General features: G+C 34.4%; 1 protein-coding gene and 1 long non-coding RNA gene across 2 annotated transcripts; both read left to right on the top strand.

The window, feature by feature from the left end:
* Positions 1 to 594: 594 nt before the first annotated feature.
* Positions 595 to 28844, top strand: LOC129270626 (uncharacterized). Its single transcript, XM_064100746.1, has 13 exons — positions 595 to 607; positions 1281 to 1283; positions 1658 to 1660; positions 2476 to 2478; positions 3294 to 3296; positions 4115 to 4117; positions 4448 to 4450; positions 5872 to 5874; positions 6205 to 6207; positions 7634 to 7636; positions 7967 to 7969; positions 23384 to 23752; positions 26344 to 28844. The coding sequence occupies exons 1-13, from the start codon at positions 595 to 597 to the stop codon at positions 26574 to 26576; spliced, it is 645 nt and encodes a 214-aa protein (XP_063956816.1). The 3' UTR covers positions 26577 to 28844.
* Positions 28845 to 52986: 24142 nt separating this feature from the next.
* Positions 52987 to 55353, top strand: LOC129263374 (uncharacterized). Its single transcript, XR_010293838.1, has 3 exons — positions 52987 to 53044; positions 53855 to 54003; positions 55115 to 55353. It is a non-coding gene; the product is annotated as an uncharacterized LOC129263374 (long non-coding RNA).
* The last annotated feature ends 5595 nt before the right edge of the window (positions 55354 to 60948 follow it).

The following is a 60948-nucleotide window of genomic DNA, read 5'->3' as shown; positions in this document are numbered from 1 at the left end:
CACTACAAAAATGCTAGCACTCACATATTTCCAAATACCTTTCTAAGGTCATTTTGGTAAAATGGTTCCATAATATTTCTTACATTCTTCTTATTCTTTTCCTTTTCCCTTATATCCGTTCACAGTCAGTAAGTATACACTTTAAAGTAATAAAATTTCCAAGTATTTTGGATTATTCTATACAGGAATGTTCCTAAACTTGATTTCTGTCTATTCAACATAACAATGAAAAAGATACCTTCACAAAATCAGATATGTTTAACACAACGTACAGTCACCCTGATTAACCCGCAATATAATTACGGAAACAAAATCCATTGATATTTAGCGTAATGACAATAAAAAGTTCTATAACACGAATAGTTCCAAATAGCTTTCTTAGTACGTTTTCGATAAATGGTTCCATAATATTTTTATATTCTTGTTATTCTTTCTCTTTTCCCTTATCTGCTTTCACAGGCGGTAGGTATATGTCAAAGTATTTTGCATTATGCTGTACAGGATTGTCTTTAAACTTGATTTATGTCTATTCAACATAACAAAGAAAAAGATTTATTTACAAAATCTAAACACAACGTACGGTTTGCTTGATTAATGCACGTTAAAAGTAATGAAATCCATTAATATTTAATGTAATGACAATAATATTACTGTATCTTGGATCCTCTAACATTACTCATTACAAATCAACACAACGTACAGTAACCTCGATTAACCCACAGCATACGTATCCGGAAAAAAGTTCATTGATAATAGTGTAATAACACTAAAGTAAGTCTTTTTCTTTGGATCCTCTAAAATTTCTTATGTCAAATCAGCCCCATCCCCTCTAAAATTACACAAATATTTCGAAATATGTTTTTAAGAACGTTTTCGAAAATTTTCCAAAATATTTTCGTTTTCTTGTTATTCGTTCTCTTTTCGCTCATCTTATTTGACAGCCCCAAGTATACACCTCATTGTATTTATATTTTAATGGATTTTTTTACTATTCTTTAGAGGAATGTCTATAAGCTTGATTTATGTTCATTCAATATATTATTGAAATATATTTTTTCATAAAATCAGATATGTTCAACACATCATACAGTCACCCTGATTAACCAACAATATATTAAAAGTACGAAAACAAAATCCATTGATATTTAGTGTAATGACAATACAAACTTCTATAACACCAATAGTTCCAAATAACTTTCTTAGTACGTTTTCGATAAATGGTTCCATAATATTTTTATATTCTTGTTATTCTTTTTCTTTTCCCTTATCTCCTTTCACAGGCGGTAAGTATATTTCAAGTATTTTGCATTATGCTATATAGGAATGTCTTTAACCCTTTGCGTGCGACGGGCTTCCACAGAAGCCCAGCGAGTCGTTCACTTAGCTACGACGGGCTACTTGATTTCTGTCTATTCAACATAATAATGATCAAGATTCTTCACAAAATCGGATATGTTTAACACAACGTACAGTCACCCTGATTAACCCACAGTAAAGTACGAAAACAAAATCCATTGACATTTAGTGTAATTGACAATGCGAAATTCTATAACACCAATAGTTCCAAATAACTTTCTTAGTACGTTTTCGATAAATGGTTCCATAATATTTTTATATTCTTGTTATTCTTTTTCTTTTCCCTTATCTCCTTTGACAGAGAGTAAGTATATTTCAAAGTATTTTGCATTATGCTGTACAGGATTGTCTTTAAACTTGATTTCTGTCTATTCAACATAACAATGGAAACGATTTATTTACAAAATATAAACACAACGTATGGTTAGCTTGATTAGCGCACGGTAAAAGTACGAATGAAATCCATTGATATTTAATGTAATGACAATAAAATAACTGTATGTTGGATCCTCTAACATTACTCATTACAAATCAACACAACGTCCAGTTACCTCGATTAACCCACAGCATACGTACGAAAAACCCATTGATAATAGTGTAATAACAATAAAGTAAGTCTTTTTCTTTGGATCCTCTAAAATTTCTTACGTCAAACCAGACCCCCCCCCCCCTCTCAAAAATGACACAAATAGTTCCAAGTATGTTTCTAAGTACGTTTTAGAAAATTTTCCATAATATTTTCATTTTCATGTTATTCTTTCTCTTTTCCCAAATTTATTTGACAGCCTCGGAGATACACCTATCTGTATATATATTTTAATATATTTGTTTACTATTCTTTAGAGGAATGTCTATCAGTTTTATTTTTGTTCATTCAATATATCATTGAAAAATATTCTTTCATAAAATCAGATATGTTTAACACAACGTACAGTCACCCTGATTAACCCACAGTAAAGTACGAAAACAAAATCCATTGACATTTAGTGTAATTGACAATGCGAAATTCTATAACACCAATAGTTCCAAATAACTTTCTTAGTACGTTTTCGATAAATGGTTCCATAATATTTTTATATTCTTGTTATTCTTTTTCTTTTCCCTTATCTCCTTTGACAGAGAGTAAGTATATTTCAAAGTATTTTGCATTATGCTGTACAGGATTGTCTTTAAACTTGATTTCTGTCTATTCAACATAACAATGGAAACGATTTATTTACAAAATATAAACACAACGTATGGTTAGCTTGATTAGCGCACGGTAAAAGTACGAATGAAATCCATTGATATTTAATGTAATGACAATAAAATAACTGTATGTTGGATCCTCTAACATTACTCATTACAAATCAACACAACGTCCAGTTACCTCGATTAACCCACAGCATACGTACGAAAAACCCATTGATAATAGTGTAATAACAATAAAGTAAGTCTTTTTCTTTGGATCCTCTAAAATTTCTTACGTCAAACCAGACCCCCCCCCCCCTCTCAAAAATGACACAAATAGTTCCAAGTATGTTTCTAAGTACGTTTTAGAAAATTTTCCATAATATTTTCATTTTCATGTTATTCTTTCTCTTTTCCCAAATTTATTTGACAGCCTCGGAGATACACCTATCTGTATATATATATTAATATATTTGTTTACTATTCTTTAGAGGAATGTCTATCAGTTTTATTTTTGTTCATTCAATATATCATTGAAAAATATTATTTCATAAAATCAGATATGTTTAACACAACGTACAGTCACCCTGATTAACCCACAGTAAAGTACGAAAACAAAATCCATTGACATTTAGTGTAATTGACAATGCGAAATTCTATAACACCAATAGTTCCAAATAACTTTCTTAGTACGTTTTCGATAAATGGTTCCATAATATTTTTATATTCTTGTTATTCTTTTTCTTTTCCCTTATCTCCTTTGACAGAGAGTAAGTATATTTCAAAGTATTTTGCATTATGCTGTACAGGATTGTCTTTAAACTTGATTTCTGTCTATTCAACATAACAATGGAAACGATTTATTTACAAAATATAAACACAACGTATGGTTAGCTTGATTAGCGCACGGTAAAAGTACGAATGAAATCCATTGATATTTAATGTAATGACAATAAAATAACTGTATGTTGGATCCTCTAACATTACTCATTACAAATCAACACAACGTCCAGTTACCTCGATTAACCCACAGCATACGTACGAAAAACCCATTGATAATAGTGTAATAACAATAAAGTAAGTCTTTTTCTTTGGATCCTCTAAAATTTCTTACGTCAAACCAGACCCCCCCCCCCCTCTCAAAAATGACACAAATAGTTCCAAGTATGTTTCTAAGTACGTTTTAGAAAATTTTCCATAATATTTTCATTTTCATGTTATTCTTTCTCTTTTCCCAAATTTATTTGACAGCCTCGGAGATACACCTATCTGTATATATATTTTAATATATTTGTTTACTATTCTTTAGAGGAATGTCTATCAGTTTTATTTTTGTTCATTCAATATATCATTGAAAAATATTCTTTCATAAAATCAGATATGTTTAACACAACGTACAGTCCCCTTGATTAGTCCACTGTATAAGTACGAAAAAAAATCCATTGATATTAAAAGTTAAATGACAATACAAAAATTATAGTACACGAATAGTTCCAAATACCATTCTAAGTTCGTTTTGGTAAAATGGCTCCATAATATTTTTCATATTCTTCTTATTCTTTTTCTTTTCCCTTATCTCCGTTCACAGTCCGTAAGTATACACTTTAACGTATCTAAAATTCTAAGTATTTTGGATTATTCTATAAAGGAATGTCTCTAAACTTGATTTCTGTCTATTCAACATAACAATGAAAATGATTCCTTCACAAAATCAGATATGTTTAAGACAACATATAGTCACCCTAATAAACCCACAGTAAAGTACGAAAACAAAATCCATTGACATTTAGTGTAATGACAATACAAAATTCTATAACACCAATAGTTCCAAATAACTTTCTTAGTACGTTTTCGATAAATGGTTCCATAATATTTTTATATTCTTGTTATTCTTTCTCTTTTCCCTTATCTGCTTTCACAGAGCGTAAGTATATTTCAAAGTATTTTGCATTATGTTATACAGGAATGTCTTTTAACTTGATTTCTGTCTATTCAACATAACAATGGAAACGATTTATTTCCAAAATATAAAAACAACGTATGATTAGCTTGATTAACGCACGGTAAAAGTACGAATAAAATCCATTGATATTTAAAGGGGAATCCAGCCTTGGCCATAAAATGTTGTGTTGGGAAGGAGAAAAATAAATTAAACAGAATGGTGAAAGTTTGAAAGAAATCGGACAAGCAATAAGAAAGTTATAGCTGCTTTAAAATTGAGATCACTAATACTATGTAGATTTCAAATTGGCAACCGAGTAAGTAAATTATGACAAGGGGCAAGGACAACTTTCCAATAGGCCATGTACTTTATTATCAGGGATTTGTGGTTTTCACCTAAGTACCCATTCCCCTGGGGCAGTAATCTAAATATAACCCAGGTAGTATATTGTTTTATGTCCTCATGAAAGAAAAATATAATTTGAAATAAAACTTTTGGGAAAAATGACATTTTAGCCATAATATATATTGGAGTGCATGGAAGAGTAGTCCTTGCCTTACATCACTATGACATCCCATATGCAGCCAATTTGAAGTCTCCATGGGTATAGTGATTACCAATATTTACAACATTAAAAATTTCATAACTTTCTTGTTTTTTGTCCAATATTGTTCAAACTTTCACCTATCAACTTGTCTGATTTTTCTTTTCCTTATAAAAACAAGTTTTTATATGGGTTGGATTCCCCTTTAATGTAATGACAATAAAATAACTGTATGTTGGATCCTCTAACATTACTCATTACAAATCAACACAACGTCCAGTTACCTCGATTAACCCACAGCATACGTACGAAAAACCCATTGATAATAGTGTAATAACAATAAAGTAAGTCTTTTTCTTTGGATCCTCTAAAATTTCTTACGTCAAACCAGACCCCCCCCCCCTCTCAAAAATGACACAAATAGTTCCAAGTATGTTTCTAAGTACGTTTTAGAAAATTTTCCATAATATTTTCATTTTCATGTTATTCTTTCTCTTTTCCCAAATTTATTTGACAGCCTCGGAGATACACCTATCTGTATTTATATTTGAATATATATATATTTTTTTACTATTCTTTAGAGGAATGTCTATTGAATTTATTTTTGTTCATTCAATATATCATTGAAAAATATTCTTTCATAAAATCAGATATGTTTAACACAACGTACAGTCCCCTTGATTAGTCCACTGTATAAGTACGAAAAAAATCCCTTGATATTAAAAGTTAAATGACAATACAAAAATTCTAGTACACGAATAGTTCCAAATACCATTCTAAGTTCGTTTTGGTAAAATGGCTCCATAATATTTTTCATATTCTTCTTATTCTTTTTCTTTTCCCTTATCTCCGTTCACAGTCCGTAAGTATACACTTTAACGTATCTAAAATTCTAAGTATTTTGGATTATTCTATAAAGGAATGTCTCTAAACTTGATTTCTGTCTATTCAACATAACAATGAAAATGATTCCTTCACAAAATCAGATATGTTTAAGACAACATATAGTCACCCTAATAAACCCACAGTAAATTACGAAAACAAAATCCATTGATATTTAGTGTAATGACAATACAAAATTCTATAACACCAATAGTTCCAAATAACTTTCTTAGTACGTTTTCGATAAATGGTTCCATAATATTTTTATATTCTTGTTATTCTTTCTCTTTTCCCTTATCTGCTTTCACAGAGCGTAAGTATATTTCAAAGTATTTTGCATTATGTTGTACAGGAATGTCTTTTAACTTGATTTCTGTCTATTCAACATAACAAAGAAAAATATTTATTTACAAAATATAAACACAACGTACGGTTTGCTTGATTAATGCACGGTAAAAGTACGAATGAAATCCATTGATATTTAAAGGGGAATCCAGCCTTGGCCATAAAATGTTGTGTTGGGAAGGAGAAAAATAAATTAAACAAAATGGTGAAAGTTTGAAAGAAATCGGACAAGCAATAAGAAAGTTATAGCTGCTTTAAAATTGAGATCACTAATACTATGTAGATTTCAAATTGGCAACTGAGTAAGTAAATTATGACAAGGGGCAAGGACAACTTTCCAATAGGCCATGTACTTTATTATCAGGGATTTGTGGTTTTCACCTAAGTACCCATTCCCCTGGGGCAGTAATCTAAATATAACCCAGGTAGTATATTGTTTTATGTCCTCATGAAAGAAAAATATAATTTGAAATAAAACTTTTGGGAAAAATGACATTTTAGCCATAATATATATTGGAGTGCATGGAAGAGTAGTCCTTGCCTTACATCACTATGACATCCCATATGCAGCCAATTTGAAGTCTCCATGGGTATAGTGATTACCAATATTTACAACATTAAAAATTTCATAACTTTCTTGTTTTTTGTCCAATATTGTTCAAACTTTCACCTATCAACTTGTCTGATTTTTCTTTTCCTTATAAAAACAAGTTTTTATATGGGTTGGATTCCCCTTTAATGTAATGACAATAAAATAACTGTATGTTGGATCCTCTAACATTACTCATTACAAATCAACACAACGTCCAGTTACCTCGATTAACCCACAGCATACGTACGAAAAACCCATTGATAATAGTGTAATAACAATAAAGTAAGTCTTTTTCTTTGGATCCTCTAAAATTTCTTACGTCAAACCAGACCCCCCCCCCCCCCCTCTCAAAAATGACACAAATAGTTCCAAGTATGTTTCTAAGTACGTTTTAGAAAATTTTCCATAATATTTTCATTTTCATGTTATTCTTTCTCTTTTCCCAAATTTATTTGACAGCCTCGGAGATACACCTATCTGTATTTATATTTGAATATATATATATTTTTTTACTATTCTTTAGAGGAATGTCTATTGAATTTATTTTTGTTCATTCAATATATCATTGAAAAATATTCTTTCATAAAATCAGATATGTTTAACACAACGTACAGTCCCCTTGATTAGTCCACTGTATAAGTACGAAAAAAAATCCATTGATATTAAAAGTTAAATGACAATACAAAAATTCTAGTACACGAATAGTTCCAAATACCATTCTAAGTTCGTTTTGGTAAAATGGCTCCATAATATTTTTCATATTCTTCTTATTCTTTTTCTTTTCCCTTATCTCCGTTCACAGTCCGTAAGTATACACTTTAACGTATCTAAAATTCTAAGTATTTTGGATTATTCTATACAGGAATGTCTCTAAACTTGATTTCTGTCTATTCAACATAACAATGAAAATGATTCCTTCACAAAATCAGATATGTTTAAGACAACATATAGTCACCCTAATAAACCCACAGTAAAGTACGAAAACAAAATCCATTGACATTTAGTGTAATGACAATACAAAATTCTATAACACCAATAGTTCCAAATAACTTTCTTAGTACGTTTTCGATAAATGGTTCCATAATATTTTTATATTCTTGTTATTCTTTCTCTTTTCCCTTATCTGCTTTCACAGAGCGTAAGTATATTTCAAAGTATTTTGCATTATGCTGTACAGGATTGTCTTTAAACTTGATTTCTGTCTATTCAACATAACAAAGAAAAATATTTATTTACAAAATATAAACACAACGTACGGTTTGCTTGATTAATGCACGGTAAAAGTACGAATGAAATCCAATGATATTTAATGTAATGACATTAAAATAACTGTATCTTGGATCCTCTAACATTATTCATTACAAATATCTCATTACAAATCAATACAACGTACCTTTACCTCGATTAACCCACAGCATACGTACGAAAAAACTTCATTGATACTAGTGTAATAACAATAAAGTAAGTCGTTTTCTTTGGATCCTCAAAAAATTCTTACGTCAAATCAGACCCCCCCCCCCCCTCTAAAACTACACAAATAGTTCCAAGTATGCTTTTAAGTACGTTTTAGAAAATTTTCCATAATAATTTCAATTTTCGTGTTCTCTTTTCCCTAATCTTATTTGACAGCCCCGAGTATACACCTAATTGTATTTATCTTTTAATGGATTTTTTTTACTATTCTTTAGAGTAATGTCTAGAAGTTTCATTTTTGTTCATTCAATATATCATTGAAAAGTATTCTTTCACAAAATCAGATATGTTCAACACAACGCACAGTCCCCTAATAGTTAAACCACAGTATAAGTACGAAAAAAAAATCCATTGATATTTAGTGTAATGACAATACAAAATTTTATAACACGAATAATTCCAAATAACTTTATTAGTACGTTTTAGATAAATGGTTCCATAATATTTTGATATTATTCTTATTCTTTTTCCTTCCCCTGTTCTCCGTTCACAGAGTGTAAGTATACACCTTAACGTATTTAAATTTCTAAGTATTTTGGATTATTCTATACATTAATGTCTTTAAACTTGATTTCTGTCTATTCAACTTAATAATGAAACGATTTCTTCACAAAAATCAGATATGTTTAACTGAACGTAAAGTCACCCTAATTAACCCACAGTATAAGTACGAAAACAGAATCCATTGATATTGAATGTAATGACATTAAAAAATTCTATAACAGCAATATTTCAAAATATCTTTCTTATTACGTTTTTCGATAAATGGTTCCATAATATTTTCATATTCTTGTAATTATTTTTCTTTTCCCGTATCTCCTATCACAGACCGTAGTATATTTCAAAGTATTTTGCATTATATATACAGGAATGTCTTTAAACTATATTTCTGTCTAATTAACATAACAATGGAAACGATTTATTAACAAAATATGAACACAAAATACTGTTAGCTTGATTAACGCACGGTAAAAGTACGAATGAAATCCATTGATATTTAATGTAATGACAATAAAATAACTGGATCTTGGATCCTCTAACATTACTCATTACAAATTTAGACCCCATCCATTTAATTACAGGAATAGTTCCACATGCTCTGTCAATTAAGATTTCAATTACAGGTTCTATAATGTTTTTACACTGTATTCTTGCCATTTTTTCTCTTTCCCTCGTCTTCATTCACAGCATGTAAGTATACACCTCGTTATAATGATATTTCTAAGTATTTTGGATTATTCTATACATTAATGTCTTTAAACTTGATTTATGTCTATTCAACTTAAGAATGAAAAAGATTCCTTCACAAAAATTAGATATGTTTAACTGAACGTAAAGTCACCCTAATTAACCCAGAGTATAAGTACGAAAACAGAATCCATTGATATTTAATGTAATGACAATACAAATTTCTATAACAGCAATAGTTCAAAATATCTTTCTTAGTACGTTTTTCGATAAATGGTTCCATAATATGTTCATATTCTTGTTATTATTTTTCTTTCCCCTTATCTCCTATCAAAGACCGTAGTATATTTCAAAGTATTTTGCATTATTTATACAGGAATGTCTTTAAACTTGATTTCTGTCTATTTAACATAACAATGGAAACGATTTATTAACAAAATATAAACACAAAATACTGTTAGCTTGATTAACGCACGGTAAAAGTACGAATGAAATTTATTGATATTTAATGTAATGACAATAAAATAACTGTATCTTGGATCCTCTAACATTACTCATTACAAATTTAGACCCCATCCATTTAATTACAGGAATAGTTCCACATGCTCTGTCAATTAAGATTTCAATTACAGGTTCTATAATGTTTTTACACTGTATTCTTGCCATTTTTTCTCTTTCCCTCGTCTTCATTCACAGCATGTAAGTATACACCTCATTATAATGATATTTCTAAGTATTTTGGATTATTCTATACATTAATGTCTTTAAACTAGATTTATGTCTATTCAACTTCAGAATGAAAAAGATTCCTTCACAAAAATCAGATATGTTTAACTGAACGTAAAGTCACCCTAATTAACACACAGTATAAGTACGAAAACAGAATCCATTCATATTTAATGTAATGACAATACAACATTCTATAACAGCAATAGTTCAAAATATCTTTCTTAGTACGTTTTTCGATAAATGTTTCCATAATATTTTCATATTCTTGTTATTATTTTTCTTTTCCCTTATCTTCTATCAAAGACCGTAGTATATTTCAAAGTATTTTGCATTATTTATACAGGAATGTCTTTAAACTTGATTTCTGTCTAATTAAAATAACAATGGAAACGATTTATATACAAAATATAAACACAAAGTACTGTTAGGTTGATTAACGCACGGCAAAAGTACGAACGAAATCCATTGATATTTAATGTAATGACATTAAAATAACTGTATCTTGGATCCTCTAACATTATTCATACAAATATCTCATTACAAATCAACACAACGTACCTTTACCTCGATTAACCCACAGCATAGGTACAAAAAACTCATTGATAAAAGTGTAATAATAATAAAGTAAGTCTTTTTCTTTGGATTCTCAAAAATTTCTTACGTCAAATCAGACCCCCCCCCCCCTCTAAAACTACACAAATAGTTCCAAGTATGCTTTTAAGTACGTTTTAGATAATTTTCCATAATAATTTCATTTTCGTGTTCTCTTTTCCCTAATCTTATTTGACAGCCCCGAGTATACACCTAGTTTTATTTATCTTTTAATGGATTTTTTTTTACTATTCTTTAGAGGAATGTCTAGAAGCTTCATTTTTGTTCATTCAATAAATCATTGAAAAATATTCGTTCACAAAATCAGATATCTTCAACACAACGTACAGTCCCCTAATAGTTAATCCACAGTATAAGTACGAAAAAAAAATCCATTGATATTTAGTGTATTGACAATACACAATTCTATAACACTAATAGTTCCAAATAACTTTCTAAGTTCGTTTTCGTTAAATGGTTCCATAATATTTTTATATTCTACTTAATATTTTCTTTTCCCTTATGGCCGTTCACAGTCGGTAAGTATACACCTTAATGTATTTAAATGTCTAAGTATTTTGGATTATTCTATACATTCATGTCTTTAAACTTGATTTCTGTCTATTCAACTCAATAATGAAAAGATTTCTTCACAATAATCAGATATGTTTAACTGAACGTAAAGTCACCCTAATTAACACACAGTATAAGTACGAAAACAGAATCCATTGATATTTAATGTAATGACAATACAAATTTCTATAACAGCAATAGTTCAAAATATCTTTCTTAGTACGTTTTTCGATAAATGTTTCCATAATATTTTCATATTCTTGTTATTATTTTTCTTTTCCCTTATCTCCTATCAAAGACCGTAGTATATTTCAAAGTATTTTGCGTTATTTATACAGGAATGTCTATAAACTTGATTTCTGTCTAATTAACATAACAATGGAAACGATTTATTTACAAAATATAAACACAAAGTACTGTTAGCTTGATTAACGCATGGTAAAGGTACGAACGAAATCCATTGATATTTAATGTAATGACATTAAAATAACTGTATCTTGGATCCTCTAACATTATTCATCACAAATATCTCATTACAAATCAACACAACGTACCTTTACCTCGATTAACCAACAGCATACGTACGAAAAAAACTCATTGATAAAATTTTAATAACAATAAAGTAGGTCCCATTCTTTGGATCCTCAAAAATTTCTTACGTCAAATCAGACCCCCCGCCCCCCCTCTAAAACTACACAATTAGTTCCAAGTATGCTTTTAAGTACGTTTTAAAAAAATTTCCATAATAATTTCATTTTCGTGTTCTCTTTTCCCTAATCTTATTTGACAGCCCCGAGTATACACCTAATTGTATTTATATTTTAATTGATTTTTTTACTATTCTTTAGAGGAATATCTAGAAGCTTCATTTTTGTTCATTCAATATATCATTGAAAAATATTCTTTCACAAAATCAGATATGTTCAACACAACGTACAGTCCCCTAATAGTTAATCCACAGTATAAGTACGAAAAAAAAACCATTGATATTATTATGTAATGACAATACAAAATTTTATAACACGAATAGTTCCAAATAACTTTCTTAGTACGTTTTAGATAAATGGTTCCATAATATTTTGATATTCTTCTTATTCTTTTTCCTTCCCCTGTTCTCCGTTCACAGATTGTGAGTATACACCTTAACGTATTTAAATTTCTTAGTATTTTGGATTATTCTATACATTAATGTCTTTAAACTTGATTTCTGTCTATTCAACTTAATAATGAAAAGATTTCTTCACAAAAATCAGATATGTTTAACTGAACGTAAAGTCACCCTAATTAACCCACAGTATAAGTACGAAAACAGAATCCATTGATATTTAATGTAATGACAATACAAAATTCTATAACAGCAATAGTTCAAAATATCTTTCTTAGTACGTTTTTCGATAAATGGTTCCATAATATTTTCATATTCTTGTTATTATTTTTCTTTCCCCTTATCTCCTATCAAAGACCGTAGTATATTTCAAAGTATTTTGCATTATTTATACAGGAATGTCTTTAAACTTGATTTCTGTCTATTTAACATAACAATGGAAACGATTTATTAACAAAATATAAACACAAAGTACTGTTAGCTTGATTAACGCACGGTAAAAGTACGAATGAAATCAATTGATATTTAATGTAATGACAATAATATAACTGTATCTTGGATCCTAAACATTACTCATTACAAATTTAGACCCCATCCATTTAATTACAGGGATAGTTCCACATGCTCTGCCAATTAAGATTTCAATTACAGGTTCTATAATGTTTTTACACTGTATTCTTGCCATTTTTTTCTCTTTCCCTCGTCTTCATTCACAGCATGTAAGTATACACCTCATTATAATGATATTTCTCAGTATTTTGGATTATTCTATACATTAATGTCTTTAAACTTGATTTATGTCTATTCAACTTAAGAATGAAAAAGATTCCTTCACAAAAATCAGATATGTTTAACTGAACGTAAAGTCACCCTAATTAACCGTGACCCAGAGTATAAGTACGAAAACAGAATCCATTGATATTTAATGTAATGACAATACAAAATTATATAACAGCAATAGTTCAAAATATCTTTCTTAGTACGTTTTTTGATAAATGTTTCCATAATATTTTCATATTCTTGTTACTATTTTTCTTTTCCCTTATCTCCTATCAAAGACCATATTATATTTCGAAGTATTTTGCATTATTTATACAGGAATGTCTTTAAACTTGATTTCTGTCTAATTAACATAACAATGGAAACGATTTATATACAAAATATAAACACAAAGTACTGTTAGCTTGATTAACGCACGGTAAAAGTACGAACGAAATCCATTGATATTTAATGTAATGACATTAAAATAACTGTATCTTGGATCCTCTAACATTATTCATTACAAATATCTCATTACAAATCAACACAACGTACCTTTACCTCGATTAACCCACAGCATAGGTACAAAAAACTCATTGATAAAAGTGTAATAATAATAAAGTAAGTCTTTTTCTTTGGATTCTCAAAAATTTCTTACGTCAAATCAGACCCCCCCCCCCCCCTCTAAAACTACACAAATAGTTCCAAGTATGCTTTTAAGTACGTTTTAGATAATTTTCCATAATAATTTCATTTTCGTGTTCTCTTTTCCCTAATCTTATTTGACAGCCCCGAGTATACACCTAGTTTTATTTATCTTTTAATGGATTTTTTTTTACTATTCTTTAGAGGAATGTCTAGAAGCTTCATTTTTGTTCATTCAATAAATCATTGAAAAATATTCGTTCACAAAATCAGATATCTTCAACACAACGTACAGTCCCCTAATAGTTAATCCACAGTATAAGTACGAAAAAAAAATCCATTGATATTTACTGTATTGACAATACACAATTCTATAACACTAATAGTTCCAAATAACTTTCTGAGTTCGTTTTCGTTAAATGGTTCCATAATATTTTTATATTCTACTTAATATTTTCTTTTCCCTTATGGCCGTTCACAGTCGGTAAGTATACACCTTAATGTATTTAAATGTCTAAGTATTTTGGATTATTCTATACATTCATGTCTTTAAACTTGATTTCTGTCTATTCAACTCAATAATGAAAAGATTTCTTCACAATAATCAGATATGTTTAACTGAACGTAAAGTCACCCTAATTAACACACAGTATAAGTACGAAAACAGAATCCATTGATATTTAATGTAATGACAATACAAATTTCTATAACAGCAATAGTTCAAAATATCTTTCTTAGTACGTTTTTCGATAAATGTTTCCATAATATTTTCATATTCTTGTTATTATTTTTCTTTTCCCTTATCTCCTATCAAAGACCGTAGTATATTTCAAAGTATTTTGCGTTATTTATACAGGAATGTCTTTAAACTTGATTTGTGTATAATTAACATAACAATGGAAACGATTTATTTACAAAATATAAACACAAAGTACCGTTAGCTTGATTAACGCACGGTAAAAGTATGAACGAAATCCATTGATATTTAATGTGATGACATTAAAATAACTGTATCTTGGATCCTCTAACATTATTCATTACAAATATCTCATTACAAATCAACACTACGTACGTTTACCTCGATTAACCCACAGCATACGTACGAAAAAACTCATTGATAAAAGTGTAATAACAATAAAGTAAGTCTTTTACTTTGGATCCTCGAAAATTTCTTACGTCAAATCAGACCCCCCCCCCCCTCTAAAACTACGCAAATAGTTCTAAGTATGCTGTTAAGTACTTTTTTGTAAAATTTTCCACAATAATTTCATTTTCGTGTTCTCTTCTCCCTAATCTTATTTGACAGCCCCGAGTATACACCTAATTGTATTTATCTTTTAATGGATTTTTTTTACTATTCTTTAGAGGAATGTCTAGAACCTTCATTTTTGTTCATTCAATATATCATTGAAAAATATTCTTTCACAAAATCAGATATGTTCAACACAACGTACAGTCCCCTTAGTTAATCCACAGTATAAGTACGAAAAAAAATCCATTGATATTTAGTGTAATGACAATACAAAATTTTATAACACGAATAGTTCCAAATAACTTTCTTATTACTTTTAGATAAATGGTTCCATAATATTTTGATATTGTTCTTATTCTTTTTCCTTCCCCTGTTCTCCGTTCACAGACCTTAAGTATACACCCTAACGTATTTAAATTTCTAAGTATTTTGGATTATTCTATACATTAATGTCTTTAAACTTGATTTCTGTCTATTCAACTTAATAATGAAAAAATTTCTTCACAAAACTTAGATATGTTTAACTGAACGTAAAGTCACCCTAATTAACCCACAGTATAAGTACGAAAACAGAATCCATTGATATTTAATGTAATGACAATACAAAATTCTATAACAGCAATAGTTCAAAATATCTTTCTTAGTACGTTTTTCGATAAATGGTTCCTTAATATTTTCATATTCTTGTTATTATTTTTCTTTTCCCTTATCTCCTTTCAGAGACCGTAGTATATTTCAAAGTGTTTTGCATTATCTATACAGGAATGTCTTTAAACTTGATTTCTGTCTAATTAACATAACAATGGAAACGATTTATTTACAAAATATAAACACAAAGTACTGTTAGCTTGATTAACGCACGGTAAAAGTACGAATAAAATCCATTGATATTTAATGTAATGACAATAAAATAACTGTATCTTGGATCCTCTAACATTACTCATTACAAATTACTCATTACAAATCAACACAACGTACCTTTACCTCGATTAACCCACAGCATAGGTACGAAAAAACTCATTGATAAAAGTGTAATAACAATAAAGTAAGTCTTTTTCTTTGGATTCTCAAAAATTTCTTACGTCAAATCAGACCCCCCCCCCCCTCTAAAACTACACAAATAGTTCCAAGTATGTTTTTAAGTACGTTTTAGAAAATTTTCCATAATATTTTCATTTTCATGTTATTCTTTCTCTTTTCCTTAATCTTATTTCACAGCCACGAGTACACACCTAATTGTATTTATATTTTAATTGATTTTTTTTTACTATTCTTTAGACGAATGTCTATAAGCTTCATTTTGTTCATTCAATATATCATTGAAAAAGATTCCTTCACAAAATCAGATATGTTTAACACATTGTACAGTCACCCTGATTAACCCAAAGTATAAGTACGAAAACAAAATCCATTGATATTTCGTGTAATGACAATACAAAATTCTATACCACGAATAGCTCCAAATAAATTTCTTAGTATGTTTTCGATAAATGGTTCCATAATAATTTTTTTATATTCTTGTTATTCTTTTTCTTTGCCCCTATCACCTTTCACAGAGCGTTAGTATATGTCAAAGTATTTTGCATTGTGCTATACAGGAATGTCTTTAAACTTGATTTCTGTCTATTCAACATAACAATGAAAACGATTTATTTACAAAATATAACCACAACGTACGGTTAGCTTGATAAACGCGTGGTAAAAGTACAAATGAAATCCCTTGATATTGCACGGCTAGGCCTACGTTAGTACCATCATCACAATTAACTTCAACTCTCTCATTCTCAGAATTAGAGTTACCATTGGAATCTACATTTCTAACATCACCTTGAGTAATATCATCATCATGAACTTCAACTCTCTCTGAGCACAGACTGAAAAACTGAGAAGAAGTTTGATGCGCAATGAGGTTTTCTGCATATCTGGCTATCATATGTGGTTACCATGGCAATGCACTGTCTGACAAATGCAACCAAAAAAATGTTCTTGCACATCTTCACCTCAAGGCCAATATGTGAGCCAAATTTCATGATAATTGGTACAAAACTGAAGTAGTTCAGATCGCAAGGTTTTTACCTAAATTTTGCCATATAATGTTGTTACCATGGCAACACAATTTCTGAACACCCAAAAAAGTGCCTTGTACATCTTCACTTCAATGCCAATGTGTGTGCCAAATTTCATGAGAACTGATTGAAAACTGATGAAGCAGTTCGAATCGTAAGAATTTTTCCAAATTTTTGCCATATAATGTGCTGTTACCATGGCAACAAGGTTTCTGAAAGATACACAAACATGTGTCTTAGACATCTTCACCTCAAGACCAATGTGAGTGCCAAATTTCATGAAAATCGGTTAAAAACAGAGGAATGTACAATCAATTTTGAAAATCGAGTCTATGATTAATCGTTAACTTTTGTGTTACCGGACCCTAATCTCGCGTTCCAGAGGTTTGCAAAAACTCCGTGTTGGCGTAACAGAACGCTGACAGCAGGGTCAGTCACATCTGTCACGTGCGACCACCGCCTAGACGCATTGTTTTCACTAACAGAGCACTAACATGGGGCCTATCGGTATCGATAAATTCACAGAAGCTTAGCCGAATTCCTAATAAACAAACGGTCCAGCAGAAGCTTACAGTGGCGCTATAATGTTCATACAAATCGCTAACAGTGCCAAGGGCACCAATAATGACGATGTTAGTGAATATTTTTTCCCTTAAAACTTGTCTCCCTTTCTTATACCAAATAATTTGAAATAGACCTCGACCGAATTAAAGGGGTATTTCGGGCCCATACAACAATATAAATTGAGTAAAATTAGATGCGCAAATTGCTGAGAATTTCATCGAAATCTGATAAAAAATAACAAATTTCTTGAATATTAAAAATTTAACACTGTGTTTTGCAAATGATATTACTGCGCAGCATGTGGCCATGAATATGCAATGAATGGAACGATGATGCCAAATCCTCTAGCAGGGGTAGCCTTTTGTCAAGGTCCTCGCGACTTGGCTCTATCCTAGTCAGGTAGTGGCTGACACGACACTAGCGGCCTACGAAGATAACTGGCGATACCCGAGTGAACGCGCGAGCCGAACGACTTGTCGTGAGGGTCTTTTGGAACCTGGGTTTCACCGCTTGCTATTAATTATTCATGAGCATGCTACTTAGTCTCCCTCCGAATATTGACCAATCAGAACAGCAGCTTCACACTGCCTGCCATCGTGGTTCGTTCATTATGAAGCCATGTAAGAAAATGCAAACATTGAAAATAATATTTTATTTACGATGCTCAAAAGTGCCAATAAGGTACTTAAGTTATCTAGCAGATACTTTTAGATAAAAAAATGAAAATAACAAAGGAAGATTCAACGAGCATAGCTAAAAATATTTAGTGAAATGAATATATCTTCCCTCTGTATAAAATGAACCGATCCGACTTCATTCTTTAGTCTTGCGTGTAGTCCTTTTGTAAATAGCAGCGGATTACGTTTTTTTTACTACGTACAGTTCACAATGTGAGTGCTGTGTAAGTGTTAAAGAAATAGTTTAAACGTCTCGGAAAAGGCAAAGTTCACGTGCTGAGAAGTTTATTTACATTGCAGCATGCAAGCATTGTTATGCAAGTTTCCAAGTTTTGGTGCATGAAACAAGTGACGGTCAGAGGTGTGCAGTCTAAGGTGGTTCTGGTGCCTTCTACCTGATTTCGAAGATAATCCTTGCACAACGGGATGGCCTGGTAAATGTCACTTTTGTCATATCCAGTGGGGAGACTTACGAACGTATCGTGTCCTCGAAGGACTGATAGAATCGCCCTCAGTTGTAGTTCCTTGAACGCTGATATTTTTTCAGCATTTGCAATGCAATTTCTGTACTTTTCAGCGATAATTCTTCGGACTCGGAGGCAGCCATGATGGATTGCGAGAGTCGATATTTGCATATTTAATATATGCTGACGTCATGCGAGAAGCGTCCGCTTATTGGCCGCTACCTCTCAGGTAGCAATTCCGACTCGGAAAAGGTTCCAAAAGGCCCTCACGACAAGTCGTTCGGCTAGCGCGTTCACTCGGGTATCGCCAGTTGTCTTCGTAGGCCGCTAGTCTCGTTTCAGCCACTACTTTACTAGGATAGAGTCAAGTCGCGAGGGTCTTGACAAAAGGCTATAGCAGGGGCGGATCCAGCCTCCGCCAATAAGATTTGGACATAATATTTGGAAAATAATATTGTATTTCACCCTTATTTTTTTTTGGGGGGGGGCAAAGCGCCCATGTCCTTACAGTAATTGTTTAGCTTTATTCTTATAAACAACATAAATGTGTAATTCATTTCATAAGCCCTATTTAAATAGTGTGAGCGTGAAGTGCGAGCTAAACAATTTGGAAATGTCATGGTTTTTGTGCTGAAAATTGAACTATTCTGGGCAATGTTTGTGAACCTGAACAAGATGCGTATGTAACTATATAGTACTGCGAGCGTGAAGCGCGCGCAGAAATTTTTATGCGTTCTGGCCTTGTCGAAAAAAGGACCTGTTAAAGATGGATTGCAGTTACGATACATATTTCAATGATAAAATAATGTGAGCGCGAAGCGCGAGCCGGACATTTTTTTGACGTTCCGGCCTAAAAAATTAACGTTCTATGTACTTTTTGTAATCATGAAAGGTATAAATATATAACCAAACAATAATCATTCGAGCATGAAGTGCGAGCGGAAAAAAATGGAGATTTCAAACCTAAAAATGGGACACTCTCTTCATGTTTTGTAAATCATGAAAAAATGTGGGTATAATTTGCTATCTTCTTACATTAATAATGTAATAATTTTTTGACATTCTGATCTGAAACTAGATAATATAGGCTCATAATTATTTAAATATAGAACAAGCCACGTATCTGAATAAACAGGCGTGCGCGTGTTTCTCATTTCGACCTAGAATCTGGGCATTCTAAATTTTTTCATAATGAAAATCGATAAAGCGAGCGCGAAGCTCGAGCTTAAAATAATTGACATTCCAATCTGAAAAAAGGGTCAATTTAAGCTCTCTCTTTCAAGCACTTTGTAGGAAAATTGTAAGGTGGATATGTATCACAGTTAAAAAAGATCTGATATGTTTCATTATTATTACTTTGAGTTTTGACATAGGAGAGGGACATTCTAAGAATATTATGTCATCATATGAAAATGATGACTATCTTCCTATTTCTCTTCCTAAGCGAGAGATGAAACTTGTCGATATTTCATTCTGAAAAAGGGACAATTTGATTATTAAAATAATATATTCATCTAATAAGCACAATGAGAGTGCGAAATCTGATAATATTATTGCCTGAAAACCGGACATTCAAAGCATGTTTGTAATTATGAATAGGATGCATGAGTTAATTCATTTTCAATAATCAATGCCATCGCAAATCGCGAGCCGAAATTTTTGATAAACTGTCATGAAATTGGGATTTTAAGTAGTTCGTTATAAAATCAATATTGAGATATACATATCCAACCACCAATGAAAATGTGAGCGTACAGCCCTAGCTCTTATGTTTTGACAAATTGACCTAAATAGTGATATTTGAGAACTTTATGGAATACAGGAATATAATAGGTACCTAAAAAATCTAATTTTGCGAGCGCGCAGCGTGAGCAGAAAATTTTTATTTTCAGAAGATAAAACATAAATTGTTACAGAGCACTTTTTAAATATGAATTTGTAAATCAAACAAAATAATGAAAGTTTGATTTCCGAGATGAAATGTGTTTTGTATAATGAATTCAAAATTTGATGTTTAAGCTCCATATTGAGTAAGATATGTAAATCACTCGAAAGGCAATGCAAGCCCGTAGCGCGAGCAAAAATTTTATACTGTATAGTGACATGAAATATTTTTTTTAATTATTTTCCAACTTCCCCTCATCTCATTTTATTCACTCGTTTTCATCCCCTTATGTTTCCCCTTCTTTTTTCTCCTCTCTTTTCCCTTTTTCTTTTTTTTTTCTTTCTTTCCCCTTTTTTATTTTGTTTGCTCCGCCAATAAGGGGGGGGGGGGGGGGCAGGCCCCTCGGCACCCCCCCCTGGATCCGTCTTTGCGGACAATTTGATTATTAAAATAACATATTCATCTAATAAGCATAACGAGAGCGCGAAATCTGATATTATTGCCTGAAAACTGGACATTTAAAGCCCTTTTGTAATTATGAATAAGATGCATGAGTTAATATATTTTCAACAATTAATGGGAGCGAAAATCGCGAGCCGGAATTTTTTGATAAATTGTCATGAAATAGGGATTTTAAGTAATTTGTTATAGAAGTGATATTGAGATATGCATCACTCACCAATCAAAATGCTAGCGTGCAGCCCTAGCTGATACGTTTTAACAATCTGACCTGAATAGGGATATCTTGAGGACTTTATGGAATACAAGAAAATAATAGGTACCTGACAAATCAAATTTTGCGAGCGCGCAGTGCGAGCAGAAAATGTTAATATTAAGACCATAAAACAGACATTTCAACAAAAATTCCATTTGTAATTCGAACAAAATAATGAAAGCTCGATTTCCGAGCTGAAATATGTTTGGTATGTTGACTTCAAAATTTGATATTTTAAGCTTCATATTTAGCAAGATATGAAAATCACATAAAATGCAATGCGAGCGCGAAGCGCGAGCGAAAATTTTATATGTTGACATGAGTTTTTTTATTATTATTATTTTCCAAGTCTCCCCCCTCATCTTTTTTTATTGACTCGTCTTCCTCCTTTTACAATTCCCCTTATTTTTTTCTTCTCTCTTTTTCCTTCGTTTTCTTTTTTTTTCTTTCCCCCTTTTTTATTTTTTTTGCTCCGCCAATAGGGGCGGGGGGCCGGGCCCCTCGGCCCCCCTGGATCCGCCTATGCTCTAGCTCTTTCCCCCTTTTTCTGATTTTATTGAAATGAACTCGTAGTTGTCTCAAATGTGTGTATGTCACCCGAGTAACAGAATGATGATCTTAGAAGCAGTATTCTGGGTTGACAAAATTTTTTAAATAAACCTAATTTTTAATGATACAACAGACCCTCATTGCATATTCCTGAAGACATGAATATAAAATTCACCGAATTAGGGCCTAATGCAAAATGTTAAGATAGCATAATTGTTTGTATTCATTTTCAATTTTTATCAATTTGTCAGTGTTTTGTTTGTTTCACTTGTCTTTACTGTTCATACCGTATTATTTTCTTCAGCCTGGAGTATCCTTTTATTAATGGGTATATAGCGGGGGATGTTGACTTGTGCCAAGATATCCTCCTTTTCAACAAGATTTTTTTTTCTTTCAAGATATATCATTTTAAGGTTTTCGAAGACATTTTTAAGAATAGACCCTACATTTAGAAAGAAGAATAACAGCTGATGAAATTTATCGCATGATAATCATCATTGGCAAATACTCTATCATGAGCATGATGAGTGAAGTCTGTGAAGAGCATTTTCAAACAAAAGAAACTGATGAAAAGTGGGATTGCATTTTCTTTTGGTACTGAATCCTCATCGTAATATCATGATAGGCTAATGTTCTTGGTCTTTTTAAAGCTTATTCGATATCTTAAAAGATTAAATTAGTAAATATATAACTACTACTTGCTCTCATTTCATGTTTAAACTAATAATAAGGACATTTTTGTAGCCCTATATGGTAATGACTTACATTCCTTTACCCTTTCCTAGACAAGATTTTAAACTTGTAGGATGTGCAAATAATCATAGCTGAAATATTTAGTTAAATTTAGATCAGTACGCACAAATTATAGATTTCGCATAACGCAAATCCCCTAACAACACTCGCGCCTAACGGCGCCCTAACAGTGCTTTATGTGCCTTCTGTGCGATCATTCTACCCATGTTGTTAGTAGCTGAATTGTTAATGAATAATGATATACAGATTGTGATGTCAAGCTTTGATCCCAGATGTAAAAAATGCATTACTTAGACATTAGCCATCGCGGCGAGATTACTGGTTGTAACAGGCTAGGGCCCTCCTTTGTTTGCACGTACAGTGTTAGCGCAATGTTCTGTGCGGCCGATACTGGAAGATTCTTTAATCACATTATTCTTAGAGAGGAAAACGAAATAAAGGAATGAATGTAATTTCTCTGTAATAAAATTCTTATATACATAACAACAGTGCATAGAGAGGAAAACGAAATAAAGAAATTAATGTAATTTCTCTGTAATAATTTTTTTATATACATAACAACAGTGAATAGAATACTGGAACGTCGATACACGGATCCTAAGAGATTCCTTGATAACATCTCTCTCCGAGGAAAAGACTTTTTCCCATTACTCAGACGTCGGAACGGACACCATAGCTCACCATCTCCACTCGAGAATTCTCGCCACGACATCTTCACAGCACAGCTCGAGAGGAAACAACTACGGAGGATCGCCGTGTCGCACGACAGCCCTGGGGAGAGCACATCACTGTGTCACAGTCTTGCGTATGACTGGGCGACGCAGAACCGATCCTCCCGCCTCTCAGCGATGCAATTCCTCTTCGAGTTATCATGCAGTGAGATCAAACCCAACCAGACGATCGAGGCTGCAATCAAGGATCAGCTGTTCTCTGGTATGAAAATAATTGCAATCATTTGTAATGCAAATGTCTCATTACTTACATACACTCGATACATATAATTACAAAACATACATGCTGCTTTTCAGTACTAAAATTTAAACCATGGGAAGATAAATCAAATGCCTTAAATTCTTTACACATTAAGTACCTACTCGTATAAGAAATTCATGACTTAAGTGAAAAAAACACTTCAGGCGGAGCTTTCATTACAAATGATTTGCACTGTTTCCTTATATCAGTATTACTCTGATATTGAGTAAAAAAAAAAACACCGCCTGCATGCGAAATGCGATTGGCTACGAAAATTCTGTTGACGTTAAATGAACATTAGTTACCCAATGCAAGTTACAGGTAAATCTTCAAGACATCGGTTTTACTGGAATATTCATATATTAATTTAATATTTTTACGCTATACAGTATTCTTGTAAAAATAAAGAGGTGATGATATTTTCCTATTCAGATAATTTCGAAAGACTCAATTTAGTCATATCAGTCCCAGAATTACGTTACCAATAGTTGTTAATTTTCCAAAAGAAAAGGGTACTAAAAGCACAATGAAGGGTGTATAATTATGATGACGCTGCCATTGCTTCTTCATAGACTAAGCCTATCTAATTATTGTAATATAAAATTATTTGAGATCCAGTCAATTCATTAAGCTTTCATTTTGTCCACCAAACTTATCCTCAAAGTTTTACAACAGTCACAACCAGCATATATATACAGTGCGTCCCAAAAAAAACTATACACTTTTGAAATGGCTGCCAAATAAAAAGTATATCACTTTGGGGGGAAAGACTTATACATATGGAAAGCCGATAAAGTCATCTTTCAAATTACACCAAAATGTTGGAAAACTATTCATGCTTGAGTGAGCACTACCCGCTTAAACAAAGGGTATGAAAATTAGGGTGGGCAGGAATTAGCCTTTCGGTTTCTTTCAGTTTTTGAGAGGCGAGTCCCTTGGAACTTGCAAACTTGAGGGTGTTCTGATGAATTGATGGTCATTCATTATCAATTTAAATTGTTAGAGCAAATTTCATGAATTATCAAATTGAAATTCCATGCATGAGTAAGCATGAATTGCAATCTTTAGTGAAGCATTTTAACTTACAATGTGGGTCTCAGCAGTGTGTTCATTGGAGTCAGGAGAATAGGAGTAAGAAATGACTTCAGTGTGTGAAGTAAGCTGATGGGAAAAGGGTCAACAGAACGTTTAGCCTCCCTCCTACAGGTCCGTCCCTCCCCCCTCCTGTTGAGATTGAGACTGATTGCTATTACATGTACGCATTAAGTGCAAAGCGGACTGTCAATTTGATAATAAATTCTGAAAATTAGATCATCAACTTTTATCTATCAATCATTCAATCAACAATCTGTTAGTAAATAAACTCAATCAATGTCATCAATCAAATATTCACCTTTTTCAATACATTATCAATCAAACATTCAGCTTTTTCAATAAATGATTTCATAAATTATCATAATTAGTCAAGTTCTTAATAAATCATTCAATGGAAAAGAAAGACCCATCAACCATCAGTCACTTGGCATTTTAAGTTTTAAATACCAACCAAGAGAAAGAAAGGGGTGGAGGGCGGGGTGAGTACATGACATGTAATTTGTAAGAGAACACAAAGAAGAATGCCCCTTTAACCCAGTCTTACCCTATCTCATCCCCTTGCATGTAACAGGTACCATCACATTACTCTGACTCTCACAAGCACACTTGCTAAGATCCACATAATAAACGAAAAATGCTACACTAAAATTACAATTCCTGTTTACTCATGCATTACATTTCAATTTAGTAACTCGTGAAATTTGCTTAAGAAACCAAAACGGATCTCCATTTATCAGTAATTTAGCATAACACCCTTAACTTTGCAAGTTCCAAAGGACTCACCTCAAAAAAAAAAAATGGAATTAAGGCTAATTCCTGCTCACCCTAGCAAAGGCTAGTCTCTCAGGAGGGGTGAAAGGGGTAGAGAGAGAGAGGGGGGGTTAAGTGTTCTGTTGACCCATATCCCGTCAACCTACTTCCCCCACCTAAGTCCTATCCATATTCTGACTTCCATGAACACATTGCTGAGATCCACTTAAAAAGTGAAAAATTGTATTTCATGTTCACTCATACATTAAATTTCAATTTAATAATTCTTAAAATTTGCTCTAAAAACCTAAATTGATAATGCTTGATCATTGATTTATCAAAACATCCTCAACTTTGCAAGTTCCAAGGGACTCGCATCTCAAAAACTGAAAGAAATTGGAAGGCTAATTCCTGCCCACCCTAATTTCCATACCCTTTGTTTTAGTGGGCAGTGCTCGCTCAAGCATGAAAAGTTTTCCAACTTTTTGGTGTCATTTTAAAGTTGACTTTATAGGCTTCCATGTATGTAAGTCTTTCCCCCCAAAGTGATATACTTTTTATTTGGCAGCCATTTCAAAAGTGTATAGTTTTTTTTGGGACGCACTGTATATATATATATATATATATATATATATATACAAAAATAAATCCTGCCTTAAATCATATCCATATATCTATACATATAAGCATTTTGTCATTCCACGTAGGATGGGAAGAAATCGACGAGACTCTAATCGGCAAGTTGATCAAGAAGATGCCCGGTGGAATCACGATACTCCTCGATGGCTACAACGGCCACAATTACGGTAAAGACATGGAAGACATCTTGGCAGGACGAACCCTCAAAGAGGTAACTGTCATGGTCACGGCCAAACCACGCTATGCAAATCTGCTCCATCTAATGGCATCGGGCGTGTATGATCACATCGACATGTACTGAACGGCTGTCTTTCAACGTGTTGAAGTACAGCAATGATATCTTTGAACTGAATAAACACTTTCGTACCTGCCAGCTTTTGGGAATGCAAAACGTAGACAACCATTGCCTTGCAGGGGTCCGAGGGCCAGCTCGTGGATCTTTAGCAGCTTTAAGGCCAATGAAAAACGACTTTCATACTTCATGTTTTTAGTGCTATGTAGGTGGGCTTGTACATTTATTTCACCTTACCCATTTTTTTCCCTAGCATGAAATTTCGGTCATCTGAACTTGCGACTATTTGACCATTTTGAAAGTCCGAAATTTGGACAATCCAAATAAAATCTGAAGAGTTGGCAGGTCTGCATTCGTGACCAACAACGTTTATAAACAATCTAAACCCAATCAGTGTTCCAGCCATTTGTACAATCAAGGTCTCGTTGCTCATTTGAGGTACCCACGTTCAGAATATGTTGCACTCTCTGAAATTACAATCTGTTAGAAATAGAGTGAATTATTATGATTATAAAGTACTTATGTATAAAACTTTAAACAGTCTTGCTCCTGGATATTTATAGTCCAGGATAGGCCCCATAGAGAAGGGGTCGAACCTTGTTTTTTAGATATACAATGTTTTTATGGTTTCTTGTCAATTCGAGGGTGCTGATTCCGAATCTGCATTATGCCACTCTTGTAACCTTAAGCATTTTCCGCAAATTTGCAAAATCCAATATGGCCGCCAAAATATGCCAATTACCCATGTAAATCATAAAATTGCCCACACATAAAATGCATGTACATGTAGTTGTTGTGCAGAAGTGAAATACTCGTTGGAAAAGCGATATTTGACAAAATATTGATTTTTATTGATATTCAAAATGGCCGTCATAAGCCCCTGTATACTCTATTATGTAGAATGTGAATGGAGAAAAATATTTTTAAAGAAGTGCACTATTAGTGCATGTGATTGTGACCTACGAGTGGACTGCTGTCTGAAAACATGATTATTAACAAAACTATGTCATTTGTATACTATCTAATATGATAAATGCTGTATTATGATATTCAAAATGGCTGGCATAGACCCCATATACTGTGTACAATATATAAAAGGGGACAAATAGTTTTCACAACATTTGAATTTGCTTGACTATAAAATGCCAACAATTGCGAAATATTGGTGTAAAAATGTCTGACAACAATGATTTCTAACGAGACATATCATTTCCCTTGCCATTTCGGTAATTATGCTGCATTTTGACATTCAAAATGGCTGCCATAGGCCCTATTTGTATTATAATCAAAGCGAATGAAGAAACTAATGTTCACAAGAGTAAGAACAATAAAATGAATGTAATTGTAATCAACGAGTGAAATATTGTCTAAAAACATGTTTTCTAGCGAAACATATCATTTTCTTTGTCATGCATGAGACAAATGCTGTATTGTGAAATTCTAAATGGCCCCTTGGCCACTTGCACTATTATCTACAATGTAAATGGGGACAAATAGTTTTGAAAGAATTAGGATTTGCCTGACTATGAATCCATATAATTCTGTTGTATAAGGAAAATATTGTTTGAAAACGTGTTTTTTTTAATGAAATATAGCCTTTCCTCTCCCATGTAGGTGATACATACTGTATATTGACTATCAAAATGGCCGCTACAAGCCCTAACTAAATTATGTAACATGCGTATAGGGAAACTAATTTTCACCAGAATGAGAACCAAAAACGCACGTAACTATGTGATGTACAGGTAAAATAATGTCTTGAACATGATTTCTAACTAAATACATCACATATTGGTCGAGAAGGTGATAAATGCCTTACTTTGAAATTAAAAATTGCTGCCATAGGACCCCAAAGTAGTATGTACATTGTAACTGGGGACAGATAATTTTGACAGAATTTTTACTATAAAAAATACTTAATTTTGACGTAAGTGTAAAGTATGGTTTAAACTTAATGGCCCGTATTCTGATAGCAGGTTTAATTCAACCCTAGTCTAAAGTTAACCCTGGTTTAACTCAACCTCCTCTAAACCTCACCACTGGTCTAAGTGTAGTTTAATTATTTTGGTATTCTGATAGCCAGGTTTAACTAAACCTGGGTTAAACCCGGGTTTAATTTTTTTGGGAAATAATCAGCCTCTTTCGACCAAAACTAGCAACTTTTGGGTAAATTACTGCTGCAGGGGTGACTGCAACAAAGTTTTAAAAAAATGTCACTAAAGTTGTTTTTTCTCAAAAGTTTTGATTTTATGGAAACTAATTACAACTATTGTAGTGAAAGAAAAACATTCATCACCCATATATGGTAAGATTTTTTTATTCAAATTATCTTTATATTTGTTAATTACTAAAACATTTCAATCTCAAACCGAGTGACTTGCACAGTTATTTGTGTATCAGTCCCATTTATTACTTTTCAAGTATTGTTTGTCAAAATCTAAATTGAATAGATTCCTCTAACTTTTTGTTAGACATCTTTATACTAACTTTAGTTGAAGTAGACCTAAGGGAAAACTTGAGTAACTTTTGAGAATAGTCTTGGGTCTAACATTAGGCCTAGATCTAGCCTAGGCCTAATATCTACGACTAACATCTGTCTGTTTGGAGGATAATTTAACATTGCTTTGACTTTTTACTTTCCTGAACTTGAGTTGAGCAGAGGCTGAAGCAAAACGTAACTAGTCTACTGTCTTGTGCCGTAGTGGAGCAACCGAGACTGAAGCTACATAGGCCTAAGTTAGGCCCTAGATCTAACGTTAGACCTATATTAGTATTGGTCTAGGCCTAGAACATTCAGGACTTAGCCTGGCTTAGCATTAAGGCAGGGATAGATCTATCTAGATCTACATGTAGCCAGGTCTAGAATAGATCTAAACTTAGACCAAAACTGCAAAAGCTTCAGTCTCCGACTGCATTTTGGTTGTTCCGCTAGCCTAAGACTAGGACAGTCTAACGTTACGTTGGCCTGGTCTCCGTCACCAATGTGATATGACAGTAAATGTCAGAAACTTTTAATCCCCAGAAACGACGGTATTATTCCTGTCTACAGTGCTAGATCTATCGCTATGCATTGCTTGCCAACTACGCCTAAAGTCTAATTTAGGTCCTAGGCTAGAGTCTAACAGTTAGACATATACGATCTAGAATATACTACTAGGTACTGTAGTGTTACTTTTACTAGGTCCATCTGTTTGTTTGGAGGAGTTTTTATTTTACACATTTTGGAGACTAGTTTAGATCTAGGTTTCCAGGACAAGAAAACGGGCCTAAAGTTCCTAACCCTATACCAACAGCTCAGTCTAGACTAGGTCTAGGGCCTAGATTAGGTCTAGGGCCTAGATTATATTTTATAACAGAATGTAGATCTAGGCAGCCTAGTCTGTGCTTTATTCTATTCATTCTAGATTCTAGCCTAGCCGGTAGCCCTAACGTTAGGACTGCCTGATCTAGTCTACTGTTTGATCTAGAAATCTCTGACCTAGGCCTAGATCTAGACTTAATGACTTAGACTAAAGTTAGACCCTATCTAGATCTAGAACTATATCAATATCGGTGAACATAGTATAAGGTCTAGATCTAGAGACTTGTAGACTCTATCTCAATGTAGATTCTAGATCTAAAAATAGTAAATGTAGGCTAGAATAGATCTAGTCTACCTCTACTCATCTAACGTTAGGCCTGAAAGGCTGAAAAAGGAAGTAGGCTAGGGATCTAGCATTGGATTATTTATAGGACTAAATGATCTTGATCTAGGCTTAGATCTAAAGCTAGGGGCTGTAGTTCGAGATCTAGAGTAGAGGTATAGCCCCCCCCCCCCCCCAAAAAAAAAATAGAACTAAGCCCACAGCTACATGTAGTTCTCTATGTAGCCAAACAAAAGTTAGCATTGACCAGTCCATTGTCTTAATCTTATTTTGACGTATGTAGCTACCATATTTATAAACACATATTTTGATAAATGAGAAAATGTGTCTTGCAGATTATTTTTGCCCAAAACCTAAATTTCATGAGCATATAGGCCAATGTCATAAAATGAAGAAGTAGTTCAATCCATATCATGCTGTTTACACATTTATTGATATGATATGCTGTTACCATGGCAACACATTTTCCCACATATGTCTTGCAGATCTCTATACCTCAAAACCAATGTGTGAGCCAACTTTTATAAGAATTGGTTGAAAACTAATAAAGGGGTTCAAACCACAAGATTTTCACCTAATTTCATTATATAATATGTTATTACCTTGGCAACACGATTTCTGATACAGACAAAATCTTCAACTCAAGACTAGTTTGTGTGCCAAATTTCATGAGCATTGGTTGAAAAAAGATGAAGGAGTTCGAACTACAAGATTTTCACCTTATTTTTGTAATATAATATGTTGTTACCATGGCAACACGATTTCTGATACAGGCAAAAATATGTCTTAGACATCTTCACCTCAACATTAATGTATGTGCCAATTTTTTTTTAGATTTGACCAGTTAGAAACTGATAAAGTAGTTCAAATCACAAGATTTTCATCTAATTTTTGATATTTGATTTGTTACCATGGCAACATGATTTTTATAAAGACATAAAATGTGTTTTGCACATGCATCTTCACATCAAGACTAATGTTTGTGCCACATTTCATGAGAATTGGTTAAAACTGAGGAAGTAGTTGGAATTGCAAGATTTTTACACAATTTTTGCCATAATATACCATTACCATGGCAACACGATTTCCGACACATGCAAAATTGTGTCTTGCAAATCTTCACCTCAAGACTTATGTCTGTGCCAAGTATCATGAGAAATGGTTTAAATATTATAAAGTATTTAAAACCACAAGTTTTTCACCTAATTTTCGTTATTTAATATGTTGTTACCATGGCAACGCAATTTTTTTTAATATACTATAGGCATAGAATATGTTTTGCACATCTTCACATTAAGACTAATGTCTGTGTCAAATTTCATGAGGATTGGTTAAAAATTGATGAAGTAGTTGGAACAGCAAGATTTATACATAATTTTTGCCATAATATACCATTACCATGGCAACACAATTTCCGACACATGCAAAAATGTTTTTTGCACATCTTTACATGAACCTCAAAACCAATGTGTGAGCCAACTTTCTTGAGAATTGGTAGAAAACTGATGAAGTATTTTAAACGGCAAATTTTTTCCCATAATGTACTGTTACCATGGCAACACAATTTTCCGAAAAAGAAAAAAAAATCTTACGCCTCCTTACCTTGAGACCAACGTGTGTTCCAAATTTCATGAGAATCGGTTAAAAACTAAGGAAGTAGCTTGAAATGCAATATAGGCATAAATTCTAAAAAAATTGTTGGCTATGATTTGTTGGATTTAAACCAGGCTTAAACTACCCCCTGCGGGAGTTTAACTTTTTGATGATTTATTACCACACTTAGACCAGGGTTAACTTAAACCTTGCTATCGGAATACGAAACTTAAACCTAGGTTTAAATATGGCAGTTTATTACCACACTTAGACTAGGGTTAAGTTAAACAGCTATCAGAATACGGGCCAATGATTTCTAACGAAATATAATCATAGCTTGTGTCATAAAGGTGATGAATGCTGCATTTTGAAATTGGAGAATGGCCGCCATAGTCCCTTATCTTAATATGTAAAATTTGAATGGGGAACGATAATTTCCACAAAAAAAGCATATTGCAGCCATTTTGAATTTTAAAATATAGCATTTATCACCTCAATAACATAAGAAATTATCTATTTCATTAGAAATCATATTTTTAGACGATATTTCACTAAATTATGCAACACCATTCTAGTCAAGCAAAGCCAAATTCTGTTAAAATTATATGTTCCCATTCACATCGAACATAATAGGCCTACCGTTAGGGCCTGTAGCGGCCATTTTGACTTTCAAAATACATTATTTATCACCTACCTGGCAGAATAAATGATATATCTTGTTAGAAATTATGTTTTCAGACAATACTTTACTCTTAGATCACAATTATATGCATTTTATGGTGCTGACTCCTGTGAAAGTTGGTTTCCCACATCGATTGTACATAATACAGTCAATGTCTTTTGCGGCCATTTTGAAAGACAAAATACAGTATTTTACACAAACCTGAAACCCAAATTATATATTTCGTAGAAAATTATATTTTAAGGCAGTATTCCACTAATTACCACAAAAACATGCGTTTTAGCGCTCACCTTGTGATTGTTTTTTGTCCTCTCTCACATTGTACATTATAAGTTTAGGGCCTTTGGCAGCCATTTTAAATATCAAAATACAGGATTTATCACATGGTATGTTAAATAATAAATTTCGTTAACAATAATGATTTTAGTCAGTATTCCACTCGTATATCTTAACAAAATGCATTTTAGTGTTCACTCTTGTAATTTTTTTTTTGTCCCCATTCACATTGTACATAATAGTGTGAGGGCTTTTGGAGGCCATTTTGAATATCAAAATATAAGATTTATCACATACATGACATAACAAATTATATATATCGTTAGCACTCATGTTTTCAGAGATTACTTCACTCATAGATCATTATTACTTGCATTTCAGAGCTGGCACTTTTGTGAAAATTAATTTTCCCCATTCATATTGTACAGGGGTCTATGGCGGCCATTTTGAATATCAAGAAAATAAATATTTTGTAAAAAATAATTTTTCAGATAGTAATTCACTCCGGCAGCACAATTGCATGTACTTTATAGCCAATGTGTGGAAAATTTTATGATTTTCATGGGTAATTTGAATATTTTGGCGGCCATATTGGATTTTGCCAATTTGCAGAAAATGCTCAAGGTTACACGAGTGGCATCATTCAGATTCGGAATTAGCACCCTCGAATTGACAAGAAACCATAAAAAACAATGTATATCTAAAAAAAAAAAAAAAAGTTCGACCCCGTCTATCCTGGACTATTATTGCAAACATTGCCTCTGAGACCCAACCACTATCCTACTAGATTTATCTCAACACAACAATTGTATCTCGCAAAACCAAGAACCGAGTATAAAAAAACAGTCGTCCTCTATTATTGCAGCAAAATTGTTTAACTTATTACCAATAGCCATTAAGTGCTCTGCTTCACTTCCTATCTTTAAACGAAACGTCCTTAAATTCCAAGCAAGCTAATTAATTTTCTACTGTTTTTGTCATATTATGTATAGGCTTTACCCCCCGTTATTATTTGTTATTTGTTTGTTATGTATATATATATTTTTTTTATTGTGCATTTTAATTGTGTATGTTATAATTGTGACTGTACAGTGGCGTACCGTGAGTCATGACATTGGGGGGCACCAACACAATTTTTGAGTCACTTAGTGAGCGCGCAAAGCGCGCTCAGTTGCCAGATATACTGACCTAATAGGGACATTTTAAGGACAGTGCCATAAAACGGATATGTATCTCACTGCTCAAATAATGCGAGCGCGAAGCGCGAGCTAAAATTTTTTGATATGCAGACCAAAAAAGGACATTATAAGCAAATTTTTGTAATCATGATACATACCTGTCTCGCTGTCTCTCACTGCTCAAACTATGCGAGCGCGAAGCGCGAGCTGAAATTTTTGTAAATATTGATCCCCAAACAAGGACATGTTAAGGATTATATTTTAGGAATCCAATAAGAGTATACATATCTCACCATAGTCATCTAATGCGAGTGCAAAGCGCTTGCTGATATTGCTACATCTAAACACATGAAGCACTTTTTGTAGTCATTGTAATCATGATAATACGCATCTCACTCATCAAATATTGCGAGCGCGAAGCGCGAGCTGAAAATTTAGGATATTCAGACCTGAAGAGAGGCATTCTAAGGCCTGTTTGTAAGAATTCACTAAGACCAAACGATACGTATTTCACTAACCAAATGATGCGAGCGCGAAGCGCGAGCTGAAATTTTTTGATATTCAGATCAGAAAAAGGGACATTTTATGGACTGATGTTTAGGAATTCATGAAGAGCAGACATATCTCACCAATCTACTAGCGCGAACATAAGCACGGATAGGAAATGTTTTATATTACCACCTTAAAATGGGGCAATTACTTTGAGTAGTCATGACAAGAACCATATGTCACTACATAAAACAATAATAAGTCGAAGTGCGAGGAAATATATTTGGTGTATATTGACTTAAAAACGTTAAACAGACAATGCGAGTACCGGGAACAATAAAGACATCTAGGCCTGAGCAAAATAAAGTTATGAAAAAATGTTTCTTATGTATTATAGCATAACATAATTATGATATAACATCATAATGAACAATAATTTCTTCATTCCCACTACGTTTCTCTTCCTTTCTCGCTCTTTTTCTCCTCTTCCCCGTTTTTTTTTTTGGCCAGCCGATTGGGGGGGGCACGTGCCCCCCCCCCCCCATGCCCCCCCCCCCCCCCGTAGTTACGCCACTGTGACTGTATAATGTTCAAATTGTGAATGATAGCAGGGCTCCCTTGTAAAGCAGGCCTCTGGCTTGAATGGGACTATCCTGTTTTTTATAAAGAAAACATGAATAAATATATAAATAAGTCTATCATTTGAGTAAGAGCAAAATGATCTTCAATAAGATTAATAGGGTTAACACTGTCATTGATATCGTATATAGTAATATATAGTCAATATTTAGATCTCGAAGTATCAACATTTCTTTCGATTCAGATGAAGCCTTTTTCAAATGTATCGATTGTTCATTCAGAATAATAATTGTTTACATCTGGAGGACTGCATAAGCCGCATATATTTCTCATATGATGGTGTTTTTAAGTTCACCTCAACATTTTCAACAGTACTGTTATCTAAATCGTTCCGTTTGTTGACTGACAATGAGATTTTGGCGAAAATGCCAAATTTTAAGTATCCAGGTGTCATACTCGATGAAAATTTGTCATACGAAAGGCACATAGATCACATTGCTAAAAGGATTTCAAGAAAAAATGGATTTCTACGTCGATCCGCAAAGCCTTATATCCCGCATTACATTTTCAAACTACTCCGTAATGCTTTGATCATGCCCAAATTTGATTATTGTGACCTAGTTTGATCTCATTCTTCTCTCGGTCTCCTTGATAGACTTACCAAATTGTATAACAGAATGGCAAGGATGATCTTAGGGGCCCATCCGCGAGCTCACATTTGTGATTTATTTTCTGTTCTAAAATGGAAAGATCTCTTTTCCAGACGGCATTTCCACCGAATGTGTGAAGTATTTAAATGTGTTAATTGTATTTCCCATATTTGAGTGAACGGTTTATTAAACCTAATTATGATATGAGAACTAGATCAATGTCCACTGCCTCCCTTCAGGTAAAAAGTGCTCCTCTACATAATAATAGTGGCGAGAGGACTTTTCAGTGTATCGTGACCATATAATGGAATAATCTTAGGAAAGATCAACGCCAGCCTATGTCCCTCAACTCATTCTTTTCCTCGTTTAACAAATGAGAAATGTATAGGCTTTGCAATGCAAGAGGAGTAACATTGAGTTATGGTTTCATATTCTAATTAATTTTGACAAACATTATAATCTCTACTCAAATTATTACCAATTCATTGAACATTACTCTGTTACCAGTCATCCATCCTTTTCCTGTTAAATCGTATTCAGCAGTTTCCATTAGCCTTTTCTTTTCCTTTGTCTTAACATCGAAGTCAACTTTTCTTGAAATTCAATTTTGATCGTTTATTGGATTGTATTATTAATGTTTCTTATATATTTCTTGTTTTAGGGTATGCCTTTTTTATTTATGTATTCATTCTTTGTTAATATTGTACATATTGATTTTTATATCAGGGCCCTCAAGGACAGCAGTTGGTTAACCGATGAGGCCATCCTGACTAAATAAAACTGAAAATAAATAAAATGAATAAAGCAAAATATTTTATTACGCGTTACTGTATTATGCGTGTAAATAATAATAAAGCAATATGGACTGGCCTCGGGGCGATACGACATATATCGCCCGAGTCGTAGACGAGGGTGATATCAATTTAGTGGGGGCGATATATGTCCTTTCACCCCCAGGCCAGTCAATATTGCTATTATTAACCAAATCAGACATCTAGAGCAAAAATCGTTAACATTTAGATATTTTAAAGTTTAAGAATGAGAAACTAGTTTGTCATGTTGGGAGACTGGGCCTGGAACTACCATTGTGACGTAATTGAAATGACGCGTCCCTTGCCTAGTAGTCTAGGAGATAGGGGGCTTTATTCAGAATTTTTGGTGGGGAAGGTTTGACAAGCTTATCCGGGGTAAAATTGTGCGCTGATTCCAAAAATGTCACTCTTATTGACCGTACTCACGCCATTTTGGTCATTTTGGCCAAATTTTGACCAAAAATGACAATTTTGACCACTCTTTGGAAAATGGTCCCTTAACAGACTGCTTTTGTAGCCACATGCAATTAAAAGGGTCTATCTTAAGTAAAAATGCACACAAATTTCAGATAAAGTGCTTTCATTTGCCAAATCACAATAGCAGTGGTCATTTTGGCCATAATTTGGACAAAAATGACAATTTTCATGATTTTTTGGCCGAAATGTGTTACAAATATTGATCAGAGCTACGACTGGATGTTTTTAAGAAATCCACATTTATTTTCAAAATGTGCGCTGGATCATAACCATCAACCTCATGTAATTTATCCGTCAGTTTTGACCTATGAGGGTCATTTTGGGTACTTTAGACATAACTGACCATTCGCGCAGTTTTGCATTATTAACTGATCAAATAGGCAGGAAATTGAGGTCTTTAGCATGTTTTATCTTCTTCCCTTATAAAATGAGAATGCATTTAAATGTCCTTCTTGTGTAGAATTTTATGCTGATTCCAAATATATCAGTCTTAATGACCCTATTTAAAAGTTTAAGGTCATTTTGGCCACTTATGGCCCTTAACATGACCAATGGCATCAGTTCAATTTATCAAAAAAAGAAGCACAGCAAACGAGGCAGTCTTTCTCCTTACCGGAATCATCCCTCTCTCTATGCAGATCGACCTGAACACCTTGATGACTCTCGGGCAACTGGTTACTTTACCAAGCGATAGGTTTGAGCACAGAATACTTCTAAATGCTCTCGCTGCCGATGTCCCTTTCATCTCCTACTGGAAGCAGCTAATCGCCAAATACAGCTTGCCTGCCATCCTGTCTGGCTCCCTGAGCTTCGACTACCTCACCTGGAAAAGACTGTGCCGCCAGGCCATCTTCAAGAAGCACAATGCTGGCCTAGTTGATGCCACTCAGGAGAAGCACACTCTTGCCTTCTGGAAGCAATGTTCAACGTTTCCAAGCCCTAGCAGTCTATTCCCCCCTGCACTACCTTCACACCTCCGTACTGCTGCAAGACTTCGCTCCCAACTTCTGACAGGCACCTACCTAACACAACAAAGACTGAAGACCATAGGCAAGTCTCCCAGCGCCACCTGTAGACTTTGCTCAACGGAGGAAGAAAGCTCCACCCACTTCCTTGCTTCCTGCCCAACCCTCAAACCCCAACGGTCTGTTCTCATTCAACATGTCCTATCTCTAAGCCTCCCTGCTTCAGTTAGCCAAGCCTTTACCTCTGCTCATCCCCTCATCCTTGCCACTAATATCTTATTACCCTCCTCGCACCTATCTGTCACTCTTGCTGCCAATGTCATGACCCACTGCCTCAGATACATTCTTAAAATTCATCATATTCGTTTAGAGAAATTGCTTCAACACAACAACCAACCTGCGGATAGCCGCTGATCCTCGAATACCGGGGGAAGAACAACAAAGAAGAAGAAGAAGAAGAATGTTACCAGAATCGTTACAAGGGCATACTGTGACACCTAACATTGGTGCATTAATCCTTGAAATTTAACATCTCAAACGTATTTTGACCTCATGCAATTTATTCCATCAGTTTTGACCTATGAGGGTCATTTGGCGTACTTTAGACACAACTGACCATTCACGCAGTTTTGCATATAATAAACTGCACATAGACAGGAATTTGAGGTCTTCAGCGTATTTTATCTTCTTCCCATATAAAATGGAAATGCATTCAAAAGTTCATCTTATGTAAAATGTGATGCTGATTCCAAATATATCAGTCTTAATGACCCTATTTAACATCTTAAGGTTATTTTGGCCACTTATGGCCCTTAAAATGACCAATGGCATCAGTTCAATTTATCAAAGAAAAACTTTGAATGTTACCAGAATCGTTACAAGGGCATACTGTGACACCTAACATTAGTGTAATAATCCTTGAAATTTAACATCTCAAACGTATTTTGACCTCATGCAATTTATTCCATCAGTTTTGACCTATGAGGGTCATTTGGCGTACTTTAGACACAACTGACCATTCACGCAGTTTTGCATATAATAAACTGCACATAGACAGGAATTTGAGGTCTTCAGCGTGTTTTATCTTCTTCCCATATAAAATTGAAATGCATTCAAAAGTCCATCTTGTGTAAGTTTGATGCTGATTCCAAATATATCAGTCCTAATGACCCTATTCAACAGCTTAAGGCCATTTTGGCCAATTATGGCCCTTAAAATGGCCAATAACATCAGTTCAATTTATCCAGAAATACTTCGAATGTTACCAGAATCTTAACAAGGGTGTGCTGTAATACCCAACACTGGTGAATGAATCCTTAAAATTGAGCACCCCCAAAGTTGACTACCTTGGTCATTTTGGCCACATTGACCCCCCCCCCCCCCCCCGGCCAGCCCTGCTAATTGTGTATGTTAATTCAGGTTATATCGAACATGGTGAGGAGAAATTTTGGATTGCGTTAATATTAGCATCAATTATTGTTAAATGGGGAAGTTTGAAAGCTTCTTGGTGGAAATCAATGAAATTATTCCACACAGACCAGTGTTATTGGTATAACTATTGGACCCTCTGGTCATTTTGACCACGTTTCTCTCAATATTGACCAGTGACCATGGACCCTAGGAATCTCCAATTAGTGGAGGGATCAGCTAAGAGAGAGACCACACATGCTTTGATGAGTCAAAAAGGGCTCAAATGCTGGTCAGTATCATTATCAGCATGAGCTACCAATAATCGGTGAAGAGTGTTGATAATTGTGATAAAATCCTTCGAGCATACATAAGGTTGTTTGACCATGCACCGTGGTCATTTACATGATTTTAGCCACCTTGACCACACAGTAAATGTTTATGGAAACCTCACATATATGGGGCAGCAAATTCAGGAATGAGACATTTTAGCATAATTTACATGTTATGTTAAGACACTTTTCTAGATTAATGTAGATTAATGATTCCAAATATATTAGTCTTAATGGCCATTTATGAGCTAGTGGTCATTTTGGTCGCTTTTGGTCCCGACAATGACCAATCACATTTGCATGTATCAAAGAGGATTCAAATGTTGTTGTCGCTCCGTATTGTTAATAAGATGTATTATATCAATTATTGATTTCAATATGATATGACTAATAGCACATTTTTTGAATTTTGAAACCAATTTGGCCATTTTGACTATTTATCGCATGTATGACTTTTGTAAATAAACATGACAGGAACAATTGTGGAAATGCGTTCAATCCCTTTCGATTGGAAATATTACAAGCTCACCTTGAGTACAAAATTGTGCCAAATACCTCACCACTGTCTAATATGGCCCAAGTGGTCATTGTATGGTCATTGAGTAGCCATAACATCATTCCCTCCTTTTTAATTTAAATATACAGATAAATATATTCTAGAGGAAGGCACTAATCCTGAATTCAAAGGTGCGTCATTACAAAGCTATTGGTCAAAGTGAATTTCACGAATAGATTTGACCATGATGCATTTTTATTACCTTTGCCATTTTGTATAATGTTTCACAAACCTCACATTGGCATGATTGGTAAAGTTGAAAGTGGAAAACTTGCCCTAAATTGTTAAAGAGTGACCAAATTCGGCACAGAGAATAATTTCATATAGAGAATGTGTTTTATTACCCAGTACGTCTTCAAAAGAATTAAGGGTAAATTTGCTGCTCACCAATCATGCCAATGTGAGGTTTGTGAACCACTGTACAAGAAAAAACAAAGATGGTAAAAATGAATGATATTCAAAACTCTTTGTGAACTTCACTGTGACCTATTTTGCTTTGTAATGATTCTCAGTACAATTTGACTTTAAAGAAGGAAAATAATGCTGGCTATTTAGGAACATACAGTGATCAAAGGGGCCACAGTAGACAGTCACATGATAATTGGCACAATTTTTACTCAAGGTGATCCTTTAATATTTCCCATCAAAAGGGATTGAACGCATTTCATCATGTTCATAGACCTACAATTGCTGCTAAGTCATGTTTTTTTCAAAATTCACACATTGGATAAACGGTCAAAGTAACCAAAATGGTCACATTTTGATTATGTACTATTAGTAATATCATATTGAATTAAATAATCTGTCACTGATTATGATTGATACAACAAATCTTACAAAAATATAAAGCAAGAACATTGGAATACTTTTGATACATGTAATTGTCATTGCTAATTGTAGGGACCAAAAGTGACCAAAATGACCACTAAGTAGTCATTAAGACTGATATATTCTAAATCATTGTATTAATCTGGTGCAGAAAGTTTTTGTAATATGTCCTATCTAACATCATTCTTGAATTCGTTTCCATGAATTACAAAATGGTCAATGTGCCTAAAATCATGAAAATGACCAAAGTGCATGGTCAAACAACCTTATATATACTTGATGTAAAGGTTTTTATCACATTCATTAAACTCTTGATTATTGGTGTAGTAGCTCACGCTGAAAATTATATTACGCAACATTTGAGCCCTTTTTAAATCAAATAATGTGTGGTCACTAAATTATTGAGGAAAAGTGATCAAAATTACCACAAATTCCAATAGTTCGGCCAATAACACTGATTCATATGGAATCATTGCTTTGATTTTCACCCAAAAGCTCTTAAACTTTTCCCATTTAACAATAATTGATGCTAATATTAACACAATCCTGAATTGTCTCCTCACTATGTTCAATATATAGGCTAATTTAGTATACACATTGGGCAGGGGACAATCTGGCCAAAATGACCAAGGTTGTAAAAATATTTTTGGGACACTCAATTTAAATGATTAATACACCAGTGTTAGGTGTCACAGCACACCATTGTAACGATTATAGTAACATTCAAAGTATTTTTGGATAAATTGAAGTATTGAACAGATGGTATTAGTCATTTGGGGGCCAAAAAGTGGCCAAAATGACCATGGGGTCATTAAGACTGACATATTGGGAATCAGCATGAAATTCTACACAAGAACGACCTATGCATCATTCCCATTTTATAAAGGAGGAAGATAAAGCACACTGAGGACCTCAAATTCCTGCCGATTTGCACAGTTATTATGCAAAATTGCACGAATGGTCAGTTATGTCTAAAGTACCCCCAAATGACCCTCATAGGTCAAAACTGATGGAATGAGGTCAAAATAATTTTGAGCTGTTCAATTTAAAGGATTAACACACCCCAATGTTAGGTGTCGCAACACACCCTTGTAACGATTCTGGTAACGTTCGAAGTATTTGGGGGTAAAATAAACTGATGTCATTGGTCATTTTAAGGGCCATAAGTGGCCAAAATAACCATAAGCTATTGAATAGGGTCATTAAGACTGATATATTTGGAATCTGCATAAAATTCTACACAAGATGGATTTTTTAATGCAGTTGCATTTTATATTGGGAAGAAGATAAAACATGCTATAAGACCTCAAATTCCTGCCTACATGTATATGTGCACTTTATTATGCAAAACGTCGTGAATGGTCAGTTATGTATAAAGTACCCCCAAATGACCCTCATAGGTCAAAACTGATGGAATAAATTACATAAGGTCAAAATACTTTGTGAGATGTTCAACTTAAAGGATTAACACACCAATGTTAGCATGATTAGGTGTCGCAGCACACTTGTAATGGTTCTGGTAACGTTCGAAGTATTTGGGGGTAAAATGAACTGATGTCATTGGCCATTTTAAGGGCCATAAGTCGCCAAAATGACCACAAGCTATTAAATAAGTTTATTTATTTATTTATTTATTTATTTTTATTTATTTTATTTCCAGGCAAAAGACAATAAGAATATATACAAGAGGAATAAATTACCACCGACTAGTGCCTGAGGATGACTAAAAGAAAAACTAGTTTCTGTTATGAAGCTCTCCTCACTAGTCGGGGTTTACAAATATACAAAATAAAATCAGATAAAATGGCAATATATGTTTAGATGCATTACTTAATAAAACAAAGAACTTAATAATAAAGAGTGTTTGTTTCCATGTGCAATTATAATATCCAGTCAATATGAAGTGTTAACGTATTTAAAAAAACAACTTTATGTTATTATCAGATAGTCAAGCCTATGGAGATGGAGTTGCATATATTGTGAGAACTTCAATGTTACATAAGCAGAGAATAAGCAATATAGTCGAACGTGACAACAATGATCATGCTACAAAGTAACACAACAGTAAAATATAGTATCAAAATAATTGTCATATGCATGTATACAATACTCAGAGAGAGAGAAAGAGATAAAAGTGGGGAGGGAGAGAGAAGAAGAGCGAAAAGAAGAAGAGGAAGAGAAAGAAGAGGAGGGGAAGGAGGATGGGGAACAAAGAGTTTAGAGAACTGGGGTAGAATGAAAAGAAAGAGAGAGAGGCAATAAAAGAGACGAAGCATGACATACAAAAATGCAAATTCTACTACCATGAATACAGTTGATAACCTAACATACAGGAATAAACATTATGAACAGTACAAGAGCAAATAACTGCATAACAGTACGGTAATTAACAAAATGCATAAAAAAGGGCACAATATTTAAGCTAAGAATATAAGGCTAAATACATGGCCATTTAGCCTGCACAGAGTGAGAAAACAGAGAAAAGTAAGACGAATGAAGAAGGGGAAAGAGAGAGAAATTAGAGGTCTAAAAGGAGACAAGACGAAAACAATACTCTGCATGTCTCATTAAAACGCATTTTCAATTGGAGGCATGGAGAATAAGTGTTCACGTAGAGCATTAAGGAAAGGAGTCACAGATACACCAAGGCAAAGATCTCTGATCTCTGAAGGGATAGCTTCCCAGAATCTGGGGAAAGAAAAGAAACAAGAAAATTTCAGGGCATTACATCGTGCGAATTCATGGATGAAGAGTAACTTGTGAGAGTTCCGAGTTCTTGGCCTGGGTAAGATATGAGTAGGTATGTCGTAAGTTCTAAACAACGATTTTACAACAAAGGCGGTAGATAGGTAGACCAGTCTGTTATACAATGGTGGGAGTTCTAAGCTGTGTAATCTTTCATCATAAGATAGTGAATTTGCCCGATCATAAGGAAAGCAGAAACGTGTGAATCGACGTTGAACTGCTTCAAGAGAGGATATGTGGTTTTTTTGATGGGGTAGCCAGACTGGTATACCGTATTCAATTATAGGTCGACAAAGTGAACAGAACAAACGTTTCAAAATGAAAGGATTTCGTGAATTCACGATCCTGCGGATGAATCCTGACAGTTTGGAACATTTGGATACAACAAGATTCACATGCTTTGACCAAGTCAAATCATGCGAAAAGACCAAGCCAAGGTATTTGTAAGAATCAACAACATCGAGAGTATGGTTACCAGCAAAGTATTGAACTGTAACAACCTTTCGAGATCTAGTGATGTGCATTATCTTACATTTCAACGCATTCAGTTCCATGGAATTATTATTGCACCAGAGGATTATGGAGTCAAGGTCAGATTGGAGAACTTCAGTGTCATTCTGGGTACATATTGTACGATACAGCACTGTGTCGTCAGCATATTGGGGCAAGCAAGTACCTGCAGAAATTAAGTTGGGTAGGTCTGCAGTAAACAAATCAAAAAGAATAGGCCCAATGACACTCCCCTGGGGGACTCCAGAGGTTACAGAACTCCAATCCGACTGACTACCTTGGAACAGAACACGCTGGACCCGGTTTGTAAGAAAAGAACAGATCCATTTCAAAGCATTCTGACATACCCCAAAACTATGTAGTTTACAAATAAGTACCGAATGACTCACTTTATCGAACGCTTTCGACCAGTCTAGAAATATTGCATCTACTCTCGGCGGTGAGGTGCGATCTAAAGTTTTTGCCCAAGTATGAAAGAGAATCGCGGCTTGCGTAGCACAAGACCGCTTAGGTAGAAACCCATGTTGAGTGTCAGGGATGATTTTATGGTCTAAAGAGAAATCAATTAGTTTGCGCACTATAATCTTTTCAAGGAGTTTACATGGTACAGAAGTGAGTGAGATAGGTCGGTAATTTTTAATTGAAGACCGTTTGCCACTCTTATGCAGAGGGATAACATGAGCAGCTTTCCAATCATTCGGTACAGTGCCTAGATTCAAACTGAGATTAAAAATTAAAAATTTACATGAGGTTGATGATTATGACTGATATATTCGGAATCAGCATAAAATTCTACACATGAAGGACATTTCAATGCATTCTCATTTTATAAGGGATGAAGATAAAACATGCTAAAGACCTCAATTTCCTGCCTATTTGAACAGTTAATAATGCAAAACTGCGCGAATGGTCAGTTATGTCTAAAGTACCCAAAATGACCCTCATAGGTCAAAACTGACGGAATAAATTACATGAGGTTGATGGTTATGATCCAGCGCACATTTTGAAAATAGATGTGGATTTCTAAAAAACATCCAGTCGTAGCTCTGATCAATATTTGTAACACATTTCGGCCAAAAAATCATGAAAATTCTAATTTTTGGCCAAATTATCGCCAAGATGACCACTGCTATTGTGATTTGGCAAATGAAAGCACTTTATTTGAAATTTGTGTGCATTTTTACTTAAGATAGACCCTTTTAATTGCATGTGGCTACAAAAGCAGTCTGTTAAGGGACCATTTTCCAAAGAGTGGTCAAAATTGTCATTTTTGGTCAAAATTTGGCCAAAATGACCAAAATGGCGTGAGTACGGTCAATAAGAGTGACATTTTTGGAATCAGCGCACAATTTTACCCCGGATAAGCTTGTCAAACCTTCCCCACCAAAAATTCTGAATAAAGCCCCCTATCTCCTAGACTATAGGGACGCAGTATAACGTGATTACCATTGTGACATATGGCACTGCGCGATTCAAGGACGCGTACAAAAACGCGTAGAATACCCGGATGTTAGCTCTGTTTTATTGCCCGCTACTTTTCCACGCATTTTCTCATTGACTTTCCTGAGCGGGCAATAAATTTGGCCCTAAGATAAACAATTGGAAACTTATTGACCGGCCATTCGATCCCAGGTTTAGCAGGCAACAATGTATGTTAGTTGCCCTGCTCAGATGTCTGATATGGTTAATAATAAAGCAATAAGAGCAAAAATAAATAGTGAGTGTGTAATATTTTTCAGATTCAGATTCATTTATTTCACACCTCTTTAAAATACACAAAAATACATAAAATACAAATAAAGTTCTTATACAAAACAAAAGTTGTAATATTCATTAAAATTGGTGAAACGTTAAAATGTACATCCGAGTGTGGGTAAATATTCAGGATTATGTTTATTAAATTTTTCTATTTTTATTCTAATCAAATCATTTTTTATGATGGACCTGCCCTTCAAACAATCATACCGCAGCCAAATTTTTAACATATCACTAAATAAAAAGAAAACTGATTAGAAATAAAAATGTAAATAAACAAATTGAAAAGAAAGAAAGAAATAATTTGCGTATCATAGGGTACAAAACAAAATTGACGATTACCCCACCCCAATAGATGGAAATTTTGAAGTAAAGCTGAATTAATTCAATTCAAAATGAGTTCTTAAGAAATAAAATATCAAACGCACCATCAAGCCAGATTACAAAAAATGTTTTTACAATATAGGAATAAAACAGAGAAATAACTAAGTTAATAATATAACACATCAAAACATAATACGACAAAACAGCAATTAGTACATGCATGTAACACAAGATAAACAAAAATAATCACAAGACAAAATTATTATGTACCATACGACAATAACGTCAGTGACAGGAATCAAACTAAAACAATAAAAAAATTACTAATCAATATGTTAGTAGACCGGCCAAAACGATTTTTTATACTTTGGACGGCAACATTTGTTAATGCTTGCTAATGCTTAGCATCCCAACTAATAGTCTTGCAAAAATACCCAGGAATAGCGTACGGCCGGATGCCAAGGGGGGGCAGACTGCCCCCCCCCCCCTGACGAGTCACAACTCATGCAGGGGACGTACCCCTGCCCCCCCCCCCCCTGACGATTTTTTTTTTCTGGTACGAAATCCTTTATTTGTGGTTGAAAACTTTTTTTCTCTTTTTTTTTTTGCTTGTAACATTTTTTCGCGGACGAAATATCCTCCAAAAAATCCCCCCCCCTTGGAAAATCTTGGGTACGCCGCTGTAATATACCCAAAGTATTCTGCCCGCGATTCGAGTGTATATTTTATTGTGGTTTAGCGAGACAAAAAATAGGTATTGCCGTTGCAACGGCCACATTTTTTTTTTACTTTGATAATCCAATAACTGAAGTAAAATGTAGATTGACAGAGTAGTTTAAAAATGCAAATTCAATCGTTTTATTCATACATGTATATTTTCTTTGATTTTGGATATAGATATTCCTACAAAATTAATGTTACCATGGTAACGGCAAATTAAATATCATACAAATTTATGAATATCGCCACAGGTAGATTTACGTTCAGCACCAATGCACTCGCGGAAATAGCCAGAAGATAACATAAAATGAGATATCTTCCATCTTACTTGAAAATTCTTGCAATATTTGTGGCATTGAGACATTTACTATACATTCGATGGATAAACGCATTTAAATCGAAGAATTTAAGTTGCGTAAAAAAACTTGGAACTATTGATAGCTTTCACAAACTTTTATTTTGAGGAAATCGCGGTTTTATGTTTCCCTGTGCCATATGTGTGTGTGTAATATTCAAATTTGAAATGCATATTTATGAGACTTATTATTTGAAACCATGAATAAAACTCATTTCATATCAAAGATAATCAAAAATATGATGATAATCCGTCAAAATATGAAATGCGTGATTTTCGACATTCTTTCAGATTTTACGCTAAAAATTACACTTTCACGCAAAATTGCGCTTGGCATCCGGCCGTACGCTCTTCCTGGGTATTTTTGCAAGACTTTTAGCTGGGATGCTAAGCATTAACAAATTTTGCAGTCGAATCCTTAGAGCACTTTTTGACGTTTGGCCGGTCTACTATGTGTAAAAAGATATGAAATATTCAAATTATGAAAATTTAATTACAAGAAAATGGAATAGCAGATAGCGTTACATTAAGAATTAAATTGAAAATCAACCAAAATACTTCTTGTTTTTAAAGAATTCTCAGTTTGAATTGGCCGTACCGAAATATTTTTCCCCAAGCAATAAAAATAATAATTTTCCTCTATTCTCACTTGTTTAGAGATAAAGGGTAGGTATAGAGAAGCAAAATGATACAGAACGAGGTTGAATTAGTTAAAATATCTCATTGGCCTTAGTGGTAATTTAAAGAAGAATAAATCAGTTATCCCTCTAACGTAATTGTTTACCTCTCGTCATTCGCTACGCTCGCCCGCATCGAGATCTCCGTGTGAAAATACCTTCTTACTGTTGAATTTTAGTATTTAACAGCATAGGCGGCGGAAGCGGGGGGACGGGGGAGCCTGTCCCCCCCCCCCTAAATTTAAGATGGGGGACGGACCCCCCTAACATTTCTGTTGATAACCTCCTTTTTTTCTTCTTTTTTTTTGCTTGTCAAATTTTTTTACCTGTGTCCATCCATTAATTTCAGGTGGACCATCCCCCCTAAATTTTTGGCTTCCGCCGCCAATGTTTAACAGTGTGAATAATATTTTATCAGTTATATCGGGAGGAGAGACCTGCGGGTCATATTGATTCAGTTTTGCTTTTCGCCTCCCAGGCACAGGTGACGCCAAAAATAATAAAAATATTTTCGCATAGTCCCAGCTGTGGACACATTGTGATCACACTGATGTTCCCGTGTTGTTTCCAGCAGTAATGTATAAGACCCTGGAGTTTCATTTCAAAGTAAAAATAGATGTCTCCCCGCTGTTGAACGGTATATCAGCTAAACCCTTGGTAACCTTCAAAATTGGAATTGTGAGCCCCTATACAGGCCTGTTCATACGTGAATCTTGAATCATCATTGTAATGAGCAATTAGTCTTTTAATAAGAATCATCGGACCTTTCACGCGGAAAAATTCGTACCGTAATTTAAGTGAAACTTACTGGAATTCAACTCTTGAGTAGAATTTGAATTCGTGTTTGTGATTAGCGTTCGTGATTCTAGTTTTGTTTCACACGTGCTAAGAAATCGTCATTAGCCTTATTTTTCACTAGAATCATCATTCAAATTACAGGAGGGGGCTTATCGTGTGAAAGGGCAGTACATCTACAATCATTTCGACAGTCTCTTTGCTTAGTAATAATATTAATGATAATGATTATCAAGAATTCGAATTTGTTGGGGTTTGAAGGTATACGATGTTAAAAGTATTATGATGTATTAAGAACTTTTTTTTTTTCAAATCAAAGTTTGTTTTACCTCTGGAAAAAAATGGAAAATGACAATGAACAGCTCGGTGGTTATTGTTGAAATTCGGTGAGATTCAACAGCAGATTTACCTATATTTCGGAGGTGACAAGAATTTGCAAATATGTCGGTTTAGAGTCCAGCGCCAAACTGCTGCTTTGATTCACCAATTGTCGACAAAGACTTATTGGTTGTTCATTGTCTTGAAGGGTATTTGATAATACATTTTATATGTTCTTGATTACGTTGTGCGTCATGGAGGGAAAACTCTCACTTAGCACGAAGGTCGCAACGGCTAGCACCATTGTTTTGTATTATTGCCATTATGTCCACAAATAAAAAGGTAGAGCAAAAGGGGAAGCGTGTAAAAATAAAGGATAACAAACGAAGGACGTGTCTTAATTTTTCAATGCATTATGACATAGTTGTTTTCGTAATTACTTTGAATTAATAAATTGCGTTGATCCATTTAGTAATTTGACCGCCCTATTGTCCGCTAGAAGGCCACCATGATTGTCTACAAAACAATAATTCGATCAAAGGTGATTCGATAACGAGTACCCTTTGGTCATTTGTGGCGTTTTGTTTGATGATAGTTTACCCGGGTTCATTAGTTCCGTGGTCCAATATAGATGCGGCTAACTTGTTGGACCTATCACTAGTTAGCACGTTAAATGGTACAGATTTCTTTACCTGATTGCTAAGACGTCACGAATGCTTTTAAGAAATCAACCTGAGAACCGATGGTTTAAGGTACTCTCCGAGGGACCTGGTAATGATGATTCAAATGCCTTATCAAAGGGCACTAGCGCACCAAGTGGGAATCGAACCCGGGTCAGCTGTATACGACACCTCGCTCTACTGACTTAGCTACCGTGCGTCATTAACTCTACTGATTGTTATCTGTTCCCAAGAGCGCTTAACACGAGCTAAACTGGTTTCTAAGCGTGTTAACAGATGTTTTCATAATTCAAACATTTTCACTCATCAATATCCTCAACCAGCTTGTGACATTCAACGATTCGGTGGTTTTCTTGAAGGTGATTGGTTGTCTCCATGACAAAGGACATAGAAGGGAAAGGATATTACTCGGGGAAATCGGGCCACGAAAAACATTTAGTAGAAGAATATACTGGAAATGAGAAGGAGAAGGAGGAGGAGAAGAAGGAGAAGAAGAAGGAGGAGGAGGATGAGAAAGAGTAGAAGAAGGAAGAGGCCAAGTGCACTGCAAAAACACCAGCCCGGAATCTCTATGTCCACACCAGAGAAGTATTGAAACAACACCAGTTTGGAATTAAACCGATGCTGTTTTAATACTAATTGGTGTTGTATAAACACCTATCTGGTGTTAGACCAAAACGAAACTGCTGTTGTTTAACACATATCTGGTTTGGAAATATATAGACTCCGGGCTGGTGTTAAATCAACACCAGAGTTTTTGCAGTGTGGAAAAAGAAGGGGTAAGAGGGGGAGGAGGAGAACTGCTAAAGGAGAGGTACGAAAACTAGAAGAAGAAGAAAAGGAGAACCGGAAGAAGAAAGATATCTAGGCAAACAATGAAAAGGAAACACGAGAAGGTAGAAAGGTGAGGGAAAGGGATCTGAAAATCGAAAATCCATCCAAGGGGCAACAATCTAAAACAGAAGAAGGCAAAAAGGCGGACAAACAAAACGAATAAGAGAAGAAGAAAGCAAATTAAAGGAAGAGAAGCTGACAAAAACCCGACAGTTCATCAGCAGCAATATACACAACATCATTAGGAAAACGAGATACTGTATTTCATAAATCTCCAAGTGCTGAAAATGTACCAGCGTTTCCTGATATTTATACGAGGGGGAAGAATGCTTTCTTCGGTAAGTTATCTGAAAAAAAAATTGTATCATCTTAGATTGTCAGCTTGTCACTATAGCTTTGCGATACAAGTCGACTTTTTTGTTGTGGCAATTTTTAATATTGAAATACAACTTAGATTGATCATATCCATGCATTTCTCTTTTATATATCTTGATCATCAAATGCTAGCACTTTACACTTTTCTACTTATATCAGCGCTTGTATGTATAAAAGGTGAGTTATCTTATGATTATTATTTTAAAATCTATATCCAGATCTAGATCATCCAAAGGTCCAACCTCTCTAAATCGGGTTTGTTCTATTTGACACATCTTTTGGGTGTTTGCTTAAATCACAAAATCATATATTTGAATTGGAAAATTACAAACTTTTCGTTCGCTCTGCTCGCTCATACGGGACCTTTTATTAGAACTACCCAAACGCCATATTCAACAACCATTGGGGGTGCACCTCTGGCTTCCGTTATCATTCAGGTGTCTATGAATAACTGATAGCATTGATAAACTGTATCAGCGATACACATTCTGTATTATCATATACAAATTACGATTATCCGGCAATTCCGGCCAAACATACACTTTAAATCGTTGAAAGCAATTTTTTTGTTTTCTATTATGGACAACTTTACACTATCCTATAATGTCTTTACTGGAGGAAGGGTCATTTTAGCTGTTAATAATTTCATAATGTCTTAAAAATCCCTTTGAATTAAACTTTGTGTACATTCACATACAGGACAAGAAAACATCGGAGGGCCATGTCTTTCCTATGTATCATGTAGTTATGTTATATCACCCAGTAATGACTTCATTGGTTTAGTCCCGAAGATGCTGATCCCAATTGGAATGATGAAAAGTCCATTCTATAGAAAACATGAAGAAACGACAATGTTGATCTGTTCTTTGCCAGGTATGTACAATACCCTTCCGAGTTGACAGAAGAATGTAAGGAGAGCTGGAGAGAGAGGGATGGGGGAGTCTACATATAAAAAAATGGAAAATCAAGACCCTATTCAGAACAGACCTTTAAAAAAAGATGAATTCTAATTGTGTATCGATTAATTAGATTCACCACCAGCTACTACTATTATTATCAGTTGTTTTTTAATTCCATTTTTAATGACTTACGTGTTATTATTCCTATTTCACTTTGTTTCCAGTATTAATCATGATTAGAAAACAGCTGCGTGCCTAGAAACTCATGTGATAAGCGCCATATAAATGTTTTGCATTGTTATTGTTATTACTTTATCATCATTATCATCATAATTATTACTTTCACTATTATTATTGTTTGGAAGAATGAAATATGTGCTGTGTGTTTAGATTTAGTCTTGGGCGAACGTATTTCATTCTTCCAAACAATAATAATAGTGGATTGTATCGTATTACTCATTTTGCCACTAAACAATGATATCGAAGGAAGACCTAAATACTTAAGACGCATGTACACTAATTATCTTGGCAGTGCATGATTGAATTGGTTTATTACAACCCGTTTGAAGCCTTTTGGGGGGGGGGTGTTATCAACATTCAACATTCTGTCTGAACGAAATTTTCTTTCGTGATTTAGCCGATTAGGGCACTCCGTTAAAATAGTAACGATAAATTCATCATACACAAATGATAAGATTTACTATGGATTGGTACACGGTAAGATTTACTCCTTGAATGCTCAGCTACAGCCGGGGTAATAAGATGATACAAATTATCATGATTATCAAGCGCAGTAGAGTAACGCAATTATACATAGTAGCTGCGCTATACAAATGGAACACATAATTATTTCATGAATTACTATTACTATTATTATTATCATTATTATTATTATCATTATTATTAGTTTCATAACTACCAAATTAATCCTGCAGATTGTCTCAGTAGTCCTTGTCCAAATGGTGCGACCTGTGTGGAAACCATGATCGGTTATCAATGCAACTCTCCAGTGGACTCCTCTGGTGAATACATCTATTTCTAATTTCATGCAGTCAGGTTACTTAACCGTGTTCACACAGTTACTCGGCTTGGGGGTTCGACACGCAGGCCGTGCTCAACACAGCCATTTTTTTGCTGTGTAAACGCGATCAGTGGGATCTGCGACCGGTGTCGAACGCGGCATTTTTGATCCGCCAAAGCCGTAGGTTTCAACCCACGAGCCATGTCAAACTCGCCTTCTTTGTTAGAGTATTTATAAACGTGATCACATTGCTGTGTTGAGCACGGCTCGCGTTTCGAACCCCCTAGCCGAGTGACTGTGTAAACACGGCATTCTTAATCCTACATTTTAGTTTTTATAAAATAATTGTTTAAAGCAGAATCAAACCAACAGACTTGATAGCACCTCCTCTAATTCCAAACTACTCAAACCGGACCCGGTTTATTACCCATATTATAGAGTGTAGGCCAGTATACTGCCCAACTTTGGCAAAAGGAAGCAAGTGACACCTCAGTCAAATTTGAGTTGTTGTACCCTATGTATGTTGCACGTTCATGCAAAATTTGGGGAAGATATTATCGTTCTATAGAAGGATGGCAGTATAGGCTTACTTGAATGACAACTCGCTAAGTAACAAAACAAGTACTTTCTTCTACGGCTTCAATTTTTTCTACACAAATACAAATACAGGCTAATCTATTCTCTTATTTAATAATGATCTCAAAAGTCTTTTTTTTTTCAAGACCAGCTATTTATAAGATATCACAATTTTTTTGATAAAAACTTGTATTATATAACATCATAATAATTACCATCTTCGTTTCGTTCCTAGCATGCTATTCTGATTGCCAATCTGCGTATGATGCAGGCCACCGTGAGAATGGTATCTATCAGATCTGCTTTATAACATCCAACGGTGTTTATAAAGGACCATACAGTGTATACTGCACCAATGGTCACTATTTTCCATTTGGATGGCTGGTATAGTATTGTATTTATTTTCTTCGAAAAGGAAGCTCATCCTGACAAAAAGCTGGTTTTGATGAAAGCAGAAAAAGATAAATATTATTAAAGGTTTGATAAAAATCAATCAAAGAATAACATGGAGCTATGATTAAAAAAAAATCAACATTTTATGACGTCACAGATGAGCAGCTCCCTCTTAAGTTTCATGAAGCCATATACATATGCAACTCTAGTCCTAACCCGTTATATTAAACGAAATAAAGCCTGGAGCATTTGCCGCCGGAGAAAATTTTGTGTCATCCATCCATATATGCCGTGTCAGTGGTATACATTCAAAAATGTAGAATTTTCTTGAAATATTGAAATTGATTTCATTTGTGCAGGGGATATATCATCAGAAATATCATTTCATAACCCCCTCTGTTCCATTGAAAAATGGAATTGGTGGAGTGAAAATTACCTTCGGTGAATTTGTTACCGATACTTCAGCAATATTTTTTCCTTCTTTTTACTTTTATTTAAAAGTTATTAGGGAGAACTGCCAATTTGAAGGAAGAGTTCACAGTGACGCGAAGTTAGTTTTTATTAAATCATAAACACGTAACTAAAAAAAAATACCCTGAACTCATTCATTAAGAATTGATTTAAGTCGGCAAAAAATAAGTGGGTTATTCATTTTCTAAGCTTGGATTTTATGACAGCATGAGATGTGAATTATGTAAGTGCTATTTCCTAGCAAAAAAAAGAAGACAATATTTACCTGTGCATTTCACCATTCTTCGGAAACATGATTTCATAGCACTTCCATCGAATTCCGAGTTATCAAGAGTATATACCTTTTGTCTTTCAGATTGATTTACTTGTATTTTCTGCCAAACACCATGTTTAACACCCAATAATCAGACTAAATCGTGTAGCACGGTGTGGTGAAATAAAACTTTAAAAGAAACACTAAAGCATTTTAACTTTTAGATCAATTGAAGTCAGATTATTTTCATGTAAACCTGAAGATTTTGAGAACACATCAACATGATGTGTATTTGCTTTTATTTTACAGTTGATATCCATAATAGCAAAAGCATATTTAGTAACAATTGAAAATTAAATAATTATCTATTCTATCCAGGTGATACAAAGACGCTATGATGGGAGCGTAAACTTTGAAAGACCATGGAATGATTATAAGGACGGCTTCGGCAACTTTTCAACGGAGTTCTGGCTCGGCAACGAACTCATCCACGAACTTACGAGTCTGATAAACTATCGTCTTCGCATAGAGATGGTGCACGAGAACGGGACAACCTCGCACTCGAAGTATCAGAGGTTCCGAGTCGGAGACGAGGGTAGTGGCTACCGGCTCCATGTTTTGCGATATGATGGTGGTGATGCCGGCAAGTTTAGGTTTTTCTCATTATCAATGACAATTATTGTTGCAATAGCGCTTTACCAATTAAATGAATTACATCAACATATTTTTTCCAGTATTTATTTTCCCCTACGTATCATTATAATGGATTTTTCCTACAATGCCTTTTTTCTCTTTCTGTATAGTAATTAGTTCTTATTAACACAAGGTTTTTCAACGTCATACTATATCATTTTACACTGAGGAATAGCCTAATTAAGCCAGAAATCTTCAAATTACGAAGACAAATAAGGAAATGGGCCTGGCGGACCCCCCCCCCCCCCTTCTGTCAACTAATTGGATCGGGATTACCCTCGCCACTAACACATCTCTGTGATCAAGTGGCGAGCTAAGCTAGGGACCGGATTCGATTACCGGCGGATAATTTTTTCGGCCTCACCAAGTTTCGAAAGGGGGGGGGTAGCTCTGGGAAACATTGCTTTATTCTTAATTGCAAAAGTTGTCAGGTACCCGTGTACTTCGATTCTTTTTACAGTGAAACGCAAAGCTTTGGTTTCTAAAATGGTCCCATTTTAACATGTTTAAAGGATATTCATTGATCCTTCATGATTATCATGCAAAATTGGATACAGCCAAGTAATAAGCTCATTCCCATAACTGCATCATCACCTCTAATTTACAAATTTCTTGCCCTTCATCCTTCCGACGTATTCTGTCATGTTTGTCCCTGTCATTAACAGGTGGTGCCTTTGGGCTGCACGATGGGTATTCCTTCAGCACGATAGATAGAGATGATGACCAGTTACCGGGGAGTAATAGTTCCTGTGCCCGACTAAAAGGGGCCGGGTGGCACCATGGATTGTATCCAGATTGCGGCCATGTCAGCTTCAACATGAGACGGACGGAAAACGGAACTATCGGGGAATGGTGGACAAATGGAACGATGATACGGTTGAAAAGCTTTGAGCTGAAGATAAGACCAGTTGGACGAGATTGAGGAAGTCGAAAACGATCTTTGTATAAAGATAATAGTTTGTTCAGAATCAAAATTGGTATCATTGGAGCTTTCATTTGAGCCCCATATTCGAATTGGTTAAAACATGATAATTTTGAATGGCAGCTTTCTTTCATTTTGAGGGCAAGTGGAGTCACTTCATCGGAGCCAAATGATCAAAAATTGTGTGATATAACAATTTCTTATACCTCGGTTACATTTGCCCAACGGCGGCCGTGCGTCGAGTCGAAAACAGCCGTTTTATTTTTGTAATAGCTACATATAATGTGGTTTGAATAAAAATGAATAAAACGGCTGTTTCCGACTCGCCGTACGGCCGCCGTAGAGCAAATGTGACCGAGGTATCGATAGATGACGAAGAAACTAGGGTTTGGTTCGTCAATAAAAACTAGCGTTTGGTTCGTCAATAAAAAAATTGTTGCACTGCTTTGCCTAGGAGTCAATATTTTTCATATTTTATAATTCGTAAGTACTTAAACTAAGTTTAGGGACTTGCCTGTTACACAAGCTCTGCTTTTCTTGACAAGTTCAGTTAATTGATCTTCAATATTTGTTATGAAATTTCATTGAACTGTATGTGCTATTTTAAACATGTACTTGAAATGCTACTTCGATTGTATTACTTTGTTGAATGGAAATAAATCTAAATATCAATAAGCGTAGCAACTATTATCACGGGATAGCAAAGGGATGGCAGTGTTACCATAATAGAAACTCACGTGTAACTTGGTCCAGGTCCTAGTCTAACAAAGAGTTGCAATGATCCGATCAATCGCAACTATGAACGGCCAGCAACATCATCATGTATTATGCATGTTTGTTCAAGATATTGTCCAGATATGATGTATATTCATGCTTTGTTTTAATAATAATTGGCAGTGTGCTTCTCTTAATTTGTTTATAAAGTACATTGTGCAAATTTCCTGTAGAAGAATATATGACACTGATGGATTTCCATAGAGTTACGATTGATTGGATCAATCGTAACTCTTTGTAAGTCGGGCCCCAGATATGAAACTTTCAGGTCTCGTGGGTTAGTTTGGACGTACGACACGTTCACCAAATTACGTTTTGGTACATTTTCTTCAAATCATTTTATACACTCATGCATGAGTAAGAAATATCATAGATATACCAGATGAATATGATATTACATGCTTAACAGTGATAAGTAGCTTGTCAGTTAGGCCTACATGTATATTCGTAATTAGGTTGTGAAATAATCATTTTTTTTCCTTTCAAGCTCTGTAGTCTGCAGATCCTTCTGTTTAATATGACGAATATCAAATAATAAAGTGAACAAACCAGTTGTTGTCTTCTTAAAACTAGTTTAGTAGAAACCGGTTAAAGGAGAATCCAACCCAAATAAAAACTTGTTTTTATAAGGAAAAGATAAATCAGACAAGTTGATAGGCGAAAGTTTGAACAATAATGGACAAACAACAAGAAAGTTATGAATTTTTAAAAGTTGTAAATATTGGTAATCACTATACCCACGGAGATTTCAAATTGGCCGCATATGGATGTCATAGTGATGTAAGGCAAGGACTACTCTTCCATGTACTCCAATACATATGGCTAAAATGTCATTTTTCCCAAAAGTTTTATTTCAAATTATATTTTTCTTTCATGAGGACATAAAACAATATACTACCTGGGTTATATTTAGATTACTGCCCCAGGGAATGGGTACTTCGGAGAAAACCACAAATCCCTGATAATAAAGTACATGGCCTATGGGAAAGTTGTCCTTGCCCCTTGTCATAATTTACTTACTCAGTTGCCAATTTGAAATATACATAGTATTAGTGATCTCAATTTTAAAGCAGCTATAACTTTCTTATTGCTTGTCCGATTTCTTTCAAACTTTCACCATTCTGTTTGATTTATTTTTCTTCTTCCCAACACAACATTTTATGGCCAAGGCTGGATTCCCCTTTAAGGAAACCAATATGGATGATCGCTTTGCTTGCGTTCCCATATGATCATCAAAAATTGGTTTTCAAAACCCACTTCAGGTGAAGCGTTCTTGATTTTAATACAGGAATGCTCTCAATGGGCTGACATGTTTCGCTCGAACACACAGTGTGTGTAGAAGCACACTCAAAATGTGCGAAGATCACGTCCCGAAGAACGGTTGTTTGTGTCCTCACTTCCGCTAAAACCAGTTTAGCGAGGCAAGACCATCTTAAAAACTACATCGCGAGGTGGTTATCCGAACCTGGTTTGGGAGATCGCTTCCAAGACCACTTCGACCGTTCTCATTACACGTTAAGCTATAGTTTCCTGTAAACTATTTTTAGGACGGTCATTAGAACGGGGTCTTCAAACCATGCTCCGTGACAACGGATGACACTATTTCTTTATAGTGATCATTATAACCATATGAAAAACATGGAAGAAATAAAAGGAAGTTAGAGGGGTAAAATAATAAAGAAGTACGTATATAGACTTCTCCGAGGAGAGTGTACAAGGTTATTTCCCTATTTGGTTTATTATCATTCTATTGCATTAATTCACTAAGTAGTGAGACTTTCGTATAATCTGCGAGAACAGCAATACAAAATCAATTTCAACCATAATGTTTTGACAATGAGGATAACACATCATATATTTTGTTTGTAAAGAAAAACTAAGCTATTTTAGAGTGGTAAGTGTGAATGGTCCGCTGCAATAGATTCAAATAAAGTGACTGTTAAGGTCCCTTCGCAGTATTGAAATTGCCTTTGACTAATTACATTACTGGACACCTTCTTCTGTCTAGAAATTAAGTAGAGTATATTGTTCTGACCGTGGTTGGTCGGTTGATAAATAAAGGTCTCAACTTTCTATTCTTATGGGGTTTTTTAGAGAGTCTGAGAGATGATTGTTTTTTTTTATTAATTTATATTTGGGTATATTAGCGCATGATACAGAGCATAAAGAGAGAGAGAGAGAGAGAGAGAGGAGGAAAGAACAAAAATGAAACCGAAATTATTGATGACTTATGTTAACTTAATCGCAAATGTGATTGACAGATCGTGTGTCATTTATAGAGAGAAAATAATAAATACGTTACTTAGAGGCCGTTCTCATTACGCTTTCTAAAACTAGTTTACTGAAAACCGATTCAGGAAACCACTTTGGAAGATCGCTTTGCTAGCGTTCTCACTTGATCACACGAAAGTGGTTTTCAAAATCACTTCACGTAAAGCGCTCTTGTTGCTATAGAAACGCTCTCAGTGGGGTGACACGTTTCGCGCGAAATTCGAAACCGCAGCATAGGCATTCTACACCTGTCGTGTGGAGTAGCGCGCTCAAAATGTGCGAAGATCGCTTCCCGAAGAACGGTTGTGTCCTCACTTACGCTAAAACCACTTTAACGAGGCAAAGCGATCTTGAAATCTACATCGCGAGGTGGTTTTCCAAACTGGTTTGGAAGATCGCTTCCAAGACCGCTTTGACCGTTCTCACTACGCGTTAAACTAGTTTCCACTAAACTATACACAACAAAAAAGTAAGTCCCCCCTAAATCAAATTGCTGTAACTTTTGAACGGAATTATTTTGAGATATGATATTTCGTAGGTGATTTTCTACACTCATTAAGCAACCTCTGGGGGAAAATGAGATTGATCAGTTGAGTCATGCATGAGTAATTAAAGATTGAATTAAAAATGACAATTTTTGAAAGTCACAAGAGTCGTTTTTGAGATTGTGCAAATACAAAGCTGGGCAAAAGTTGTTTTTAGGTGAAATTTATGGTGTTAATGCTGTTTTACTATCCACCATTTAGCCACTCCACACACAATTTTGATATCGTATGTTCATGGTTGAGTGAGCACAATAATGCAGGGGCCGCGGGGGCTCAGCCCCCCCACTTTTTTCCAAAAGCATGTACAAAAATGTAAAAATGACCATACGATTGTGATTTTTTGCATGGTCAGCCCCCCCCCCCCCCCCACTTTGAAAACCGTTCCGCTGCCCCTGTATAGTGACGTATCATCAAAGGGGTTTATGGTAGTATACTCTACAATTTGTTAGATCATGTTAAAATTTGAAAATGTTGGTGGCTCCCACGATTATAGGCCCCTCCCCCATTTTAAAATTCTGGATCCACCACTGATTTGTCCATAAATTAAACTGATCATGATAATTTGTAAGAAAAAATACATTTATGCAGTATAAAGAGTATTCATTCCTAGGTTTTCGAATGTGCTCGCTCAACCATGAAAATTTTAAAACTTCGGAAAGTGTGTGGTGATAAAAATGATGGATGATAAAAACAACAGCATTTAAAGTCACATTTGAAACCGAATTTGCCCCCAATATTCACTTTATTACCATTTAAAATGGGTCTGTGACATTGAAAATACCCAATTTCCCACTTTGATGAGTGCTCACTCATCCATAAATAAACAAATCAATTTTATTTTTGCACAGAATTCTGCCCATAGGTTGATAAACATAATTGCCAAATGACATTGCTAAAGACAGCCTTGAAAAAAAGTTCCACCACATTGAATAGGGGGTTACTTATTCTTAAACATATGCACCCATAATGAACACAAGTCTATGAGAGAGGAAGTCAACATTTTAACA

Source organism: Lytechinus pictus, chromosome 6 (genome assembly GCF_037042905.1).
Source record: "Lytechinus pictus isolate F3 Inbred chromosome 6, Lp3.0, whole genome shotgun sequence".
Taxonomy (NCBI): domain Eukaryota; kingdom Metazoa; phylum Echinodermata; class Echinoidea; order Temnopleuroida; family Toxopneustidae; genus Lytechinus; species Lytechinus pictus.
The sequence above is the reverse complement of the archived record's forward strand: the minus strand, read 5'-3'. Positions and strand labels throughout refer to the sequence as shown.

Bases quoted from the DNA above. Each gene is read 5' to 3' on its own strand.
- LOC129270626 (XM_064100746.1), top strand. The intron at 23,753-26,343 runs GTATGAAAATAA...CATTCCACGTAG, and splicing joins CAAGGATCAGCTGTTCTCTG to GATGGGAAGAAATCGACGAG.